This window comes from Capricornis sumatraensis, unplaced genomic scaffold (genome assembly GCF_032405125.1).
Source record: "Capricornis sumatraensis isolate serow.1 unplaced genomic scaffold, serow.2 scaffold1, whole genome shotgun sequence".
Lineage (NCBI taxonomy): Eukaryota > Metazoa > Chordata > Mammalia > Artiodactyla > Bovidae > Capricornis > Capricornis sumatraensis.
In genome coordinates this window covers 16,363,597-16,431,299 of record NW_027184612.1, presented here as the reverse complement: position 1 = coordinate 16,431,299, position 67,703 = coordinate 16,363,597, and positions in this window count along the sequence as shown.

The window sequence follows — 67,703 nt, the reverse complement described above, 5'->3', positions numbered from 1 at the left end:
TATTAGAAGCAAAGTGAGGGCAACTGGAAGTCTATTCTTACGGATGCTTGACCGCCCAGACTCAGCACAGCACGGAGAGCACAAGGCTCACAGGGCCCCTGGCTGGGGTCTGCAGCCCCACACACGCGGAGGCTGACTCGGTGAGCGCCCAGAAGGTGCCTGACAGACGTCATTTCCCTAGTGCTCTCCTCCCCAGCAGAGACGTGTGCAGGTGGTTGGGGCCTGCCCCTGCGTGTCTGGGCTCCCGTCCACAGCCCCAGCTCAGGGAAGCAGCTCCTGAGCCAAGACCTGTGGGAGGCGCAGGGGGCCCCGCCTGGAAGCCTAGTTTACAGCATGTGGGAAGCGAGCCTCCTCGGGAGAAGAGAAGGCAGCCCTGCTGTGTGCGGCTGCATTCACTGCTTTGGCGGAGCCGAGTGCGCCTCCAGTACGGCAGAGCTCCAGCTCTGCTCAGAGGCCCGATCTGGCAGAGTTGCTGGCGTGAGGCTGCTCTGCCCTGGGGGAGCCTTGCCCAGACTTGCCTCGCGGCTAGGCTTCCAGTCCAGAAAGGAGCGGGCTGCGCGAGACTGGGAGATGCTACTGGCGCCTTCCTGGCCTCAGCTCCACTCCTGCCTTGCCTTTGCACCTAGTCCCCAGGCGTTCTTGTGGAGGGCTTAGTTGCCGGTGGGTTGCACACTGCCAAGCGCTCCAGCTTGAGGGCTCTAGTAGAGGCAAAGTGAGGGCAACTGAAAGTCTATTCTTACGGTTGCTTGACCGCCCAGACTCAGCACAGCACGGAGAGCACAAGGCTCACAGGGTCTCTGGCTGTGGTCTGCAGCCCCACACACGCTGAGGCTGATTCGGTGAGCGCCCAGAAGGTGCCTGACAGACGTCATTTCCCTAGTGCTCTCCTCCCCAGCAGAGACGTGTGCAGGTGGTTGGGGCCTGCCCCTGCGTGTCTGGGCTCCCGTCCACAGCCCCAGCTCAGGGAAGCAGCTCCTCAGCCAAGACCTGTAGGAGGCGCGGGGCGCCCCCGCCTGGAAGCCTAGTGCACAGCATGAGGTAAGCGAGCCTCCTTGGGAGAAGAGGAGGCAGCCCAGATGCGTGGGGCTGCAATCACTGTTTGGGCGGAGCCGAGTGCGTCTCCAGTACGGCAGAGCTCCAGCTCTGCTCAGAGGCCCGATCTGGCAGAGTGCTGGCGTGAGGCTGCTCTGCCCTGGGCGAGCCTTGCCCAGACTTGCCTCGCGGCTAGGCTTCCAGTCCAGAAAGGAGCGGGCTGCGCGAGACTGGGAGATGCTACTGGCGCCTTCCTGGCCTCAGCTCCACTCCTGCCTTGCCTTTGCACCTAGTCCCCAGGCGTTCTTGTGGAGGGCTTAGTTGCCGGTGGGTTGCACACTGCCAAGCGCTCCAGCTTGAGGGCTCTATTAGAGGCAAAGTGAGGACAACTGGAAGTCTATTCTTACGGATGCTTGACCGCCCAGACTCAGCACAGCACGGAGAGCACAAGGCTCACAGGGCCCCTGGCTGGGGTCTGCAGCCCCACACACGCGGAGGCTGACTCGGTGAGCGCCCAGAAGGTGCCTGACAGACGTCATTTCCCTAGTGCTCTCCTCCCCAGCAGAGACGTGTGCAGGTGGTTGGGGCCTGCCCCTGCGTGTCTGGGCTCCCGTCCACAGCCCCAGCTCAGGGAAGCAGCTCCTCAGCCAAGACCTGTGGGAGGCGCAGGGGGCCCCGCCTGGAAGCCTAGTTTACAGCATGCGGGAAGCGAGCCTCTTCGGGAGAAGAGAAGGCAGCCCTGCTGTGTGCGGCTGCATTCACTGCTTTGGCGGAGCTGAGTGCGCCTCCAGTACGGCAGAGCTCCAGCTCTGCTCAGAGGCCCGATCTGGCAGAGTCGCTGGCGTGAGGCTGCTCTGCCCTGGGCGAGCCTTGCCCAGACTTGCCTCGCGGCTAGGCTTCCAGTCCAGGAAGGAGCGGGTTGCGCGAGACTGGGAGATGCTACTGGCGCCTTCCTGGCCTCAGCGCCACTCCTGCCTTGCCTTTGCACCTAGTCCTCAGGCGTTCTTGTGGAGGGCTTAGTTGCCGGTGGGTTGCACACTGCCAAGCGCTCCAGCAGTGAGGGCTCTATTAGAGGCAATGGGAGGGCAACTGCAGGGCTCCTCCAGCCGTTGCTTGACCGCCCAGACTCAGCACAGCACGGAGAGCACAAGGCTCACAGTGCCTCTGGCTATGGTCTGCAGCCCCACACACGCTGAGGCTGACTCCGTGAGCGTCCAGAAGGTGCCTGACAGACGTCATTTCCCTAGTGCTCTCCTCCCCAGCAGAGACGTGTGCAGGTGGTTGGGGCCTGCCCCTGCGTGTCTGGGCTCCCGTCCACAGCCCCAGCTCAGGGAAGCAGCTCCTTAGCCAAGACCTGTAGGAGGCGCGGGGCGCCCCCGCCTGGAAGCCTAGTGCACAGCATGAGGGAAGCGAGCCTCCTTGGGAGAAGAGGAGGCAGCCCAGATGCGTGGGGCTGCAATCACTGCTTTGGCGGAGCCGAGTGCGCCTCCACTATGGCAGAGCTTCAGCTCTGCTCAGAGGCCCGATCTGGCAGAGTTGCTGGCGTGAGGCTGCTCTGCCATGGGCGAGCCTTGCCCAAACTTGCCTCTCGGCTAGGCTTCCAGTCGAGGAACGAGCGGGCTGCGCGAGACTGGGAGATGCTACTGGCGCCTTCCTGGCCTCAGCTCCACTCCTGCCTTGCCTTTGCACCTAGTCCCCAGGCGTTCTTGTGGAGGCCTTAGTTGCCGGTGGGTTGCACACTGCCAAGCGCTCCAGCTTGAGGGCTCTATTAGAGGCAAAGTGAGGGCAACTGGAAGTCTATTCTTACGATGCTTGACCGCCCAGACTCAGCACAGCACGGAGAGCACAAGGCTCACAGGGCCCCTGGCTGGGCTCTGCAGCCCCACACACGCGGAGGCTGACTCGGTGAGCGCCCAGAAGGTGCCTGACAGACGTCATTTCCCTAGTGCTCTCCTCCCCAGCAGAGACGTGTGCAGGTGGTTGGGGCCTGCCCCTGCGTGTCTGGGCTCCCGTCCACAGCCCCAGCTCAGGGAAGCAGCTCCTGAGCCAAGACCTGTGGGAGGCGCAGGGGGCCCCGCCTGGAAGCCTAGTTTACAGCATGCGGGAAGCGAGCCTCTTCGGGAGAAGAGAAGGCAGCCCTGCTGTGTGCGGCTGCATTCACTGCTTTGGCGGAGCTGAGTGCGCCTCCAGTACGGCAGAGCTCCAGCTCTGCTCAGAGGCCCGATCTGGCAGAGTCGCTGGCGTGAGGCTGCTCTGCCCTGGGCGAGCCTTGCCCAGACTTGCCTCGCGGCTAGGCTTCCAGTCCAGAAAGGAGCGGGCTGCGCGAGACTGGGAGATGCTACTGGCGCCTTCCTGGCCTCAGCTCCACTCCTGCCTTGCCTTTGCACCTAGTCCCCAGGCGTTCTTGTGGAGGGCTTAGTTGCCGGTGGGTTGCACACTGCCAAGCGCTCCAGCAGTGAGGGCTCTATTAGAGGCAATGGGAGGGCAACTGCAGGGCTCCTCCAGCGGTTGCTTGACCGCCCAGACTCAGCACAGCACGGAGAGCACAAGGCTCACAGGGCCTCTGGCTCTGGTCTGCAGCCCCACACACGCTGAGGCTGACTCGGTGAGCGCCCAGAAGGTGCCTGACAGACGTCATTTCCCTAGTGCTCTCCTCCCCAGCAGAGACGTGTGCAGGTGGTTGGGGCCTGCCCCTGCGTGTCTGGGCTCCCGTCCACAGCCCCAGCTCAGGGAAGCAGCTCCTCAGCCAAGACCTGTAGGAGGCGCGGGGCGCCCCCGCCTGGAAGCCTAGTGCACAGCATGAGGGAAGCGAGCCTCCTTGGGAGAAGAGGAGGCAGCCCAGATGCGTGGGGCTGCAATCACTGCTTTGGCAGACCCGAGTGCGCCTCCAGTACGGCAGAGCTCCAGCTCTGCTCAGAGGCCCGATCTGGCAGAGTTGCTGGCGTGAGGCTGCTCTGCCATGGGCGAGCGTTGCCCAAACTTGCCTCCCGGCTAGGCTTCCAGTCCAGAAAGGAGCGGGCTGCGCGAGACTGGGAGATGCTACTGGCGCCTTCCTGGCCTCAGCTCCACTCCTGCCTTGCCTTTGCACCTAGTCCCCAGGCGTTCTTGTGGAGGGCTTAGTTGCCGGTGGGTTGCACACTGCCAAGCGCTCCAGCTTGAGGGCTCTATTAGAGGCAAAGTGAGGACAACTGGAAGTCTATTCTTACGGATGCTTGACCGCCCAGACTCAGCACAGCACGGAGAGCACAAGGCTCACAGGGCCCCTGGCTGGGGTCTGCAGCCCCACACACGCGGAGGCTGACTCGGTGAGCGCCCAGAAGGTGCCTGACAGACGTCATTTCCCTAGTGCTCTCCTCCCCAGCAGAGACGTGTGCAGGTGGTTGGGGCCTGCCCCTGCGTGTCTGGGCTCCCGTCCACAGCCCCAGCTCAGGGAAGCAGCTCCTGAGCCAAGACCTGTGGGAGGCGCAGGGGGCCCCGCCTGGAAGCCTAGTTTACAGCATGCGGGAAGCGAGCCTCTTCGGGAGAAGAGAAGGCAGCCCTGCTGTGTGCGGCTGCATTCACTGCTTTGGCGGAGCTGAGTGCGCCTCCAGTACGGCAGAGCTCCAGCTCTGCTCAGAGGCCCGATCTGGCAGAGTCGCTGGCGTGAGGCTGCTCTGCCCTGGGCGAGCCTTGCCCAGACTTGCCTCGCGGCTAGGCTTCCAGTCCAGGAAGGAGCGGGTTGCGCGAGACTGGGAGATGCTACTGGCGCCTTCCTGGCCTCAGCGCCACTCCTGCCTTGCCTTTGCACCTAGTCCTCAGGCGTTCTTGTGGAGGGCTTAGTTGCCGGTGGGTTGCACACTGCTAAGCGCTCCAGCAGTGAGGGCTCTATTAGAGGCAATGGGAGGGCAACTGCAGGGCTCCTCCAGCCGTTGCTTGACCGCCCAGACTCAGCACAGCACGGAGAGCACAAGGCTCACAGGGCCTCTGGCTATGGTCTGCAGCCCCACACACGCTGAGGCTGACTCGGTGAGCGTCCAGAAGGTGCCTGACAGACGTCATTTCCCTAGTGCTCTCCTCCCCAGCAGAGACGTGTGCAGGTGGTTGGGGCCTGCCCCTGCGTGTCTGGGCTCCCGTCCACAGCCCCAGCTCAGGGAAGCAGCTCCTCAGCCAAGACCTGTAGGAGGCGCGGGGCGCCCCCGCCTGGAAGCCTAGTGCACAGCATGAGGGAAGCGAGCCTCCTTGGGAGAAGAGGAGGCAGCCCAGATGCGTGGGGCTGCAATCACTGCTTTGGCGGAGCCGAGTGCGCCTCCAGTACGGCAGAGCTTCAGCTCTGCTCAGAGGCCCGATCTGGCAGAGTTGCTGGCGTGAGGCTGCTCTTCCATGGGCGAGCCTTGCCCAAACTTGCCTCGCGGCTAGGCTTCCAGTCCAGGAAAGAGCGGGCTGCGCGAGACTGGGAGATGCTACTGGCGCCTTCCTGGCCTCAGCTCCACTCCTTCCTTGCCTTTGCACCTAGTCCCCAGGCGTTCTTGTGGAGGCCTTAGTTGCCGGTGGGTTGCACACTGCCAAGCGCTCCAGCTTGAGGGCTCTATTAGAGGCAAAGTGAGGGCAACTGGAAGTCTATTCTTACGGATGCTTGACCGCCCAGACTCAGCACAGCACGGAGAGCACAAGGCTCACAGGGCCCCTGGCTGGGGTCTGCAGCCCCACACACGCGGAGGCTGACTCGGTGAGCGCCCAGAAGGTGCCTGACAGACGTCATTTCCCTAGTGCTCTCCTCCCCAGCAGAGACGTGTGCAGGTGGTTTGGGCCTGCCCCTGCGTGTCTGGGCTCCCGTCCACAGCCCCAGCTCAGGGAAGCAGGTCCTGAGCCAAGACCTGTGGGAGGCGCAGGGGGCCCCGCCTGGAAGCCTAGTTTAGAGCATGTGGGAAGCGAGCCTCCTCGGGAGAAGAGAAGGCAGCCCTGCTGTGTGCGGCTGCATTCACTGCTTTGGCGGAGCTGAGTGCGCCTCCAGTACGGCAGAGCTCCAGCTCTGCTCAGAGGCCCGATCTGGCAGAGTTGCTGGCGTGAGGCTGCTCTGCCCTGGGGGAGCCTTGCCCAGACTTGCCTCGCGGCTAGGCTTCCAGTCCAGAAAGGAGCGGGCTGCGCGAGACTGGGAGATGCTACTGGCGCCTTCCTGTCCTCAGCTCCACTCCTGTCTTGCCTTTGCACCTAGTCCCCAGGCGTTCTTGTGGAGGGCTTAGTTGCCGGTGGGTTGCACACTGCCAAGCGCTCCAGCTTTAGGGCTCTAGTAGAGGCAAAGTGAGGGCAACTGAAAGTCTATTCTTACGGTTGCTTGACCGCCCAGACTCAGCACAGCACGGAGAGCACAAGGCTCACAGGGCCTCTGGCTGTGGTCTGCAGCCCCACACACGCTGAGGCTGACTCGGTGAGCGCCCAGAAGGTGCCTGACAGACGTCATTTCCCTAGTGCTCTCCTCCCCAGCAGAGACGTGTGCAGGTGGTTGGGGCCTGCCCCTGCGTGTCTGGGCTCCCGTCCACAGCCCCAGCTCAGGGAAGCAGCTCCTGAGCCAAGACCTGTGGGAGGCGCAGGGGGCCCCGCCTGGAAGCCTAGTGTACAGCATGCGGGAAGCGAGCCTCTTCGTGAGAAGAGAAGGCAGCCCTGCTGTGTGCGGCTGCATTCACTGCTTTGGCGGAGCTGAGTGCGCCTCCAGTACGGCAGAGCTCCAGCTCTGCTCAGAGGCCCGATCTGGCAGAGTCGCTGGCGTGAGGCTGCTCTGCCCTGGGCGAGCCTTGCCCAGACTTGCCTCGCGGCTAGGCTTCCAGTCCAGAAAGGAGCGGGCTGCGCGAGACTGGGAGATGCTACTGGCGCCTCCCTGGCCTCAGCTCCACTCCTGCCTTGCCTTTGCACCTAGTCCTCAGGCGTTCTTGTGGAGGGCTTAGTTGCCGGTGGGTTGCACACTGCCAAGCGCTCCAGCAGTGAGGGCTCTATTAGAGGCAATGGGAGGGCAACTGCAGGGCTCCTCCAGCGGTTGCTTGACCGCCCAGACTCAGCACAGCACGGAGAGCACAAGGCTCACAGGGCCTCTGGCTGTGGTCTGCAGCCCCACACACGCTGAGGCTGACTAGTGCTCTCCTCCCCAGCAGAGACGTGTGCAGGTGGTTGGGGCCTGCCCCTGCGTGTCTGGGCTCCCGTCCACAGCCCCAGCTCAGGGAAGCAGCTCCTCAGCCAAGACCTGTAGGAGGCGCGGGGCGCCCCCGCCTGGAAGCCTAGTGCACAGCATGAGGGAAGCGAGCCTCCTTGGGAGAAGAGGAGGCAGCCCAGATGCGTGGGGCTGCAATCACTGCTTTGGCGGAGCCGAGTGCGCCTCCAGTACGGCAGAGCTTCAGCTCTTCTCAGAGGCCCGATCTGGCAGAGTTGCTGGCGTGAGGCTGCTCTTCCATGGGCGAGCCTTGCCCAAACTTGCCTCGCGGCTAGGCTTCCAGTCCAGGAAAGAGCGTGCTGCGCGAGACTGGGAGATGCTACTGGCGCCTTCCTGGCCTCAGCTCCACTCCTTCCTTGCCTTTGCACCTAGTCCCCAGGCGTTCTTGTGGAGGCCTTAGTTGCCGGTGGGTTGCACACTGCCAAGCGCTCCAGCTTGAGGGCTCTATTAGAGGCAAAGTGAGGGCAACTGGAAGTCTATTCTTACGGATGCTTGACCGCCCAGACTCAGCACAGCACGGAGAGCACAAGGCTCACAGGGCCCCTGGCTGGGGTCTGCAGCCCCACACACGCGGAGGCTGACTCGGTGAGCGCCCAGAAGGTGCCTGACAGACGTCATTTCCCTAGTGCTCTCCTCCCCAGCAGAGACGTGTGCAGGTGGTTTGGGCCTGCCCCTGCGTGTCTGGGCTCCCGTCCACAGCCCCAGCTCAGGGAAGCAGGTCCTGAGCCAAGACCTGTGGGAGGCGCAGGGGGCCCCGCCTGGAAGCCTAGTTTAGAGCATGTGGGAAGCGAGCCTCCTCGGGAGAAGAGAAGGCAGCCCTGCTGTGTGCGGCTGCATTCACTGCTTTGGCGGAGCTGAGTGCGCCTCCAGTACGGCAGAGCTCCAGCTCTGCTCAGAGGCCCGATCTGGCAGAGTTGCTGGCGTGAGGCTGCTCTGCCCTGGGGGAGCCTTGCCCAGACTTGCCTCGCGGCTAGGCTTCCAGTCCAGAAAGGAGCGGGCTGCGCGAGACTGGGAGATGCTACTGGCGCCTTCCTGTCCTCAGCTCCACTCCTGTCTTGCCTTTGCACCTAGTCCCCAGGCGTTCTTGTGGAGGGCTTAGTTGCCGGTGGGTTGCACACTGCCAAGCGCTCCAGCTTTAGGGCTCTAGTAGAGGCAAAGTGAGGGCAACTGAAAGTCTATTCTTACGGTTGCTTGACCGCCCAGACTCAGCACAGTACGGAGAGCACAAGGCTCACAGGGCCTCTGGCTGTGGTCTGCAGCCCCACACACGCTGAGGCTGACTCGGTGAGCGCCCAGAAGGTGCCTGACAGACGTCATTTCCCTAGTGCTCTCCTCCCCAGCAGAGACGTGTGCAGGTGGTTGGGGCCTGCCCCTGCGTGTCTGGGCTCCCGTCCACAGCCCCAGCTCAGGGAAGCAGCTCCTGAGCCAAGACCTGTGGGAGGCGCAGGGGGCCCCGCCTGGAAGCCTAGTGTACAGCATGCGGGAAGCGAGCCTCTTCGTGAGAAGAGAAGGCAGCCCTGCTGTGTGCGGCTGCATTCACTGCTTTGGCGGAGCTGAGTGCGCCTCCAGTACGGCAGAGCTCCAGCTCTGCTCAGAGGCCCGATCTGGCAGAGTCGCTGGCGTGAGGCTGCTCTGCCCTGGGCGAGCCTTGCCCAGACTTGCCTCGCGGCTAGGCTTCCAGTCCAGAAAGGAGCGGGCTGCGCGAGACTGGGAGATGCTACTGGCGCCTCCCTGGCCTCAGCTCCACTCCTGCCTTGCCTTTGCACCTAGTCCTCAGGCGTTCTTGTGGAGGGCTTAGTTGCCGGTGGGTTGCACACTGCCAAGCGCTCCAGCAGTGAGGGCTCTATTAGAGGCAATGGGAGGGCAACTGCAGGGCTCCTCCAGCGGTTGCTTGACCGCCCAGACTCAGCACAGCACGGAGAGCACAAGGCTCACAGGGCCTCTGGCTGTGGTCTGCAGCCCCACGCACGCTGAGGCTGACTAGTGCTCTCCTCCCCAGCAGAGACGTGTGCAGGTGGTTGGGGCCTGCCCCTGCGTGTCTGGGCTCCCGTCCACAGCCCCAGCTCAGGGAAGCAGCTCCTCAGCCAAGACCTGTAGGAGGCGCGGGGCGCCCCCGCCTGGAAGCCTAGTGCACAGCAAGAGGGAAGCGAGCCTCCTTGGGAGAAGAGGAGGCAGCCCAGATGCGTGGGGCTGCAATCACTGCTTTGGCGGAGCCGAGTGCGCCTCCAGTACGGCAGAGCTTCAGCTCTGCTCAGAGGCCCGATCTGGCAGAGTTGCTGGCGTGAGGCTGCTCTTCCATGGGCGAGCCTTGCCCAAACTTGCCTCGCGGCTAGGCTTCCAGTCCAGGAAAGAGCGGGCTGCGCGAGACTGGGAGATGCTACTGGCGCCTTCCTGACCTCAGCTCCACTCCTTCCTTGCCTTTGCACCTAGTCCCCAGGCGTTCTTGTGGAGGCCTTAGTTGCCGGTGGGTTGCACACTGCCAAGCGCTCCAGCTTGAGGGCTCTATTAGAGGCAAAGTGAGGGCAACTGGAAGTCTATTCTTACGGATGCTTGACCGCCCAGACTCAGCACAGCACGGAGAGCACAAGGCTCACAGGGCCTCTGGCTGTGGTCTGCAGCCCCACACACGCTGAGGCTGACTCGGTGAGCGCCCAGAAGGTGCCTGACAGACGTCATTTCCCTAGTGCTCTCCTCCCCAGCAGAGACGTGTGCAGGTGGTTGGGGCCTGCCCCTGCGTGTCTGGGCTCCCGTCCACAGCCCCAGCTCAGGGAAGCAGCTCCTGAGCCAAGACCTGTGGGAGGCGCAGGGGGCCCCGCCTGGAAGCCTAGTGTACAGCATGCGGGAAGCGAGCCTCTTCGTGAGAAGAGAAGGCAGCCCTGCTGTGTGCGGCTGCATTCACTGCTTTGGCGGAGCTGAGTGCGCCTCCAGTACGGCAGAGCTCCAGCTCTGCTCAGAGGCCCGATCTGGCAGAGTCGCTGGCGTGAGGCTGCTCTGCCCTGGGCGAGCCTTGCCCAGACTTGCCTCGCGGCTAGGCTTCCAGTCCAGAAAGGAGCGGGCTGCGCGAGACTGGGAGATGCTACTGGCGCCTCCCTGGCCTCAGCTCCACTCCTGCCTTGCCTTTGCACCTAGTCCTCAGGCGTTCTTGTGGAGGGCTTAGTTGCCGGTGGGTTGCACACTGCCAAGCGCTCCAGCAGTGAGGGCTCTATTAGAGGCAATGGGAGGGCAACTGCAGGGCTCCTCCAGCGGTTGCTTGACCGCCCAGACTCAGCACAGCACGGAGAGCACAAGGCTCACAGGGCCTCTGGCTGTGGTCTGCAGCCCCACACACGCTGAGGCTGACTAGTGCTCTCCTCCCCAGCAGAGACGTGTGCAGGTGGTTGGGGCCTGCCCCTGCGTGTCTGGGCTCCCGTCCACAGCCCCAGCTCAGGGAAGCAGCTCCTCAGCCAAGACCTGTAGGAGGCGCGGGGCGCCCCCGCCTGGAAGCCTAGTGCACAGCATGAGGGAAGCGAGCCTCCTTGGGAGAAGAGGAGGCAGCCCAGATGCGTGGGGCTGCAATCACTGCTTTGGCGGAGCCGAGTGCGCCTCCAGTACGGCAGAGCTTCAGCTCTGCTCAGAGGCCCGATCTGGCAGAGTTGCTGGCGTGAGGCTGCTCTTCCATGGGCGAGCCTTGCCCAAACTTGCCTCGCGGCTAGGCTTCCAGTCCAGGAAAGAGCGGGCTGCGCGAGACTGGGAGATGCTACTGGCGCCTTCCTGGCCTCAGCTCCACTCCTTCCTTGCCTTTGCACCTAGTCCCCAGGCGTTCTTGTGGAGGCCTTAGTTGCCGGTGGGTTGCACACTGCCAAGCGCTCCAGCTTGAGTGCACTATTAGAGGCAAAGTGAGGGCAACTGGAAGTCTATTCTTACGGATGCTTGACCGCCCAGACTCAGCACAGCACGGAGAGCACAAGGCTCACAGGGCCCCTGGCTCGGGTCTGCAGCCCCACACACGCGGAGGCTGACTCGGTGAGCGCCCAGAAGGTGCCTGACAGACGTCATTTCCCTAGTGCTCTCCTCCCCAGCAGAGACGTGTGCAGGTGGTTGGGGCCTGCCCCTGCGTGTCTGGGCTCCCGTCCACAGCCCCAGCTCAGGGAAGCAGCTCCTGAGCCAAGACCTGTGGGAGGCGCAGGGGGCCCCGCCTGGAAGCCTAGTTTACAGCATGCGGGAAGCGAGCCTCTTCGGGAGAAGAGAAGGCAGCCCTGCTGTGTGCGGCTGCATTCACTGCTTTGGCGGAGCTGAGTGCGCCTCCAGTACGGCAGAGCTCCAGCTCTGCTCAGAGGCCCGATCTGGCAGAGTCGCTGGCGTGAGGCTGCTCTGCCCTGGGCGAGCCTTGCCCAGACTTGCCTCGCGGCTAGGCTTCCAGTCCAGGAAGCAGCGGGCTGCGCGAGACTGGGAGATGCTACTGGCGCCTTCCTGGCCTCAGCTCCACTCCTGCCTTGCCTTTGCACCTAGTCCTCAGGCGTTCTTGTGGAGGGCTTAGTTGCCGGTGGGTTGCACACTGCCAAGCGCTCCAGCAGTGAGGGCTCTATTAGAGGCAATGGGAGGGCAACTGCAGGGCTCCTCCAGCGGTTGCTTGACCGACCAGACTCAGCACAGCACGGAGAGCACAAGGCTCACAGGGCCTCTGGCTATGGTCTGCAGCCCCACACACGCTGAGGCTGACTCGGTGAGCGCCCAGAAGGTGCCTGACAGACGTATTTCCCTAGTGCTCTCCTCCCCAGCAGAGACGTGTGCAGGTGGTTGGGGCCTGCCCCTGCGTGTCTGGGCTCCCGTCCACAGCCCCAGCTCAGGGAAGCAGCTCCTCAGCCAAGACCTGTAGGAGGCGCGGGGCGCCCCCGCCTGGAAGCCTAGTGCACAGCATGAGGGAAGCGAGCCTCCTTGGGAGAAGAGGAGGCAGCCCAGATGCGTGGGGCTGCAATCACTGCTTGGGCGGAGCCGAGTGCGCCTCCAGTACGGCAGCGCTCCAGCTCTGCTCAGAGGCCCGATCTGGCAGAGTGCTGTCGTGAGGCTGCTCTGCCCTGGGCGAGCCTTGCCCAGACTTGCCTCGCGGCTAGGTTTCCAGTCCAGAAAGGAGCGGGATGCGCGAGACTGGGAGATGCTACTGGCTCCTTCCTGGCCTCAGCTCCACTCCTGCCTTGCCTTTGCACCTAGTCCCCAGGCGTTCTTGTGAAGGGCTTAGTTGCCGGTGGGTTGCACACTGCCAAGCGCTCCAGCTTGAGGGCTCTAGTAGAGGCAAAGTGAGGGCAACTGAAAGTCTATTCTTACGGTTGCTTGACCGCCCAGACTCAGCACAGCACGGAGAGCACAAGGCTCACAGGGCCTCTGGCTCTGGTCTGCAGCCCCACACACGCTGAGGCTGACTCGGTGAGCGAACAGAAGGTGCCTGACAGACGTCTTTCCCTAGTGCTCTCCTCCCCAGCAGAGACGTGTGCAGGTTGTTTGGGCCTGTCCCTGCGTGTCTGGGCTCCCGTCCACAGCCCCAGCTCAGGGAAGCAGCTCCTCAGCCAAGACCTGTAGGAGGCGCGGGGCGCCCCCGCCTGGAAACCTAGTGCACAGCATGAGGGAAGCGAGCCTCCTTGGGAGAAGAGGAGGCAGCCCAGATGCGTGGGGCTGCAATCACTGCTTGGGCGGAGCCGAGTGCGCCTCCAGTACGGCAGAGCTCCAGCTCTGCTCAGAGGCCCGATCTGGCAGAGTGCTGGCGTGAGGCTGCTCTGCCCTGGGCGAGCCTTGCCCAGACTTGCCTCGCGGCTAGGCTTCCAGTCCAGGAAGGAGCGGGCTGCGCGAGACTGGGAGATGCTACTGGCGCCTTCCTGGCCTCAGCTCCACTCCTGCCTTGCCTTTGCACCTAGTACTCAGGCGTTCTTGTGGAGGGCTTAGTTGCCGGTGGGTTGCACACTGCCAAGCGCTCCAGCAGTGAGGGCTCTATTAGAGGCAATGGGAGGGAAACTGCAGGGCTCCTCCAGCGGTTGCTTGACCGCCCAGACTCAGCACAGCACGGAGAGCACAAGGCTCACAGGGCCCCTGGCTGGGGTCTGCAGCCCCACACACGCGGAGGCTGACTCGGTGAGCGCCCAGAAGGTGCCTGACAGACGTCATTTCCCTAGTGCTCTCCTCCCCAGCAGAGACGTGTGCAGGTGGTTTGGGCCTGCCCCTGCGTGTCTGGGCTCCCGTCCACAGCCCCAGCTCAGGGAAGCAGGTCCTGAGCCAAGACCTGTGGGAGGCGCAGGGGGCCCCGCCTGGAAGCCTAGTTTAGAGCATGTGGGAAGCGAGCCTCCTCGGGAGAAGAGAAGGCAGCCCTGCTGTGTGCGGCTGCATTCACTGCTTTGGCGGAGCTGAGTGCGCCTCCAGTACGGCAGAGCTCCAGCTCTGCTCAGAGGCCCGATCTGGCAGAGTTGCTGGCGTGAGGCTGCTCTGCCCTGGGGGAGCCTTGCCCAGACTTGCCTCGCGGCTAGGCTTCCAGTCCAGAAAGGAGCGGGCTGCGCGAGACTGGGAGATGCTACTGGCGCCTTCCTGTCCTCAGCTCCACTCCTGTCTTGCCTTTGCACCTAGTCCCCAGGCGTTCTTGTGGAGGGCTTAGTTGCCGGTGGGTTGCACACTGCCAAGCGCTCCAGCTTTAGGGCTCTAGTAGAGGCAAAGTGAGGGCAACTGAAAGTCTATTCTTACGGTTGCTTGACCGCCCAGACTCAGCACAGCACGGAGAGCACAAGGCTCACAGGGCCTCTGGCTGTGGTCTGCAGCCCCACACACGCTGAGGCTGACTCGGTGAGCGCCCAGAAGGTGCCTGACAGACGTCATTTCCCTAGTGCTCTCCTCCCCAGCAGAGACGTGTGCAGGTGGTTGGGGCCTGCCCCTGCGTGTCTGGGCTCCCGTCCACAGCCCCAGCTCAGGGAAGCAGCTCCTGAGCCAAGACCTGTGGGAGGCGCAGGGGGCCCCGCCTGGAAGCCTAGTGTACAGCATGCGGGAAGCGAGCCTCTTCGTGAGAAGAGAAGGCAGCCCTGCTGTGTGCGGCTGCATTCACTGCTTTGGCGGAGCTGAGTGCGCCTCCAGTACGGCAGAGCTCCAGCTCTGCTCAGAGGCCCGATCTGGCAGAGTCGCTGGCGTGAGGCTGCTCTGCCCTGGGCGAGCCTTGCCCAGACTTGCCTCGCGGCTAGGCTTCCAGTCCAGAAAGGAGCGGGCTGCGCGAGACTGGGAGATGCTACTGGCGCCTCCCTGGCCTCAGCTCCACTCCTGCCTTGCCTTTGCACCTAGTCCTCAGGCGTTCTTGTGGAGGGCTTAGTTGCCGGTGGGTTGCACACTGCCAAGCGCTCCAGCAGTGAGGGCTCTATTAGAGGCAATGGGAGGGCAACTGCAGGGCTCCTCCAGCGGTTGCTTGACCGCCCAGACTCAGCACAGCACGGAGAGCACAAGGCTCACAGGGCCTCTGGCTGTGGTCTGCAGCCCCACACACGCTGAGGCTGACTAGTGCTCTCCTCCCCAGCAGAGACGTGTGCAGGTGGTTGGGGCCTGCCCCTGCGTGTCTGGGCTCCCGTCCACAGCCCCAGCTCAGGGAAGCAGCTCCTCAGCCAAGACCTGTAGGAGGCGCGGGGCGCCCCCGCCTGGAAGCCTAGTGCACAGCATGAGGGAAGCGAGCCTCCTTGGGAGAAGAGGAGGCAGCCCAGATGCGTGGGGCTGCAATCACTGCTTTGGCGGAGCCGAGTGCGCCTCCAGTACGGCAGAGCTTCAGCTCTTCTCAGAGGCCCGATCTGGCAGAGTTGCTGGCGTGAGGCTGCTCTTCCATGGGCGAGCCTTGCCCAAACTTGCCTCGCGGCTAGGCTTCCAGTCCAGGAAAGAGCGTGCTGCGCGAGACTGGGAGATGCTACTGGCGCCTTCCTGGCCTCAGCTCCACTCCTTCCTTGCCTTTGCACCTAGTCCCCAGGCGTTCTTGTGGAGGCCTTAGTTGCCGGTGGGTTGCACACTGCCAAGCGCTCCAGCTTGAGGGCTCTATTAGAGGCAAAGTGAGGGCAACTGGAAGTCTATTCTTACGGATGCTTGACCGCCCAGACTCAGCACAGCACGGAGAGCACAAGGCTCACAGGGCCCCTGGCTGGGGTCTGCAGCCCCACACACGCGGAGGCTGACTCGGTGAGCGCCCAGAAGGTGCCTGACAGACGTCATTTCCCTAGTGCTCTCCTCCCCAGCAGAGACGTGTGCAGGTGGTTTGGGCCTGCCCCTGCGTGTCTGGGCTCCCGTCCACAGCCCCAGCTCAGGGAAGCAGGTCCTGAGCCAAGACCTGTGGGAGGCGCAGGGGGCCCCGCCTGGAAGCCTAGTTTAGAGCATGTGGGAAGCGAGCCTCCTCGGGAGAAGAGAAGGCAGCCCTGCTGTGTGCGGCTGCATTCACTGCTTTGGCGGAGCTGAGTGCGCCTCCAGTACGGCAGAGCTCCAGCTCTGCTCAGAGGCCCGATCTGGCAGAGTTGCTGGCGTGAGGCTGCTCTGCCCTGGGGGAGCCTTGCCCAGACTTGCCTCGCGGCTAGGCTTCCAGTCCAGAAAGGAGCGGGCTGCGCGAGACTGGGAGATGCTACTGGCGCCTTCCTGTCCTCAGCTCCACTCCTGTCTTGCCTTTGCACCTAGTCCCCAGGCGTTCTTGTGGAGGGCTTAGTTGCCGGTGGGTTGCACACTGCCAAGCGCTCCAGCTTTAGGGCTCTAGTAGAGGCAAAGTGAGGGCAACTGAAAGTCTATTCTTACGGTTGCTTGACCGCCCAGACTCAGCACAGTACGGAGAGCACAAGGCTCACAGGGCCTCTGGCTGTGGTCTGCAGCCCCACACACGCTGAGGCTGACTCGGTGAGCGCCCAGAAGGTGCCTGACAGACGTCATTTCCCTAGTGCTCTCCTCCCCAGCAGAGACGTGTGCAGGTGGTTGGGGCCTGCCCCTGCGTGTCTGGGCTCCCGTCCACAGCCCCAGCTCAGGGAAGCAGCTCCTGAGCCAAGACCTGTGGGAGGCGCAGGGGGCCCCGCCTGGAAGCCTAGTGTACAGCATGCGGGAAGCGAGCCTCTTCGTGAGAAGAGAAGGCAGCCCTGCTGTGTGCGGCTGCATTCACTGCTTTGGCGGAGCTGAGTGCGCCTCCAGTACGGCAGAGCTCCAGCTCTGCTCAGAGGCCCGATCTGGCAGAGTCGCTGGCGTGAGGCTGCTCTGCCCTGGGCGAGCCTTGCCCAGACTTGCCTCGCGGCTAGGCTTCCAGTCCAGAAAGGAGCGGGCTGCGCGAGACTGGGAGATGCTACTGGCGCCTCCCTGGCCTCAGCTCCACTCCTGCCTTGCCTTTGCACCTAGTCCTCAGGCGTTCTTGTGGAGGGCTTAGTTGCCGGTGGGTTGCACACTGCCAAGCGCTCCAGCAGTGAGGGCTCTATTAGAGGCAATGGGAGGGCAACTGCAGGGCTCCTCCAGCGGTTGCTTGACCGCCCAGACTCAGCACAGCACGGAGAGCACAAGGCTCACAGGGCCTCTGGCTGTGGTCTGCAGCCCCACGCACGCTGAGGCTGACTAGTGCTCTCCTCCCCAGCAGAGACGTGTGCAGGTGGTTGGGGCCTGCCCCTGCGTGTCTGGGCTCCCGTCCACAGCCCCAGCTCAGGGAAGCAGCTCCTCAGCCAAGACCTGTAGGAGGCGCGGGGCGCCCCCGCCTGGAAGCCTAGTGCACAGCATGAGGGAAGCGAGCCTCCTTGGGAGAAGAGGAGGCAGCCCAGATGCGTGGGGCTGCAATCACTGCTTTGGCGGAGCCGAGTGCGCCTCCAGTACGGCAGAGCTTCAGCTCTGCTCAGAGGCCCGATCTGGCAGAGTTGCTGGCGTGAGGCTGCTCTTCCATGGGCGAGCCTTGCCCAAACTTGCCTCGCGGCTAGGCTTCCAGTCCAGGAAAGAGCGGGCTGCGCGAGACTGGGAGATGCTACTGGCGCCTTCCTGACCTCAGCTCCACTCCTTCCTTGCCTTTGCACCTAGTCCCCAGGCGTTCTTGTGGAGGCCTTAGTTGCCGGTGGGTTGCACACTGCCAAGCGCTCCAGCTTGAGGGCTCTATTAGAGGCAAAGTGAGGGCAACTGGAAGTCTATTCTTACGGATGCTTGACCGCCCAGACTCAGCACAGCACGGAGAGCACAAGGCTCACAGGGCCTCTGGCTGTGGTCTGCAGCCCCACACACGCTGAGGCTGACTCGGTGAGCGCCCAGAAGGTGCCTGACAGACGTCATTTCCCTAGTGCTCTCCTCCCCAGCAGAGACGTGTGCAGGTGGTTGGGGCCTGCCCCTGCGTGTCTGGGCTCCCGTCCACAGCCCCAGCTCAGGGAAGCAGCTCCTGAGCCAAGACCTGTGGGAGGCGCAGGGGGCCCCGCCTGGAAGCCTAGTGTACAGCATGCGGGAAGCGAGCCTCTTCGTGAGAAGAGAAGGCAGCCCTGCTGTGTGCGGCTGCATTCACTGCTTTGGCGGAGCTGAGTGCGCCTCCAGTACGGCAGAGCTCCAGCTCTGCTCAGAGGCCCGATCTGGCAGAGTCGCTGGCGTGAGGCTGCTCTGCCCTGGGCGAGCCTTGCCCAGACTTGCCTCGCGGCTAGGCTTCCAGTCCAGAAAGGAGCGGGCTGCGCGAGACTGGGAGATGCTACTGGCGCCTCCCTGGCCTCAGCTCCACTCCTGCCTTGCCTTTGCACCTAGTCCTCAGGCGTTCTTGTGGAGGGCTTAGTTGCCGGTGGGTTGCACACTGCCAAGCGCTCCAGCAGTGAGGGCTCTATTAGAGGCAATGGGAGGGCAACTGCAGGGCTCCTCCAGCGGTTGCTTGACCGCCCAGACTCAGCACAGCACGGAGAGCACAAGGCTCACAGGGCCTCTGGCTGTGGTCTGCAGCCCCACACACGCTGAGGCTGACTAGTGCTCTCCTCCCCAGCAGAGACGTGTGCAGGTGGTTGGGGCCTGCCCCTGCGTGTCTGGGCTCCCGTCCACAGCCCCAGCTCAGGGAAGCAGCTCCTCAGCCAAGACCTGTAGGAGGCGCGGGGCGCCCCCGCCTGGAAGCCTAGTGCACAGCATGAGGGAAGCGAGCCTCCTTGGGAGAAGAGGAGGCAGCCCAGATGCGTGGGGCTGCAATCACTGCTTTGGCGGAGCCGAGTGCGCCTCCAGTACGGCAGAGCTTCAGCTCTGCTCAGAGGCCCGATCTGGCAGAGTTGCTGGCGTGAGGCTGCTCTTCCATGGGCGAGCCTTGCCCAAACTTGCCTCGCGGCTAGGCTTCCAGTCCAGGAAAGAGCGGGCTGCGCGAGACTGGGAGATGCTACTGGCGCCTTCCTGGCCTCAGCTCCACTCCTTCCTTGCCTTTGCACCTAGTCCCCAGGCGTTCTTGTGGAGGCCTTAGTTGCCGGTGGGTTGCACACTGCCAAGCGCTCCAGCTTGAGTGCACTATTAGAGGCAAAGTGAGGGCAACTGGAAGTCTATTCTTACGGATGCTTGACCGCCCAGACTCAGCACAGCACGGAGAGCACAAGGCTCACAGGGCCCCTGGCTCGGGTCTGCAGCCCCACACACGCGGAGGCTGACTCGGTGAGCGCCCAGAAGGTGCCTGACAGACGTCATTTCCCTAGTGCTCTCCTCCCCAGCAGAGACGTGTGCAGGTGGTTGGGGCCTGCCCCTGCGTGTCTGGGCTCCCGTCCACAGCCCCAGCTCAGGGAAGCAGCTCCTGAGCCAAGACCTGTGGGAGGCGCAGGGGGCCCCGCCTGGAAGCCTAGTTTACAGCATGCGGGAAGCGAGCCTCTTCGGGAGAAGAGAAGGCAGCCCTGCTGTGTGCGGCTGCATTCACTGCTTTGGCGGAGCTGAGTGCGCCTCCAGTACGGCAGAGCTCCAGCTCTGCTCAGAGGCCCGATCTGGCAGAGTCGCTGGCGTGAGGCTGCTCTGCCCTGGGCGAGCCTTGCCCAGACTTGCCTCGCGGCTAGGCTTCCAGTCCAGGAAGCAGCGGGCTGCGCGAGACTGGGAGATGCTACTGGCGCCTTCCTGGCCTCAGCTCCACTCCTGCCTTGCCTTTGCACCTAGTCCTCAGGCGTTCTTGTGGAGGGCTTAGTTGCCGGTGGGTTGCACACTGCCAAGCGCTCCAGCAGTGAGGGCTCTATTAGAGGCAATGGGAGGGCAACTGCAGGGCTCCTCCAGCGGTTGCTTGACCGACCAGACTCAGCACAGCACGGAGAGCACAAGGCTCACAGGGCCTCTGGCTATGGTCTGCAGCCCCACACACGCTGAGGCTGACTCGGTGAGCGCCCAGAAGGTGCCTGACAGACGTATTTCCCTAGTGCTCTCCTCCCCAGCAGAGACGTGTGCAGGTGGTTGGGGCCTGCCCCTGCGTGTCTGGGCTCCCGTCCACAGCCCCAGCTCAGGGAAGCAGCTCCTCAGCCAAGACCTGTAGGAGGCGCGGGGCGCCCCCGCCTGGAAGCCTAGTGCACAGCATGAGGGAAGCGAGCCTCCTTGGGAGAAGAGGAGGCAGCCCAGATGCGTGGGGCTGCAATCACTGCTTGGGCGGAGCCGAGTGCGCCTCCAGTACGGCAGCGCTCCAGCTCTGCTCAGAGGCCCGATCTGGCAGAGTGCTGTCGTGAGGCTGCTCTGCCCTGGGCGAGCCTTGCCCAGACTTGCCTCGCGGCTAGGTTTCCAGTCCAGAAAGGAGCGGGATGCGCGAGACTGGGAGATGCTACTGGCTCCTTCCTGGCCTCAGCTCCACTCCTGCCTTGCCTTTGCACCTAGTCCCCAGGCGTTCTTGTGAAGGGCTTAGTTGCCGGTGGGTTGCACACTGCCAAGCGCTCCAGCTTGAGGGCTCTAGTAGAGGCAAAGTGAGGGCAACTGAAAGTCTATTCTTACGGTTGCTTGACCGCCCAGACTCAGCACAGCACGGAGAGCACAAGGCTCACAGGGCCTCTGGCTCTGGTCTGCAGCCCCACACACGCTGAGGCTGACTCGGTGAGCGAACAGAAGGTGCCTGACAGACGTCTTTCCCTAGTGCTCTCCTCCCCAGCAGAGACGTGTGCAGGTTGTTTGGGCCTGTCCCTGCGTGTCTGGGCTCCCGTCCACAGCCCCAGCTCAGGGAAGCAGCTCCTCAGCCAAGACCTGTAGGAGGCGCGGGGCGCCCCCGCCTGGAAACCTAGTGCACAGCATGAGGGAAGCGAGCCTCCTTGGGAGAAGAGGAGGCAGCCCAGATGCGTGGGGCTGCAATCACTGCTTGGGCGGAGCCGAGTGCGCCTCCAGTACGGCAGAGCTCCAGCTCTGCTCAGAGGCCCGATCTGGCAGAGTGCTGGCGTGAGGCTGCTCTGCCCTGGGCGAGCCTTGCCCAGACTTGCCTCGCGGCTAGGCTTCCAGTCCAGGAAGGAGCGGGCTGCGCGAGACTGGGAGATGCTACTGGCGCCTTCCTGGCCTCAGCTCCACTCCTGCCTTGCCTTTGCACCTAGTACTCAGGCGTTCTTGTGGAGGGCTTAGTTGCCGGTGGGTTGCACACTGCCAAGCGCTCCAGCAGTGAGGGCTCTATTAGAGGCAATGGGAGGGAAACTGCAGGGCTCCTCCAGCGGTTGCTTGACCGCCCAGACTCAGCACAGCACGGAGAGCACAAGGCTCACAGGGCCTCTGGCTATGGTCTGCAGCCCCACACACGCTGAGGCTGACTCGGTGAGCGCCCAGAAGGTGCCTGACAGACGTCATTTCCCTAGTGCTCTCCTCCCCAGCAGAGACGTGTGCAGGTGGTTGGGGCCTGCCCCTGCGTGTCTGGGCTCCCGTCCACAGCCCCAGCTCAGGGAAGCAGCTCCTCAGCCAAGACCTGTAGGAGGCGCGGGGCGCCCCCGCCTGGAAGCCTAGTGCACAGCATGAGGGAAGCGAGCCTCCTTGGGAGAAGAGGAGGCAGCCCAGATGCGTGGGGCTGCAATCACTGCTTTGGCGGAGCCGAGTGCGCCTCCAGTACGGCAGAGCTTCAGCTCTGCTCAGAGGCCCGATCTGGCAGAGTTGCTGGCGTGAGGCTGCTCTTCCATGGGCGAGCCTTGCCCAAACTTGCCTCGCGGCTAGGCTTCCAGTCCAGGAAAGAGCGGGCTGCGCGAGACTGGGAGATGCTACTGGCGCCTTCCTGGCCTCAGCTCCACTCCTTCCTTGCCTTTGCACCTAGTCCCCAGGCGTTCTTGTGGAGGCCTTAGTTGCCGGTGGGTTGCACACTGCCAAGCGCTCCAGCTTGAGTGCACTATTAGAGGCAAAGTGAGGGCAACTGGAAGTCTATTCTTACGGATGCTTGACCGCCCAGACTCAGCACAGCACGGAGAGCACAAGGCTCACAGGGCCCCTGGCTCGGGTCTGCAGCCCCACACACGCGGAGGCTGACTCGGTGAGCGCCCAGAAGGTGCCTGACAGACGTCATTTCCCTAGTGCTCTCCTCCCCAGCAGAGACGTGTGCAGGTGGTTGGGGCCTGCCCCTGCGTGTCTGGGCTCCCGTCCACAGCCCCAGCTCAGGGAAGCAGCTCCTGAGCCAAGACCTGTGGGAGGCGCAGGGGGCCCCGCCTGGAAGCCTAGTTTACAGCATGCGGGAAGCGAGCCTCTTCGGGAGAAGAGAAGGCAGCCCTGCTGTGTGCGGCTGCATTCACTGCTTTGGCGGAGCTGAGTGCGCCTCCAGTACGGCAGAGCTCCAGCTCTGCTCAGAGGCCCGATCTGGCAGAGTCGCTGGCGTGAGGCTGCTCTGCCCTGGGCGAGCCTTGCCCAGACTTGCCTCGCGGCTAGGCTTCCAGTCCAGGAAGCAGCGGGCTGCGCGAGACTGGGAGATGCTACTGGCGCCTTCCTGGCCTCAGCTCCACTCCTGCCTTGCCTTTGCACCTAGTCCTCAGGCGTTCTTGTGGAGGGCTTAGTTGCCGGTGGGTTGCACACTGCCAAGCGCTCCAGCAGTGAGGGCTCTATTAGAGGCAATGGGAGGGCAACTGCAGGGCTCCTCCAGCGGTTGCTTGACCGCCCAGACTCAGCACAGCACGGAGAGCACAAGGCTCACAGGGCCTCTGGCTATGGTCTGCAGCCCCACACACGCTGAGGCTGACTCGGTGAGCGCCCAGAAGGTGCCTGACAGACGTATTTCCCTAGTGCTCTCCTCCCCAGCAGAGACGTGTGCAGGTGGTTGGGGCCTGCCCCTGCGTGTCTGGGCTCCCGTCCACAGCCCCAGCTCAGGGAAGCAGCTCCTCAGCCAAGACCTGTAGGAGGCGCGGGGCGCCCCCGCCTGGAAGCCTAGTGCACAGCATGAGGGAAGCGAGCCTCCTTGGGAGAAGAGGAGGCAGCCCAGATGCGTGGGGCTGCAATCACTGCTTGGGCGGAGCCGAGTGCGCCTCCAGTACGGCAGCGCTCCAGCTCTGCTCAGAGGCCCGATCTGGCAGAGTGCTGTCGTGAGGCTGCTCTGCCCTGGGCGAGCCTTGCCCAGACTTGCCTCGCGGCTAGGTTTCCAGTCCAGAAAGGAGCGGGATGCGCGAGACTGGGAGATGCTACTGGCTCCTTCCTGGCCTCAGCTCCATTCCTGCCTTGCCTTTGCACCTAGTCCCCAGGCGTTCTTGTGAAGGGCTTAGTTGCCGGTGGGTTGCACACTGCCAAGCGCTCCAGCTTGAGGGCTCTAGTAGAGGCAAAGTGAGGGCAACTGAAAGTCTATTCTTACGGTTGCTTGACCGCCCAGACTCAGCACAGCACGGAGAGCACAAGGCTCACAGGGCCTCTGGCTCTGGTCTGCAGCCCCACACACGCTGAGGCTGACTCGGTGAGCGAACAGAAGGTGCCTGACAGACGTCTTTCCCTAGTGCTCTCCTCCCCAGCAGAGACGTGTGCAGGTTGTTTGGGCCTGTCCCTGCGTGTCTGGGCTCCCGTCCACAGCCCCAGCTCAGGGAAGCAGCTCCTCAGCCAAGACCTGTAGGAGGCGCGGGGCGCCCCCGCCTGGAAACCTAGTGCACAGCATGAGGGAAGCGAGCCTCCTTGGGAGAAGAGGAGGCAGCCCAGATGCGTGGGGCTGCAATCACTGCTTGGGCGGAGCCGAGTGCGCCTCCAGTACGGCAGAGCTCCAGCTCTGCTCAGAGGCCCGATCTGGCAGAGTGCTGGCGTGAGGCTGCTCTGCCCTGGGCGAGCCTTGCCCAGACTTGCCTCGCGGCTAGGCTTCCAGTCCAGGAAGGAGCGGGCTGCGCGAGACTGGGAGATGCTACTGGCGCCTTCCTGGCCTCAGCTCCACTCCTGCCTTGCCTTTGCACCTAGTACTCAGGCGTTCTTGTGGAGGGCTTAGTTGCCGGTGGGTTGCACACTGCCAAGCGCTCCAGCAGTGAGGGCTCTATTAGAGGCAGTGGGAGGGAAACTGCAGGGCTCCTCCAGCGGTTGCTTGACCGCCCAGACTCAGCACAGCACGGAGAGCACAAGGCTCACAGGGCCTCTGGCTATGGTCTGCAGCCCCACACACGCTGAGGCTGACTCGGTGAGCGCCCAGAAGGTGCCTGACAGACGTCATTTCCCTAGTGCTCTCCTCCCCAGCAGAGACGTGTGCAGGTGGTTGGGGCCTGCCCCTGCGTGTCTGGGCTCCCGTCCACAGCCCCAGCTCAGGGAAGCAGCTCCTGAGCCAAGACCTGTGGGAGGCGCAGGGGGCCCCGCCTGGAAGCCTAGTTTACAGCATGCGGGAAGCGAGCCTCTTCGGGAGAAGAGAAGGCAGCCCTGCTGTGTGCGGCTGCATTCACTGCTTTGGCGGAGCTGAGTGCGCCTCCAGTACGGCAGAGCTCCAGCTCTGCTCAGAGGCCCGATCTGGCAGAGTCGCTGGCGTGAGGCTGCTCTGCCCTGGGCGAGCCTTGCCCAGACTTGCCTCGCGGCTAGGCTTCCAGTCCAGGAAGGAGCGGGCTGCGCGAGACTGGGAGATGCTACTGGCGCCTTCCTGGCCTCAGCTCCACTCCTGCCTTGCCTTTGCACCTAGTCCTCAGGCGTTCTTGTGGAGGGCTTAGTTGCCGGTGGGTTGCACACTGCCAAGCGCTCCAGCAGTGAGGGCTCTATTAGAGGCAATGGGAGGGCAACTGCAGGGCTCCTCCAGCGGTTGCTTGACCGACCAGACTCAGCACAGCACGGAGAGCACAAGGCTCACAGGGCCTCTGGCTATGGTCTGCAGCCCCACACACGCTGAGGCTGACTCGGTGAGCGCCCAGAAGGTGCCTGACAGACGTATTTCCCTAGTGCTCTCCTCCCCAGCAGAGACGTGTGCAGGTGGTTGGGGCCTGCCCCTGCGTGTCTGGGCTCCCGTCCACAGCCCCAGCTCAGGGAAGCAGCTCCTCAGCCAAGACCTGTAGGAGGCGCGGGGCGCCCCCGCCTGGAAGCCTAGTGCACAGCATGAGGGAAGCGAGCCTCCTTGGGAGAAGAGGAGGCAGCCCAGATGCGTGGGGCTGCAATCACTGCTTGGGCGGAGCCGAGTGCGCCTCCAGTACGGCAGAGCTCCAGCTCTGCTCAGAGGCCCGATCTGGCAGAGTGCTGGCGTGAGGCTGCTCTGCCCTGGGCGACCCTTGCCCAGACTTGCCTCGCGGCTAGGTTTCCATTCCAGAAAGGAGCGGGATGCGCGAGACTGGGAGATGCTACTGGCTCCTTCCTGGCCTCAGCTCCACTCCTGCCTTGCCTTTGCACCTAGTCCCCAGGCGTTCTTGTGAAGGGCTTAGTTGCCGGTGGGTTGCACACTGCCAAGCGCTCCAGCTTGAGGGCTCTAGTAGAGGCAAAGTGAGGGCAACTGAAAGTCTATTCTTACGGTTGCTTGACCGCCCAGACTCAGCACAGCACGGAGAGCACAAGGCTCACAGGGCCTCTGGCTCTGGTCTGCAGCCCCACACACGCTGAGGCTGACTCGGTGAGCGAACAGAAGGTGCCTGACAGACGTCTTTCCCTAGTGCTCTCCTCCCCAGCAGAGACGTGTGCAGGTTGTTTGGGCCTGTCCCTGCGTGTCTGGGCTCCCGTCCACAGCCCCAGCTCAGGGAAGCAGCTCCTCAGCCAAGACCTGTAGGAGGCGCGGGGCGCCCCCGCCTGGAAACCTAGTGCACAGCATGAGGGAAGCGAGCCTCCTTGGGAGAAGAGGAGGCAGCCCAGATGCGTGGGGCTGCAATCACTGCTTGGGCGGAGCCGAGTGCGCCTACAGTACGGCAGAGCTCCAGCTCTGCTCAGAGGCCCGATCTGGCAGAGTGCTGGCGTGAGGCTGCTCTGCCCTGGGCGAGCCTTGCCCAGACTTGCCTCGCGGCTAGGCTTCCAGTCCAGGAAGGAGCGGGCTGCGCGAGACTGGGAGATGCTACTGGCGCCTTCCTGGCCTCAGCTCCACTCCTGCCTTGCCTTTGCACCTAGTACTCAGGCGTTCTTGTGGAGGGCTTAGTTGCCGGTGGGTTGCACACTGCCAAGCGCTCCAGCAGTGAGGGCTCTATTAGAGGCAATGGGAGGGCAACTGCAGGGCTCCTCCAGCGGTTGCTTGACCGCCCAGACTCAGCACAGCACGGAGAGCACAAGGCTCACAGGGCCTCTGGCTATGGTCTGCAGCCCCACACACGCTGAGGCTGACTCGGTGAGCGCCCAGAAGGTGCCTGACAGACGTCATTTCCCTAGTGCTCTCCTCCCCAGCAGAGACGTGTGCAGGTGGTTGGGGCCTGCCCCTGCGTGTCTGGGCTCCCGTCCACAGCCCCAGCTCAGGGAAGCAGCTCCTCAGCCAAGACCTGTAGGAGGCGCGGGGCGCCCCCGCCTGGAAGCCTAGTGCACAGCATGAGGGAAGCGAGCCTCCTTGGGAGAAGAGGAGGCAGCCCAGATGCGTGGGGCTGCAATCACTGCTTTGGCGGAGCCGAGTGCGCCTCCAGTACGGCAGAGCTTCAGCTCTGCTCAGAGGCCCGATCTGGCAGAGTTGCTGGCGTGAGGCTGCTCTTCCATGGGCGAGCCTTGCCCAAACTTGCCTCGCGGCTAGGCTTCCAGTCCAGGAAAGAGCGGGCTGCGCGAGACTGGGAGATGCTACTGGCGCCTTCCTGGCCTCAGCTCCACTCCTTCCTTGCCTTTGCACCTAGTCCCCAGGCGTTCTTGTGGAGGCCTTAGTTGCCGGTGGGTTGCACACTGCCAAGCGCTCCAGCTTGAGTGCACTATTAGAGGCAAAGTGAGGGCAACTGGAAGTCTATTCTTACGGATGCTTGACCGCCCAGACTCAGCACAGCACGGAGAGCACAAGGCTCACAGGGCCCCTGGCTCGGGTCTGCAGCCCCACACACGCGGAGGCTGACTCGGTGAGCGCCCAGAAGGTGCCTGACAGACGTCATTTCCCTAGTGCTCTCCTCCCCAGCAGAGACGTGTGCAGGTGGTTGGGGCCTGCCCCTGCGTGTCTGGGCTCCCGTCCACAGCCCCAGCTCAGGGAAGCAGCTCCTGAGCCAAGACCTGTGGGAGGCGCAGGGGGCCCCGCCTGGAAGCCTAGTTTACAGCATGCGGGAAGCGAGCCTCTTCGGGAGAAGAGAAGGCAGCCCTGCTGTGTGCGGCTGCATTCACTGCTTTGGCGGAGCTGAGTGCGCCTCCAGTACGGCAGAGCTCCAGCTCTGCTCAGAGGCCCGATCTGGCAGAGTCGCTGGCGTGAGGCTGCTCTGCCCTGGGCGAGCCTTGCCCAGACTTGCCTCGCGGCTAGGCTTCCAGTCCAGGAAGCAGCGGGCTGCGCGAGACTGGGAGATGCTACTGGCGCCTTCCTGGCCTCAGCTCCACTCCTGCCTTGCCTTTGCACCTAGTCCTCAGGCGTTCTTGTGGAGGGCTTAGTTGCCGGTGGGTTGCACACTGCCAAGCGCTCCAGCAGTGAGGGCTCTATTAGAGGCAATGGGAGGGCAACTGCAGGGCTCCTCCAGCGGTTGCTTGACCGCCCAGACTCAGCACAGCACGGAGAGCACAAGGCTCACAGGGCCTCTGGCTATGGTCTGCAGCCCCACACACGCTGAGGCTGACTCGGTGAGCGCCCAGAAGGTGCCTGACAGACGTATTTCCCTAGTGCTCTCCTCCCCAGCAGAGACGTGTGCAGGTGGTTGGGGCCTGCCCCTGCGTGTCTGGGCTCCCGTCCACAGCCCCAGCTCAGGGAAGCAGCTCCTCAGCCAAGACCTGTAGGAGGCGCGGGGCGCCCCCGCCTGGAAGCCTAGTGCACAGCATGAGGGAAGCGAGCCTCCTTGGGAGAAGAGGAGGCAGCCCAGATGCGTGGGGCTGCAATCACTGCTTGGGCGGAGCCGAGTGCGCCTCCAGTACGGCAGCGCTCCAGCTCTGCTCAGAGGCCCGATCTGGCAGAGTGCTGTCGTGAGGCTGCTCTGCCCTGGGCGAGCCTTGCCCAGACTTGCCTCGCGGCTAGGTTTCCAGTCCAGAAAGGAGCGGGATGCGCGAGACTGGGAGATGCTACTGGCTCCTTCCTGGCCTCAGCTCCATTCCTGCCTTGCCTTTGCACCTAGTCCCCAGGCGTTCTTGTGAAGGGCTTAGTTGCCGGTGGGTTGCACACTGCCAAGCGCTCCAGCTTGAGGGCTCTAGTAGAGGCAAAGTGAGGGCAACTGAAAGTCTATTCTTACGGTTGCTTGACCGCCCAGACTCAGCACAGCACGGAGAGCACAAGGCTCACAGGGCCTCTGGCTCTGGTCTGCAGCCCCACACACGCTGAGGCTGACTCGGTGAGCGAACAGAAGGTGCCTGACAGACGTCTTTCCCTAGTGCTCTCCTCCCCAGCAGAGACGTGTGCAGGTTGTTTGGGCCTGTCCCTGCGTGTCTGGGCTCCCGTCCACAGCCCCAGCTCAGGGAAGCAGCTCCTCAGCCAAGACCTGTAGGAGGCGCGGGGCGCCCCCGCCTGGAAACCTAGTGCACAGCATGAGGGAAGCGAGCCTCCTTGGGAGAAGAGGAGGCAGCCCAGATGCGTGGGGCTGCAATCACTGCTTGGGCGGAGCCGAGTGCGCCTCCAGTACGGCAGAGCTCCAGCTCTGCTCAGAGGCCCGATCTGGCAGAGTGCTGGCGTGAGGCTGCTCTGCCCTGGGCGAGCCTTGCCCAGACTTGCCTCGCGGCTAGGCTTCCAGTCCAGGAAGGAGCGGGCTGCGCGAGACTGGGAGATGCTACTGGCGCCTTCCTGGCCTCAGCTCCACTCCTGCCTTGCCTTTGCACCTAGTACTCAGGCGTTCTTGTGGAGGGCTTAGTTGCCGGTGGGTTGCACACTGCCAAGCGCTCCAGCAGTGAGGGCTCTATTAGAGGCAGTGGGAGGGAAACTGCAGGGCTCCTCCAGCGGTTGCTTGACCGCCCAGACTCAGCACAGCACGGAGAGCACAAGGCTCACAGGGCCTCTGGCTATGGTCTGCAGCCCCACACACGCTGAGGCTGACTCGGTGAGCGCCCAGAAGGTGCCTGACAGACGTCATTTCCCTAGTGCTCTCCTCCCCAGCAGAGACGTGTGCAGGTGGTTGGGGCCTGCCCCTGCGTGTCTGGGCTCCCGTCCACAGCCCCAGCTCAGGGAAGCAGCTCCTGAGCCAAGACCTGTGGGAGGCGCAGGGGGCCCCGCCTGGAAGCCTAGTTTACAGCATGCGGGAAGCGAGCCTCTTCGGGAGAAGAGAAGGCAGCCCTGCTGTGTGCGGCTGCATTCACTGCTTTGGCGGAGCTGAGTGCGCCTCCAGTACGGCAGAGCTCCAGCTCTGCTCAGAGGCCCGATCTGGCAGAGTCGCTGGCGTGAGGCTGCTCTGCCCTGGGCGAGCCTTGCCCAGACTTGCCTCGCGGCTAGGCTTCCAGTCCAGGAAGGAGCGGGCTGCGCGAGACTGGGAGATGCTACTGGCGCCTTCCTGGCCTCAGCTCCACTCCTGCCTTGCCTTTGCACCTAGTCCTCAGGCGTTCTTGTGGAGGGCTTAGTTGCCGGTGGGTTGCACACTGCCAAGCGCTCCAGCAGTGAGGGCTCTATTAGAGGCAATGGGAGGGCAACTGCAGGGCTCCTCCAGCGGTTGCTTGACCGACCAGACTCAGCACAGCACGGAGAGCACAAGGCTCACAGGGCCTCTGGCTATGGTCTGCAGCCCCACACACGCTGAGGCTGACTCGGTGAGCGCCCAGAAGGTGCCTGACAGACGTATTTCCCTAGTGCTCTCCTCCCCAGCAGAGACGTGTGCAGGTGGTTGGGGCCTGCCCCTGCGTGTCTGGGCTCCCGTCCACAGCCCCAGCTCAGGGAAGCAGCTCCTCAGCCAAGACCTGTAGGAGGCGCGGGGCGCCCCCGCCTGGAAGCCTAGTGCACAGCATGAGGGAAGCGAGCCTCCTTGGGAGAAGAGGAGGCAGCCCAGATGCGTGGGGCTGCAATCACTGCTTGGGCGGAGCCGAGTGCGCCTCCAGTACGGCAGAGCTCCAGCTCTGCTCAGAGGCCCGATCTGGCAGAGTGCTGGCGTGAGGCTGCTCTGCCCTGGGCGACCCTTGCCCAGACTTGCCTCGCGGCTAGGTTTCCATTCCAGAAAGGAGCGGGATGCGCGAGACTGGGAGATGCTACTGGCTCCTTCCTGGCCTCAGCTCCACTCCTGCCTTGCCTTTGCACCTAGTCCCCAGGCGTTCTTGTGAAGGGCTTAGTTGCCGGTGGGTTGCACACTGCCAAGCGCTCCAGCTTGAGGGCTCTAGTAGAGGCAAAGTGAGGGCAACTGAAAGTCTATTCTTACGGTTGCTTGACCGCCCAGACTCAGCACAGCACGGAGAGCACAAGGCTCACAGGGCCTCTGGCTCTGGTCTGCAGCCCCACACACGCTGAGGCTGACTCGGTGAGCGAACAGAAGGTGCCTGACAGACGTCTTTCCCTAGTGCTCTCCTCCCCAGCAGAGACGTGTGCAGGTTGTTTGGGCCTGTCCCTGCGTGTCTGGGCTCCCGTCCACAGCCCCAGCTCAGGGAAGCAGCTCCTCAGCCAAGACCTGTAGGAGGCGCGGGGCGCCCCCGCCTGGAAACCTAGTGCACAGCATGAGGGAAGCGAGCCTCCTTGGGAGAAGAGGAGGCAGCCCAGATGCGTGGGGCTGCAATCACTGCTTGGGCGGAGCCGAGTGCGCCTACAGTACGGCAGAGCTCCAGCTCTGCTCAGAGGCCCGATCTGGCAGAGTGCTGGCGTGAGGCTGCTCTGCCCTGGGCGAGCCTTGCCCAGACTTGCCTCGCGGCTAGGCTTCCAGTCCAGGAAGGAGCGGGCTGCGCGAGACTGGGAGATGCTACTGGCGCCTTCCTGGCCTCAGCTCCACTCCTGCCTTGCCTTTGCACCTAGTACTCAGGCGTTCTTGTGGAGGGCTTAGTTGCCGGTGGGTTGCACACTGCCAAGCGCTCCAGCAGTGAGGGCTCTATTAGAGGCAATGGGAGGGCAACTGCAGGGCTCCTCCAGCGGTTGCTTGACCGCCCAGACTCAGCACAGCACGGAGAGCACAAGGCTCACAGGGCCTCTGGCTATGGTCTGCAGCCCCACACACGCTGAGGCTGACTCGGTGAGCGCCCAGAAGGTGCCTGACAGACGTCATTTCCCTAGTGCTCTCCTCCCCAGCAGAGACGTGTGCAGGTGGTTGGGGCCTGCCCCTGCGTGTCTGGGCTCCCGTCCACAGCCCCAGCTCAGGGAAGCAGCTCCTCAGCCAAGACCTGTAGGAGGCGCGGGGCGTCCCCGCCTGGAAGCCTAGTGCACAGCATGAGGGAAGCGAGCCTCCTTGGGAGAAGAGGAGGCAGCCCAGATGCGTGGGGCTGCAATCACTGCTTTGGCGGAGCCGAGTGCGCCTCCAGTACGGCAGAACTCCAGCTCTGCTCAGAGGCCAGATCTGGCAGAGTTGCTGGCGTGAGGCTGCTCTGCCATGGGCGAGCCTTGCCCAAACTTGCCTCGCGGCTAGGCTTCCAGTCCAGGAAGGAGCGGGCTGCGCGAGACTGGGAGATGCTACTGGCGCCTTCCTGGCCTCAGCTCCACTCCTGCCTTGCCTTTGCACCTAGTCCCCAGGCGTTCTTGTGCAGGGCTTAGTTGCCGGTGGGTTGCACACTGCCAAGCGCTCCAGCTTGAGGGCTCTAGTAGAGGCAAAGTGAGGGCAACTGAAAGTCTATTCTGACGGTTGCTTGACCGCCCAGACTCAGCACAGCACGGAGAGCACAAGGCTCACAGGGCCTCTGCCTGTGGTCTGCAGCCCCACACACGCTGAGGCTGACTCGGTGAGCGCCCAGAAGGTGCCTGACAGACGTCATTTCCCTAGTGCTCTCCTCCCCAGCAGAGACGTGTGCAGGTCGTTTGGGCCTGCCCCTGCGTGTCTGGGCTCCCGTCCACAGCCCCAGCTCAGGGAAGCAGGTCCTGAGCCAAGACCTGTGGGAGGCGCAGGGGGCCCCGCCTGGAAGCCTAGTTTACAGCATGTGGGAAGCGAGCCTCCTCGGGAGAAGAGAAGGCAGCCCTGCTGTGTGCGGCTGCATTCACTGCTTTGGCAGAGCCGAGTGCGCCTCCAGTACGGCAGAGCTCCAGCTCTGCTCAGAGGCCCGATCTGGCCGAGTTGCTGGCGTTAGGCTGTTCTGCCATGGGCGAGCCTTGCCCAGACTTGCCTCGCGGCTAGGCTTCCAGTCCAGAAAGGAGCGGGCTGCGCGAGACTGGGAGATGCTACTGGCGCATTCCTGGCCTCAGCTCCACTCCTGCCTTGCCTTTGCACCTAGTCCCCAGGCGTTCTTGTGGAGGGCTTAGTTGCCGGTGCGTTGCACACTGCCAAGCGCTCCAGCTTGAGGGCTCTAGTAGAGGCAAAGTGAGCGCAAGTGAAAGTCTATTCTTACGGTTGCTTGACCGCCAAGACTCAGCACAGCACGGAGAGCACAAGGCTCACAGGGCCTCTGGCTGTGGTCTGCAGCCCCACACACGCTGAGGCTGACTCGGTGAGCACCCAGAAGGTGCCTGACAGACGTCTTTCCCTAGTGCTCTCCTCCCCAGCAGAGACGTGTGCAGGTTGTTTGGGCCTGTCCCTGCGTGTCTGGGCTCCCGTCCACAGGCCCAGCTCAGGGAAGCAGCTCCTCAGCCAAGACCTGTAGGAGGCGCGGGGCGCCCCCGCCTGGAAGCCTAGTGCACAGCATGAGGGAAGCGAGCCTCCTTGGGAGAAGAGGAGGCAGCCCAGATGCGTGGGGCTGCAATCACTGCTTGGGCGGAGCCGAGTGCGCCTCCAGTACGGCAGAGCTCCAGCTCTGCTCAGAGGCCCGATCTGGCAGAGTGCTGGCGTGAGGCTGCTCTGCCCTGGGCGAGCCTTGCCCAGACTTGCCTCGCGGCTAGGCTTCCAGTCCAGAAAGGAGCGGGCTGCGCGAGACTGGGAGATGCTACTGGCGCCTTCCTGGCCTCAGCTCCACTCCTGCCTTGCCTTTGCACCTAGTCCCCAGGCGTTCTTGTGGAGGCCTTAGTTGCCGGTGGGTTGCACACTGCCAAGCGCTCCAGCTTGAGGGCTCTATTAGAAGCAAAGTGAGGGCAACTGGAAGTCTATTCTTACGGATGCTTGACCGCCCAGACTCAGCACAGCACGGAGAGCACAAGGCTCACAGGGCCCCTGGCTGGGGTCTGCAGCCCCACACACGCGGAGGCTGACTCGGTGAGCGCCCAGAAGGTGCCTGACAGACGTCATTTCCCTAGTGCTCTCCTCCCCAGCAGAGACGTGTGCAGGTGGTTGGGGTCTGCCCCTGCGTGTCAGGGCTCCCGTCCACAGCCCCAGCTCAGGAAAGCAGCTCCTGAGCCAAGACCTGTGGGAGGCGCAGGGAGCCCCGCCTGGAAGCCTAGTTTACAGCATGCGGGAAGCGAGCCTCCTTGGGAGAAGAGGAGGCAGCCCAGATGCGTGGGGCTGCAATCACTGCTTTGGCGGAGCCGAGTGCGCCTCCAGTACGGCAGAGCTCCAGCTCTGCTCAGAGGCCCGATCTGGCAGAGTTGCTGGCGTGAGGCTGCTCTGCCATGGGCGAGCGTTGCCCAAACTTGCCTCGCGGCTAGGCTTCCAGTCCAGAAAGGAGCGGGCTGCGCGAGACTGGGAGATGCTACTGGCGCCTTCCTGGCCTCAGCTCCACTCCTGCCTTGCCTTTGCACCTAGTCCCCAGGCGTTCTTGTGCAGGGCCTAGTTGCCGGTGGGTTGCACACTGCCAAGCGCTCCAGCTTGAGGGCTCTAGTAGAGGCAAAGTGAGGGCAACTGAAAATCTATTCTGACGGTTGCTTGACCGCCCAGACTCAGCACAGCACGGAGAGCACAAGGCTCACAGGGCCTCTGCCTGTGGTCTGCAGCCCCACACACGCTGAGGCTGACTCGGTGAGCGCCCAGAAGGTGCCTGACAGACGTCATTTCCCTAGTGCTCTCCTCCCCAGCAGAGACGTGTGCAGGTGGTTTGGGCCTGCCCCTGCGTGTCTGGGCTCCCGTCCACAGCCCCAGCTCAGGGAAGCAGGTCCTGAGCCAAGACCTGTGGGAGGCGCAGGGGGCCCCGCCTGGAAGCCTAGTTTACAGCATGTGGGAAGCGAGCCTCCTCGGGAGAAGAGAAGGCAGCCCTGCTGTGTGCGGCTGCATTCACTGCTTTGGCGGAGCCGAGTGCGCCTCCAGTACGGCAGAGCTCCAGCTCTGCTCAGAGGCCCGATCTGGCAGAGTTGCTGGCGTGAGGCTGCTCTGCCCTGGGGGAGCCTTGCCCAGACTTGCCTCGCGGCTAGGCTTCCAGTCCAGAAAGGAGCGGGCTGCGCGAGACTGGGAGATGCTACTGGCGCCTTCCTGGCCTCAGCTCCACTCCTGCCTTGCCTTTGCACCTAGTCCCCAGGCGTTCTTGTGGAGGGCTTAGTTGCCGGTGGGTTGCACACTGCCAAGCGCTCCAGCTTGAGGGCTCTAGTAGAGGCAAAGTGAGGGCAACTGAAAGTCTATTCTTACGGTTGCTTGACCGCCCAGACTCAGCACAGCACGGAGAGCACAAGGCTCACAGGGCCTCTGGCTGTGGTCTGCAGCCCCACACACGCTGAGGCTGATTCGGTGAGCGCCCAGAAGGTGCCTGACAGACGTCATTTCCCTAGTGCTCTCCTCCCCAGCAGAGACGTGTGCAGGTGGTTGGGGCCTGCCCCTGCGTGTCTGGGCTCCCGTCCACAGCCCCAGCTCAGGGAAGCAGCTCCTCAGCCAAGACCTGTAGGAGGCGCGGGGCGCCCCCGCCTGGAAGCCTAGTGCACAGCATGAGGTAAGCGAGCCTCCTTGGGAGAAGAGGAGGCAGCCCAGATGCGTGGGGCTGCAATCACTGTTTGGGCGGAGCCGAGTGCGTCTCCAGTACGGCAGAGCTCCAGCTCTGCTCAGAGGCCCGATCTGGCAGAGTGCTGGCGTGAGGCTGCTCTGCCCTGGGCGAGCCTTGCCCAGACTTGCCTCGCGGCTAGGCTTCCAGTCCAGAAAGGAGCGGGCTGCGCGAGACTGGGAGATGCTACTGGCGCCTTCCTGGCCTCAGCTCCACTCCTGCCCTGCCTTTGCACCTAGTCCCCAGGCGTTCTTGTGGAGGGCTTAGTTGCCGGTGGGTTGCACACTGCCAAGCGCTCCAGCTTGAGGGCTCTATTAGAGGCAAAGTGAGGCCAACTGGAAGTCTATTCTTACGGATGCTTGACCGCCCAGACTCAGCACAGCACGGAGAGCACAAGGCTCACAGGGCCCCTGGCTGGGGTCTGCAGCCCCACACACGCGGAGGCTGACTCGGTGAGCGCCCAGAAGGTGCCTGACAGACGTCATTTCCCTAGTGCTCTCCTCCCCAGCAGAGACGTGTGCAGGTGGTTGGGGCCTGCCCCTGCGTGTCTGGGCTCCCGTCCACAGCCCCAGCTCAGGGAAGCAGCTCCTCAGCCAAGACCTGTGGGAGGCGCAGGGGGCCCCGCCTGGAAGCCTAGTTTACAGCATGCGGGAAGCGAGCCTCTTCGGGAGAAGAGAAGGCAGCCCTGCTGTGTGCGGCTGCATTCACTGCTTTGGCGGAGCTGAGTGCGCCTCCAGTACGGCAGAGCTCCAGCTCTGCTCAGAGGCCCGATCTGGCAGAGTCGCTGGCGTGAGGCTGCTCTGCCCTGGGCGAGCCTTGCCCAGACTTGCCTCGCGGCTAGGCTTCCAGTCCAGGAAGGAGCGGGTTGCGCGAGACTGGGAGATGCTACTGGCGCCTTCCTGGCCTCAGCGCCACTCCTGCCTTGCCTTTGCACCTAGTCCTCAGGCGTTCTTGTGGAGGGCTTAGTTGCCGGTGGGTTGCACACTGCCAAGCGCTCCAGCAGTGAGGGCTCTATTAGAGGCAATGGGAGGGCAACTGCAGGGCTCCTCCAGCGGTTGCTTGACCGCCCAGACTCAGCACAGCACGGAGAGCACAAGGCTCACAGGGCCTCTGACTATGGTCTGCAGCCCCACACACGCTGAGGCTGACTCGGTGAGCGTCCAGAAGGGGCCTGACAGACGTCATTTCCCTAGTGCTCTCCTCCCCAGCAGAGACGTGTGCAGGTGGTTGGGGCCTGCCCCTGCGTGTCTGGGCTCCCGTCCACAGCCCCAGCTCAGGGAAGCAGCTCCTCAGCCAAGACCTGTAGGAGGCGAGGGGCGCCCCCGCCTGGAAGCCTAGTGCACAGCATGAGGGAAGCGAGCCTCCTTGGGAGAAGAGGAGGCAGCCCAGATGCGTGGGGCTGCAATCACTGCTTTGGCGGAGCCGAGTGCGCCTCCAGTATGGCAGAGCTTCAGCTCTGCTCAGAGGCCCGATCTGGCAGAGTTGCTGGCGTGAGGCTGCTCTGCCATGGGCGAGCCTTGCCCAAACTTGCCTCGCGGCTAGGCTTCCAGTCCAGGAACGAGCGGGCTGCGCGAGACTGGGAGATGCTACTGGCGCCTTCCTGGCCTCAGCTCCACTCCTGCCTTGCCTTTGCACCTAGTCCCCAGGCGTTCTTGTGGAGGCCTTAGTTGCCGGTGGGTTGCACACTGCCAAGCGCTCCAGCTTGAGGGCTCTATTAGAGGCAAAGTGAGGGCAACTGGAAGTCTATTCTTACGATGCTTGACCGCCCAGACTCAGCACAGCACGGAGAGCACAAGGCTCACAGGGCCCCTGGCTGGGCTCTGCAGCCCCACACACGCGGAGGCTGACTCGGTGAGCGCCCAGAAGGTGCCTGACAGACGTCATTTCCCTAGTGCTCTCCTCCCCAGCAGAGACGTGTGCAGGTGGTTGGGGCCTGCCCCTGCGTGTCTGGGCTCCCGTCCACAGCCCCAGCTCAGGGAAGCAGCTCCTGAGCCAAGACCTGTGGGAGGCGCAGGGGGCCCCGCCTGGAAGCCTAGTTTACAGCATGTGGGAAGCGAGCCTCCTCGGGAGAAGAGAAGGCAGCCCTGCTGTGTGCGGCTGCATTCACTGCTTTGGCGGAGCCGAGTGCGCCTCCAGTACGGCAGAGCTCCAGCTCTGCTCAGAGGCCCGATCTGGCAGAGTTGCTGGCGTGAGGCTGCTCTGCCCTGGGGGAGCCTTGCCCAGACTTGCCTCGCGGCTAGGCTTCCAGTCCAGAAAGGAGCGGGCTGCGCGAGACTGGGAGATGCTACTGGCGCCTTCCTGGCCTCAGCTCCACTCCTGCCTTGCCTTTGCACCTAGTCCCCAGGCGTTCTTGTGGAGGGCTTAGTTGCCGGTGGGTTGCACACTGCCAAGCGCTCCAGCTTGAGGGCTCTAGTAGAGGCAAAGTGAGGGCAACTGAAAGTCTATTCTTACGGTTGCTTGACCGCCCAGACTCAGCACAGCACGGAGAGCACAAGGCTCACAGGGTCTCTGGCTGTGGTCTGCAGCCCCACACACGCTGAGGCTGATTCGGTGAGCGCCCAGAAGGTGCCTGACAGACGTCATTTCCCTAGTGCTCTCCTCCCCAGCAGAGACGTGTGCAGGTGGTTGGGGCCTGCCCCTGCGTGTCTGGGCTCCCGTCCACAGCCCCAGCTCAGGGAAGCAGCTCCTCAGCCAAGACCTGTAGGAGGCGCGGGGCGCCCCCGCCTGGAAGCCTAGTGCACAGCATGAGGTAAGCGAGCCTCCTTGGGAGAAGAGGAGGCAGCCCAGATGCGTGGGGCTGCAATCACTGTTTGGGCGGAGCCGAGTGCGTCTCCAGTACGGCAGAGCTCCAGCTCTGCTCAGAGGCCCGATCTGGCAGAGTGCTGGCGTGAGGCTGCTCTGCCCTGGGCGAGCCTTGCCCAGACTTGCCTCGCGGCTAGGCTTCCAGTCCAGAAAGGAGCGGGCTGCGCGAGACTGGGAGATGCTACTGGCGCCTTCCTGGCCTCAGCTCCACTCCTGCCTTGCCTTTGCACCTAGTCCCCAGGCGTTCTTGTGGAGGGCTTAGTTGCCGGTGGGTTGCACACTGCCAAGCGCTCCAGCTTGAGGGCTCTATTAGAGGCAAAGTGAGGACAACTGGAAGTCTATTCTTACGGATGCTTGACCGCCCAGACTCAGCACAGCACGGAGAGCACAAGGCTCACAGGGCCCCTGGCTGGGGTCTGCAGCCCCACACACGCGGAGGCTGACTCGGTGAGCGCCCAGAAGGTGCCTGACAGACGTCATTTCCCTAGTGCTCTCCTCCCCAGCAGAGACGTGTGCAGGTGGTTGGGGCCTGCCCCTGCGTGTCTGGGCTCCCGTCCACAGCCCCAGCTCAGGGAAGCAGCTCCTCAGCCAAGACCTGTGGGAGGCGCAGGGGGCCCCGCCTGGAAGCCTAGTTTACAGCATGCGGGAAGCGAGCCTCTTCGGGAGAAGAGAAGGCAGCCCTGCTGTGTGCGGCTGCATTCACTGCTTTGGCGGAGCTGAGTGCGCCTCCAGTACGGCAGAGCTCCAGCTCTGCTCAGAGGCCCGATCTGGCAGAGTCGCTGGCGTGAGGCTGCTCTGCCCTGGGCGAGCCTTGCCCAGACTTGCCTCGCGGCTAGGCTTCCAGTCCAGGAAGGAGCGGGTTGCGCGAGACTGGGAGATGCTACTGGCGCCTTCCTGGCCTCAGCGCCACTCCTGCCTTGCCTTTGCACCTAGTCCTCAGGCGTTCTTGTGGAGGGCTTAGTTGCCGGTGGGTTGCACACTGCCAAGCGCTCCAGCAGTGAGGGCTCTATTAGAGGCAATGGGAGGGCAACTGCAGGGCTCCTCCAGCCGTTGCTTGACCGCCCAGACTCAGCACAGCACGGAGAGCACAAGGCTCACAGGGCCTCTGGCTATGGTCTGCAGCCCCACACACGCTGAGGCTGACTCCGTGAGCGTCCAGAAGGTGCCTGACAGACGTCATTTCCCTAGTGCTCTCCTCCCCAGCAGAGACGTGTGCAGGTGGTTGGGGCCTGCCCCTGCGTGTCTGGGCTCCCGTCCACAGCCCCAGCTCAGGGAAGCAGCTCCTTAGCCAAGACCTGTAGGAGGCGCGGGGCGCCCCCGCCTGGAAGCCTAGTGCACAGCATGAGGGAAGCGAGCCTCCTTGGGAGAAGAGGAGGCAGCCCAGATGCGTGGGGCTGCAATCACTGCTTTGGCGGAGCCGAGTGCGCCTCCACTATGGCAGAGCTTCAGCTCTGCTCAGAGGCCCGATCTGGCAGAGTTGCTGGCGTGAGGCTGCTCTGCCATGGGCGAGCCTTGCCCAAACTTGCCTCGCGGCTAGGCTTCCAGTCGAGGAACGAGCGGGCTGCGCGAGACTGGGAGATGCTACTGGCGCCTTCCTGGCCTCAGCTCCACTCCTGCCTTGCCTTTGCACCTAGTCCCCAGGCGTTCTTGTGGAGGCCTTAGTTGCCGGTGGGTTGCACACTGCCAAGCGCTCCAGCTTGAGGGCTCTATTAGAGGCAAAGTGAGGGCAACTGGAAGTCTATTCTTACGATGCTTGACCGCCCAGACTCAGCACAGCACGGAGAGCACAAGGCTCACAGGGCCTCTGGCTGTGGTCTGCAGCCCCACACACGCTGAGGCTGACTCGGTGAGCGCCCAGAAGGTGCCTGACAGACGTCATTTCCCTAGTGCTCTCCTCCCCAGCAGAGACGTGTGCAGGTGGTTGGGGCCTGCCCCTGCGTGTCTGGGCTCCCGTCCACAGCCCCAGCTCAGGGAAGCAGCTCCTGAGCCAAGACCTGTGGGAGGCGCAGGGGGCCCCGCCTGGAAGCCTAGTGTACAGCATGCGGGAAGCGAGCCTCTTCGTGAGAAGAGAAGGCAGCCCTGCTGTGTGCGGCTGCATTCACTGCTTTGGCGGAGCTGAGTGCGCCTCCAGTACGGCAGAGCTCCAGCTCTGCTCAGAGGCCCGATCTGGCAGAGTCGCTGGCGTGAGGCTGCTCTGCCCTGGGCGAGCCTTGCCCAGACTTGCCTCGCGGCTAGGCTTCCAGTCCAGAAAGGAGCGGGCTGCGCGAGACTGGGAGATGCTACTGGCGCCTCCCTGGCCTCAGCTCCACTCCTGCCTTGCCTTTGCACCTAGTCCTCAGGCGTTCTTGTGGAGGGCTTAGTTGCCGGTGGGTTGCACACTGCCAAGCGCTCCAGCAGTGAGGGCTCTATTAGAGGCAATGGGAGGGCAACTGCAGGGCTCCTCCAGCGGTTGCTTGACCGCCCAGACTCAGCACAGCACGGAGAGCACAAGGCTCACAGGGCCTCTGGCTGTGGTCTGCAGCCCCACACACGCTGAGGCTGACTAGTGCTCTCCTCCCCAGCAGAGACGTGTGCAGGTGGTTGGGGCCTGCCCCTGCGTGTCTGGGCTCCCGTCCACAGCCCCAGCTCAGGGAAGCAGCTCCTCAGCCAAGACCTGTAGGAGGCGCGGGGCGCCCCCGCCTGGAAGCCTAGTGCACAGCATGAGGGAAGCGAGCCTCCTTGGGAGAAGAGGAGGCAGCCCAGATGCGTGGGGCTGCAATCACTGCTTTGGCGGAGCCGAGTGCGCCTCCTGTACGGCAGAGCTTCAGCTCTGCTCAGAGGCCCGATCTGGCAGAGTTGCTGGCGTGAGGCTGCTCTTCCATGGGCGAGCCTTGCCCAAACTTGCCTCGCGGCTAGGCTTCCAGTCCAGGAAAGAGCGGGCTGCGCGAGACTGGGAGATGCTACTGGCGCCTTCCTGGCCTCAGCTCCACTCCTTCCTTGCCTTTGCACCTAGTCCCCAGGCGTTCTTGTGGAGGCCTTAGTTGCCGGTGGGTTGCACACTGCCAAGCGCTCCAGCTTTAGGGCTCTATTAGAGGCAAAGTGAGGGCAACTGGAAGTCTATTCTTACGGATGCTTGACCGCCCAGACTCAGCACAGCACGGAGAGCACAAGGCTCACAGGGCCCCTGGCTGGGGTCTGCAGCCCCACACACGCGGAGGCTGACTCGGTGAGCGCCCAGAAGGTGCCTGACAGACGTCATTTCCCTAGTGCTCTCCTCCCCAGCAGAGACGTGTGCAGGTGGTTTGGGCCTGCCCCTGCGTGTCTGGGCTCCCGTCCACAGCCCCAGCTCAGGGAAGCAGGTCCTGAGCCAAGACCTGTGGGAGGCGCAGGGGGCCCCGCCTGGAAGCCTAGTTTAGAGCATGTGGGAAGCGAGCCTCCTCGGGAGAAGAGAAGGCAGCCCTGCTGTGTGCGGCTGCATTCACTGCTTTGGCGGAGCCGAGTGCGCCTCCAGTACGGCAGAGCTCCAGCTCTGCTCAGAGGCCCGATCTGGCAGAGTTGCTGGCGTGAGGCTGCTCTGCCCTGGGGGAGCCTTGCCCAGACTTGCCTCGCGGCTAGGCTTCCAGTCCAGAAAGGAGCGGGCTGCGCGAGACTGGGAGATGCTACTGGCGCCTTCCTGTCCTCAGCTCCACTCCTGTCTTGCCTTTGCACCTAGTCCCCAGGCGTTCTTGTGGAGGGCTTAGTTGCCGGTGGGTTGCACACTGCCAAGCGCTCCAGCTTTAGGGCTCTAGTAGAGGCAAAGTGAGGGCAACTGAAAGTCTATTCTTACGGTTGCTTGACCGCCCAGACTCAGCACAGCACGGAGAGCACAAGGCTCACAGGGCCTCTGGCTGTGGTCTGCAGCCCCACACACGCTGAGGCTGACTCGGTGAGCGCCCAGAAGGTGCCTGACAGACGTCATTTCCCTAGTGCTCTCCTCCCCAGCAGAGACGTGTGCAGGTGGTTGGGGCCTGCCCCTGCGTGTCTGGGCTCCCGTCCACAGCCCCAGCTCAGGGAAGCAGCTCCTGAGCCAAGACCTGTGGGAGGCGCAGGGGGCCCCGCCTGGAAGCCTAGTGTACAGCATGCGGGAAGCGAGCCTCTTCGTGAGAAGAGAAGGCAGCCCTGCTGTGTGCGGCTGCATTCACTGCTTTGGCGGAGCTGAGTGCGCCTCCAGTACGGCAGAGCTCCAGCTCTGCTCAGAGGCCCGATCTGGCAGAGTCGCTGGCGTGAGGCTGCTCTGCCCTGGGCGAGCCTTGCCCAGACTTGCCTCGCGGCTAGGCTTCCAGTCCAGAAAGGAGCGGGCTGCGCGAGACTGGGAGATGCTACTGGCGCCTCCCTGGCCTCAGCTCCACTCCTGCCTTGCCTTTGCACCTAGTCCTCAGGCGTTCTTGTGGAGGGCTTAGTTGCCGGTGGGTTGCACACTGCCAAGCGCTCCAGCAGTGAGGGCTCTATTAGAGGCAATGGGAGGGCAACTGCAGGGCTCCTCCAGCGGTTGCTTGACCGCCCAGACTCAGCACAGCACGGAGAGCACAAGGCTCACAGGGCCTCTGGCTGTGGTCTGCAGCCCCACACACGCTGAGGCTGACTAGTGCTCTCCTCCCCAGCAGAGACGTGTGCAGGTGGTTGGGGCCTGCCCCTGCGTGTCTGGGCTCCCGTCCACAGCCCCAGCTCAGGGAAGCAGCTCCTCAGCCAAGACCTGTAGGAGGCGCGGGGCGCCCCCGCCTGGAAGCCTAGTGCACAGCATGAGGGAAGCGAGCCTCCTTGGGAGAAGAGGAGGCAGCCCAGATGCGTGGGGCTGCAATCACTGCTTTGGCGGAGCCGAGTGCGCCTCCAGTACGGCAGAGCTTCAGCTCTGCTCAGAGGCCCGATCTGGCAGAGTTGCTGGCGTGAGGCTGCTCTTCCATGGGCGAGCCTTGCCCAAACTTGCCTCGCGGCTAGGCTTCCAGTCCAGGAAAGAGCGGGCTGCGCGAGACTGGGAGATGCTACTGGCGCCTTCCTGGCCTCAGCTCCACTCCTTCCTTGCCTTTGCACCTAGTCCCCAGGCGTTCTTGTGGAGGCCTTAGTTGCCGGTGGGTTGCACACTGCCAAGCGCTCCAGCTTGAGGGCTCTATTAGAGGCAAAGTGAGGGCAACTGGAAGTCTATTCTTACGGATGCTTGACCGCCCAGACTCAGCACAGCACGGAGAGCACAAGGCTCACAGGGCCCCTGGCTGGGGTCTGCAGCCCCACACACGCGGAGGCTGACTCGGTGAGCGCCCAGAAGGTGCCTGACAGACGTCATTTCCCTAGTGCTCTCCTCCCCAGCAGAGACGTGTGCAGGTGGTTTGGGCCTGCCCCTGCGTGTCTGGGCTCCCGTCCACAGCCCCAGCTCAGGGAAGCAGGTCCTGAGCCAAGACCTGTGGGAGGCGCAGGGGGCCCCGCCTGGAAGCCTAGTTTAGAGCATGTGGGAAGCGAGCCTCCTCGGGAGAAGAGAAGGCAGCCCTGCTGTGTGCGGCTGCATTCACTGCTTTGGCGGAGCTGAGTGCGCCTCCAGTACGGCAGAGCTCCAGCTCTGCTCAGAGGCCCGATCTGGCAGAGTTGCTGGCGTGAGGCTGCTCTGCCCTGGGGGAGCCTTGCCCAGACTTGCCTCGCGGCTAGGCTTCCAGTCCAGAAAGGAGCGGGCTGCGCGAGACTGGGAGATGCTACTGGCGCCTTCCTGTCCTCAGCTCCACTCCTGTCTTGCCTTTGCACCTAGTCCCCAGGCGTTCTTGTGGAGGGCTTAGTTGCCGGTGGGTTGCACACTGCCAAGCGCTCCAGCTTTAGGGCTCTAGTAGAGGCAAAGTGAGGGCAACTGAAAGTCTATTCTTACGGTTGCTTGACCGCCCAGACTCAGCACAGCACGGAGAGCACAAGGCTCACAGGGCCTCTGGCTGTGGTCTGCAGCCCCACACACGCTGAGGCTGACTCGGTGAGCGCCCAGAAGGTGCCTGACAGACGTCATTTCCCTAGTGCTCTCCTCCCCAGCAGAGACGTGTGCAGGTGGTTGGGGCCTGCCCCTGCGTGTCTGGGCTCCCGTCCACAGCCCCAGCTCAGGGAAGCAGCTCCTGAGCCAAGACCTGTGGGAGGCGCAGGGGGCCCCGCCTGGAAGCCTAGTGTACAGCATGCGGGAAGCGAGCCTCTTCGTGAGAAGAGAAGGCAGCCCTGCTGTGTGCGGCTGCATTCACTGCTTTGGCGGAGCTGAGTGCGCCTCCAGTACGGCAGAGCTCCAGCTCTGCTCAGAGGCCCGATCTGGCAGAGTCGCTGGCGTGAGGCTGCTCTGCCCTGGGCGAGCCTTGCCCAGACTTGCCTCGCGGCTAGGCTTCCAGTCCAGAAAGGAGCGGGCTGCGCGAGACTGGGAGATGCTACTGGCGCCTCCCTGGCCTCAGCTCCACTCCTGCCTTGCCTTTGCACCTAGTCCTCAGGCGTTCTTGTGGAGGGCTTAGTTGCCGGTGGGTTGCACACTGCCAAGCGCTCCAGCAGTGAGGGCTCTATTAGAGGCAATGGGAGGGCAACTGCAGGGCTCCTCCAGCGGTTGCTTGACCGCCCAGACTCAGCACAGCACGGAGAGCACAAGGCTCACAGGGCCTCTGGCTGTGGTCTGCAGCCCCACACACGCTGAGGCTGACTAGTGCTCTCCTCCCCAGCAGAGACGTGTGCAGGTGGTTGGGGCCTGCCCCTGCGTGTCTGGGCTCCCGTCCACAGCCCCAGCTCAGGGAAGCAGCTCCTCAGCCAAGACCTGTAGGAGGCGCGGGGCGCCCCCGCCTGGAAGCCTAGTGCACAGCATGAGGGAAGCGAGCCTCCTTGGGAGAAGAGGAGGCAGCCCAGATGCGTGGGGCTGCAATCACTGCTTTGGCGGAGCCGAGTGCGCCTCCAGTACGGCAGAGCTTCAGCTCTGCTCAGAGGCCCGATCTGGCAGAGTTGCTGGCGTGAGGCTGCTCTTCCATGGGCGAGCCTTGCCCAAACTTGCCTCGCGGCTAGGCTTCCAGTCCAGGAAAGAGCGGGCTGCGCGAGACTGGGAGATGCTACTGGCGCCTTCCTGGCCTCAGCTCCACTCCTTCCTTGCCTTTGCACCTAGTCCCCAGGCGTTCTTGTGGAGGCCTTAGTTGCCGGTGGGTTGCACACTGCCAAGCGCTCCAGCTTGAGGGCTCTATTAGAGGCAAAGTGAGGGCAACTGGAAGTCTATTCTTACGGATGCTTGACCGCCCAGACTCAGCACAGCACGGAGAGCACAAGGCTCACAGGGCCCCTGGCTGGGGTCTGCAGCCCCACACACGCGGAGGCTGACTCGGTGAGCGCCCAGAAGGTGCCTGACAGACGTCATTTCCCTAGTGCTCTCCTCCCCAGCAGAGACGTGTGCAGGTGGTTTGGGCCTGCCCCTGCGTGTCTGGGCTCCCGTCCACAGCCCCAGCTCAGGGAAGCAGGTCCTGAGCCAAGACCTGTGGGAGGCGCAGGGGGCCCCGCCTGGAAGCCTAGTTTAGAGCATGTGGGAAGCGAGCCTCCTCGGGAGAAGAGAAGGCAGCCCTGCTGTGTGCGGCTGCATTCACTGCTTTGGCGGAGCTGAGTGCGCCTCCAGTACGGCAGAGCTCCAGCTCTGCTCAGAGGCCCGATCTGGCAGAGTTGCTGGCGTGAGGCTGCTCTGCCCTGGGGGAGCCTTGCCCAGACTTGCCTCGCGGCTAGGCTTCCAGTCCAGAAAGGAGCGGGCTGCGCGAGACTGGGAGATGCTACTGGCGCCTTCCTGTCCTCAGCTCCACTCCTGTCTTGCCTTTGCACCTAGTCCCCAGGCGTTCTTGTGGAGGGCTTAGTTGCCGGTGGGTTGCACACTGCCAAGCGCTCCAGCTTTAGGGCTCTAGTAGAGGCAAAGTGAGGGCAACTGAAAGTCTATTCTTACGGTTGCTTGACCGCCCAGACTCAGCACAGCACGGAGAGCACAAGGCTCACAGGGCCTCTGGCTGTGGTCTGCAGCCCCACACACGCTGAGGCTGACTCGGTGAGCGCCCAGAAGGTGCCTGACAGACGTCATTTCCCTAGTGCTCTCCTCCCCAGCAGAGACGTGTGCAGGTGGTTGGGGCCTGCCCCTGCGTGTCTGGGCTCCCGTCCACAGCCCCAGCTCAGGGAAGCAGCTCCTCAGCCAAGACCTGTAGGAGGCGCGGGGCGCCCCCGCCTGGAAGCCTAGTGCACAGCATGAGGGAAGCGAGCCTCCTTGGGAGAAGAGGAGGCAGCCCAGATGCGTGGGGCTGCAATCACTGCTTGGGCGGAGCCGAGTGCGCCTCCAGTACGGCAGAGCTCCAGCTCTGCTCAGAGGCCCGATCTGGCAGAGTGCTGTCGTGAGGCTGCTCTGCCCTGGGCGAGCCTTGCCCAGACTTGCCTCGCGGCTAGGTTTCCAGTCCAGAAAGGAGCGGGATGCGCGAGACTGGGAGATGCTACTGGCTCCTTCCTGGCCTCAGCTCCACTCCTGCCTTGCCTTTGCACCTAGTCCCCAGGCGTTCTTGTGAAGGGCTTAGTTGCCGGTGGGTTGCACACTGCCAAGCGCTCCAGCTTGAGGGCTCTAGTAGAGGCAAAGTGAGGGCAACTGAAAGTCTATTCTTACGGTTGCTTGACCGCCCAGACTCAGCACAGCACGGAGAGCACAAGGCTCACAGGGCCTCTGGCTCTGGTCTGCAGCCCCACACACGCTGAGGCTGACTCGGTGAGCGAACAGAAGGTGCCTGACAGACGTCTTTCCCTAGTGCTCTCCTCCCCAGCAGAGACGTGTGCAGGTTGTTTGGGCCTGTCCCTGCGTGTCTGGGCTCCCGTCCACAGCCCCAGCTCAGGGAAGCAGCTCCTCAGCCAAGACCTGTAGGAGGCGCGGGGCGCCCCCGCCTGGAAACCTAGTGCACAGCATGAGGGAAGCGAGCCTCCTTGGGAGAAGAGGAGGCAGCCCAGATGCGTGGGGCTGCAATCACTGCTTGGGCGGAGCCGAGTGCGCCTCCAGTACGGCAGAGCTCCAGCTCTGCTCAGAGGCCCGATCTGGCAGAGTGCTGGCGTGAGGCTGCTCTGCCCTGGGCGAGCCTTGCCCAGACTTGCCTCGCGGCTAGGCTTCCAGTCCAGGAAGGAGCGGGCTGCGCGAGACTGGGAGATGCTACTGGCGCCTTCCTGGCCTCAGCTCCACTCCTGCCTTGCCTTTGCACCTAGTACTCAGGCGTTCTTGTGGAGGGCTTAGTTGCCGGTGGGTTGCACACTGCCAAGCGCTCCAGCAGTGAGGGCTCTATTAGAGGCAATGGGAGGGAAACTGCAGGGCTCCTCCAGCGGTTGCTTGACCGCCCAGACTCAGCACAGCACGGAGAGCACAAGGCTCACAGGGCCTCTGGCTATGGTCTGCAGCCCCACACACGCTGAGGCTGACTCGGTGAGCGCCCAGAAGGTGCCTGACAGACGTCATTTCCCTAGTGCTCTCCTCCCCAGCAGAGACGTGTGCAGGTGGTTGGGGCCTGCCCCTGCGTGTCTGGGCTCCCGTCCACAGCCCCAGCTCAGGGAAGCAGCTCCTGAGCCAAGACCTGTGGGAGGCGCAGGGGGCCCCGCCTGGAAGCCTAGTTTACAGCATGCGCGAAGCGAGCCTCTTCGGGAGAAGAGAAGGCAGCCCTGCTGTGTGCGGCTGCATTCACTGCTTTGGCGGAGCTGAGTGCGCCTCCAGTACGGCAGAGCTCCAGCTCTGCTCAGAGGCCCGATCTGGCAGAGTCGCTGGCGTGAGGCTGCTCTGCCCTGGGCGAGCCTTGCCCAGACTTGCCTCGCGGCTAGGCTTCCAGTCCAGGAAGGAGCGGGCTGCGCGAGACTGGGAGATGCTACTGGCGCCTTCCTGGCCTCAGCTCCACTCCTGCCTTGCCTTTGCACCTAGTCCCCAGGCGTTCTTGTGGAGGGCTTAGTTGCCGGTGCGTTGCACACTGCCAAGCGCTCCAGCTTGAGGGCTCTAGTAGAGGCAAAGTGAGCGCAAGTGAAAGTCTATTCTTACGGTTGCTTGACCGCCAAGACTCAGCACAGCACGGAGAGCACAAGGCTCACAGGGCCTCTGGCTGTGGTCTGCAGCCCCACACACGCTGAGGCTGACTCGGTGAGCACCCAGAAGGTGCCTGACAGACGTCTTTCCCTAGTGCTCTCCTCCCCAGCAGAGACGTGTGCAGGTTGTTTGGGCCTGTCCCTGCGTGTCTGGGCTCCCGTCCACAGGCCCAGCTCAGGGAAGCAGCTCCTCAGCCAAGACCTGTAGGAGGCGCGGGGCGCCCCCGCCTGGAAGCCTAGTGCACAGCATGAGGGAAGCGAGCCTCCTTGGGAGAAGAGGAGGCAGCCCAGATGCGTGGGGCTGCAATCACTGCTTGGGCGGAGCCGAGTGCGCCTCCAGTACGGCAGAGCTCCAGCTCTGCTCAGAGGCCCGATCTGGCAGAGTGCTGGCGTGAGGCTGCTCTGCCCTGGGCGAGCCTTGCCCAGACTTGCCTCGCGGCTAGGCTTCCAGTCCAGAAAGGAGCGGGCTGCGCGAGACTGGGAGATGCTACTGGCGCCTTCCTGGCCTCAGCTCCACTCCTGCCTTGCCTTTGCACCTAGTCCCCAGGCGTTCTTGTGGAGGCCTTAGTTGCCGGTGGGTTGCACACTGCCAAGCGCTCCAGCGTGAGGGCTCTATTAGAAGCAAAGTGAGGGCAACTGGAAGTCTATTCTTACGGATGCTTGACCGCCCAGACTCAGCACAGCACGGAGAGCACAAGGCTCACAGGGCCCCTGGCTGGGGTCTGCAGCCCCACACACGCGGAGGCTGACTCGGTGAGCGCCCAGAAGGTGCCTGACAGACGTCATTTCCCTAGTGCTCTCCTCCCCAGCAGAGACGTGTGCAGGTGGTTGGGGCCTGCCCCTGCGTTTCAGGGCTCCCGTCCACAGCCCCAGCTCAGGAAAGCAGCTCCTGAGCCAAGACCTGTGGGAGGCGCAGGGAGCCCCGCCTGGAAGCCTAGTTTACAGCATGAGGGAAGCGAGCCTCTTCGGGAGAAGAGAAGGCAGCCCTGCTGTGTGCGGCTGCATTCACTGCTTTGGCGGAGCTGAGTGCGCCTCCAGTACGGCAGAGCTCCAGCTCTGCTCAGAGGCCCGATCTGGCAGAGTCGCTGGCGTGAGGCTGCTCTGCCCTGGGCGAGCCTTGCCCAGACTTGCCTCGCAGCTAGGCTTCCAGTCCAGGAAGGAGCGGGCTGCGCGAGACTGGGAGATGCTACTGGCGCCTTCCTGGCCTCAGCTCCACTCCTGCCTTGCCTTTGCACCTAGTCCTCAGGCGTTCTTGTGGAGGGCTTAGTTGCCGGTGGGTTGCACACTGCCAAGCGCTCCAGCAGTGAGGGCTCTATTAGAGGCAATGGGAGGGCAACTGCAGGGCTCCTCCAGCGGTTGCTTGACCGCCCAGACTCAGCACAGCACGGAGAGCACAAGGCTCACAGGGCCTCTGGCTGTGGTCTGCAGCCCCACACACGCTGAGGCTGACTCGGTGAGCGCCCAGAAGGTGCCTGACAGACGTCATTTCCCTAGTGCTCTCCTCCCCAGCAGAGACGTGTGCAGGTGGTTGGGGCCTGCCCCTGCGTGTCTGGGCTCCCGTCCACAGCCCCAGCTCAGGGAAGCAGCTCCTCAGCCAAGACCTGTAGGAGGCGCGGGGCGCCCCCGCCTGGAAGCCTAGTGCACAGCATGAGGGAAGCGAGCCTCCTTGGGAGAAGAGGAGGCAGCCCAGATGCGTGGGGCTGCAATCACTGCTTGGGCGGAGCCGAGTGCGCCTCCAGTACGGCAGAGCTCCAGCTCTGCTCAGAGGCCCGATCTGGCAGAGTGCTGGCGTGAGGCTGCTCTGCCCTGGGCGACCCTTGCCCAGACTTGCCTCGCGGCTAGGTTTCCATTCCAGAAAGGAGCGGGATGCGCGAGACTGGGAGATGCTACTGGCTCCTTCCTGGCCTCAGCTCCACTCCTGCCTTGCCTTTGCACCTAGTCCCCAGGCGTTCTTGTGAAGGGCTTAGTTGCCGGTGGGTTGCACACTGCCAAGCGCTCCAGCTTGAGGGCTCTAGTAGAGGCAAAGTGAGGGCAACTGAAAGTCTATTCTTACGGTTGCTTGACCGCCCAGACTCAGCACAGCACGGAGAGCACAAGGCTCACAGGGCCTCTGGCTCTGGTCTGCAGCCCCACACACGCTGAGGCTGACTCGGTGAGCGAACAGAAGGTGCCTGACAGACGTCTTTCCCTAGTGCTCTCCTCCCCAGCAGAGACGTGTGCAGGTTGTTTGGGCCTGTCCCTGCGTGTCTGGGCTCCCGTCCACAGCCCCAGCTCAGGGAAGCAGCTCCTCAGCCAAGACCTGTAGGAGGCGCGGGGCGCCCCCGCCTGGAAACCTAGTGCACAGCATGAGGGAAGCGAGCCTCCTTGGGAGAAGAGGAGGCAGCCCAGATGCGTGGGGCTGCAATCACTGCTTGGGCGGAGCCGAGTGCGCCTACAGTACGGCAGAGCTCCAGCTCTGCTCAGAGGCCCGATCTGGCAGAGTGCTGGCGTGAGGCTGCTCTGCCCTGGGCGAGCCTTGCCCAGACTTGCCTCGCGGCTAGGCTTCCAGTCCAGGAAGGAGCGGGCTGCGCGAGACTGGGAGATGCTACTGGCGCCTTCCTGGCCTCAGCTCCACTCCTGCCTTGCCTTTGCACCTAGTACTCAGGCGTTCTTGTGGAGGGCTTAGTTGCCGGTGGGTTGCACACTGCCAAGCGCTCCAGCAGTGAGGGCTCTATTAGAGGCAATGGGAGGGCAACTGCAGGGCTCCTCCAGCGGTTGCTTGACCGCCCAGACTCAGCACAGCACGGAGAGCACAAGGCTCACAGGGCCTCTGGCTATGGTCTGCAGCCCCACACACGCTGAGGCTGACTCGGTGAGCGCCCAGAAGGTGCCTGACAGACGTCATTTCCCTAGTGCTCTCCTCCCCAGCAGAGACGTGTGCAGGTGGTTGGGGCCTGCCCCTGCGTGTCTGGGCTCCCGTCCACAGCCCCAGCTCAGGGAAGCAGCTCCTCAGCCAAGACCTGTAGGAGGCGCGGGGCGCCCCCGCCTGGAAGCCTAGTGCACAGCATGAGGGAAGCGAGCCTCCTTGGGAGAAGAGGAGGCAGCCCAGATGCGTGGGGCTGCAATCACTGCTTTGGCGGAGCCGAGTGCGCCTCCAGTACGGCAGAACTCCAGCTCTGCTCAGAGGCCAGATCTGGCAGAGTTGCTGGCGTGAGGCTGCTCTGCCATGGGCGAGCCTTGCCCAAACTTGCCTCGCGGCTAGGCTTCCAGTCCAGGAAGGAGCGGGCTGCGCGAGACTGGGAGATGCTACTGGCGCCTTCCTGGCCTCAGCTCCACTCCTGCCTTGCCTTTGCACCTAGTCCCCAGGCGTTCTTGTGCAGGGCTTAGTTGCCGGTGGGTTGCACACTGCCAAGCGCTCCAGCTTGAGGGCTCTAGTAGAGGCAAAGTGAGGGCAACTGAAAGTCTATTCTGACGGTTGCTTGACCGCCCAGACTCAGCACAGCACGGAGAGCACAAGGCTCACAGGGCCTCTGCCTGTGGTCTGCAGCCCCACACACGCTGAGGCTGACTCGGTGAGCGCCCAGAAGGTGCCTGACAGACGTCATTTCCCTAGTGCTCTCCTCCCCAGCAGAGACGTGTGCAGGTCGTTTGGGCCTGCCCCTGCGTGTCGGGGCTCCCGTCCACAGCCCCAGCTCAGGGAAGCAGGTCCTGAGCCAAGACCTGTGGGAGGCGCAGGGGGCCCCGCCTGGAAGCCTAGTTTACAGCATGTGGGAAGCGAGCCTCCTCGGGAGAAGAGAAGGCAGCCCTGCTGTGTGCGGCTGCATTCACTGCTTTGGCAGAGCCGAGTGCGCCTCCAGTACGGCAGAGCTCCAGCTCTGCTCAGAGGCCCGATCTGGCCGAGTTGCTGGCGTTAGGCTGTTCTGCCATGGGCGAGCCTTGCCCAGACTTGCCTCGCGGCTAGGCTTCCAGTCCAGAAAGGAGCGGGCTGCGCGAGACTGGGAGATGCTACTGGCGCATTCCTGGCCTCAGCTCCACTCCTGCCTTGCCTTTGCACCTAGTCCCCAGGCGTTCTTGTGGAGGGCTTAGTTGCCGGTGCGTTGCACACTGCCAAGCGCTCCAGCTTGAGGGCTCTAGTAGAGGCAAAGTGAGCGCAAGTGAAAGTCTATTCTTACGGTTGCTTGACCGCCAAGACTCAGCACAGCACGGAGAGCACAAGGCTCACAGGGCCTCTGGCTGTGGTCTGCAGCCCCACACACGCTGAGGCTGACTCGGTGAGCACCCAGAAGGTGCCTGACAGACGTCTTTCCCTAGTGCTCTCCTCCCCAGCAGAGACGTGTGCAGGTTGTTTGGGCCTGTCCCTGCGTGTCTGGGCTCCCGTCCACAGGCCCAGCTCAGGGAAGCAGCTCCTCAGCCAAGACCTGTAGGAGGCGCGGGGCGCCCCCGCCTGGAAGCCTAGTGCACAGCATGAGGGAAGCGAGCCTCCTTGGGAGAAGAGGAGGCAGCCCAGATGCGTGGGGCTGCAATCACTGCTTGGGCGGAGCCGAGTGCGCCTCCAGTACGGCAGAGCTCCAGCTCTGCTCAGAGGCCCGATCTGGCAGAGTGCTGGCGTGAGGCTGCTCTGCCCTGGGCGAGCCTTGCCCAGACTTGCCTCGCGGCTAGGCTTCCAGTCCAGAAAGGAGCGGGCTGCGCGAGACTGGGAGATGCTACTGGCGCCTTCCTGGCCTCAGCTCCACTCCTGCCTTGCCTTTGCACCTAGTCCCCAGGCGTTCTTGTGGAGGCCTTAGTTGCCGGTGGGTTGCACACTGCCAAGCGCTCCAGCTTGAGGGCTCTATTAGAGGCAAAGTGAGGGCAACTGGAAGTCTATTCTTACGGATGCTTGACCGCCCAGACTCAGCACAGCACGGAGAGCACAAGGCTCACAGGGCCCCTGGCTGGGGTCTGCAGCCCCACACACGCGGAGGCTGACTCGGTGAGCGCCCAGAAGGTGCCTGACAGACGTCATTTCCCTAGTGCTCTCCTCCCCAGCAGAGACGTGTGCAGGTGGTTTGGGCCTGCCCCTGCGTGTCTGGGCTCCCGTCCACAGCCCCAGCTCAGGGAAGCAGGTCCTGAGCCAAGACCTGTGGGAGGCGCAGGGGGCCCCGCCTGGAAGCCTAGTTTAGAGCATGTGGGAAGCGAGCCTCCTCGGGAGAAGAGAAGGCAGCCCTGCTGTGTGCGGCTGCATTCACTGCTTTGGCGGAGCTGAGTGCGCCTCCAGTACGGCAGAGCTCCAGCTCTGCTCAGAGGCCCGATCTGGCAGAGTTGCTGGCGTGAGGCTGCTCTGCCCTGGGGGAGCCTTGCCCAGACTTGCCTCGCGGCTAGGCTTCCAGTCCAGAAAGGAGCGGGCTGCGCGAGACTGGGAGATGCTACTGGCGCCTTCCTGTCCTCAGCTCCACTCCTGTCTTGCCTTTGCACCTAGTCCCCAGGCGTTCTTGTGGAGGGCTTAGTTGCCGGTGGGTTGCACACTGCCAAGCGCTCCAGCTTTAGGGCTCTAGTAGAGGCAAAGTGAGGGCAACTGAAAGTCTATTCTTACGGTTGCTTGACCGCCCAGACTCAGCACAGCACGGAGAGCACAAGGCTCACAGGGCCTCTGGCTGTGGTCTGCAGCCCCACACACGCTGAGGCTGACTCGGTGAGCGCCCAGAAGGTGCCTGACAGACGTCATTTCCCTAGTGCTCTCCTCCCCAGCAGAGACGTGTGCAGGTGGTTGGGGCCTGCCCCTGCGTGTCTGGGCTCCCGTCCACAGCCCCAGCTCAGGGAAGCAGCTCCTCAGCCAAGACCTGTAGGAGGCGCGGGGCGCCCCCGCCTGGAAGCCTAGTGCACAGCATGAGGGAAGCGAGCCTCCTTGGGAGAAGAGGAGGCAGCCCAGATGCGTGGGGCTGCAATCACTGCTTGGGCGGAGCCGAGTGCGCCTCCAGTACGGCAGAGCTCCAGCTCTGCTCAGAGGCCCGATCTGGCAGAGTGCTGTCGTGAGGCTGCTCTGCCCTGGGCGAGCCTTGCCCAGACTTGCCTCGCGGCTAGGTTTCCAGTCCAGAAAGGAGCGGGATGCGCGAGACTGGGAGATGCTACTGGCTCCTTCCTGGCCTCAGCTCCACTCCTGCCTTGCCTTTGCACCTAGTCCCCAGGCGTTCTTGTGAAGGGCTTAGTTGCCGGTGGGTTGCACACTGCCAAGCGCTCCAGCTTGAGGGCTCTAGTAGAGGCAAAGTGAGGGCAACTGAAAGTCTATTCTTACGGTTGCTTGACCGCCCAGACTCAGCACAGCACGGAGAGCACAAGGCTCACAGGGCCTCTGGCTCTGGTCTGCAGCCCCACACACGCTGAGGCTGACTCGGTGAGCGAACAGAAGGTGCCTGACAGACGTCTTTCCCTAGTGCTCTCCTCCCCAGCAGAGACGTGTGCAGGTTGTTTGGGCCTGTCCCTGCGTGTCTGGGCTCCCGTCCACAGCCCCAGCTCAGGGAAGCAGCTCCTCAGCCAAGACCTGTAGGAGGCGCGGGGCGCCCCCGCCTGGAAACCTAGTGCACAGCATGAGGGAAGCGAGCCTCCTTGGGAGAAGAGGAGGCAGCCCAGATGCGTGGGGCTGCAATCACTGCTTGGGCGGAGCCGAGTGCGCCTCCAGTACGGCAGAGCTCCAGCTCTGCTCAGAGGCCCGATCTGGCAGAGTGCTGGCGTGAGGCTGCTCTGCCCTGGGCGAGCCTTGCCCAGACTTGCCTCGCGGCTAGGCTTCCAGTCCAGGAAGGAGCGGGCTGCGCGAGACTGGGAGATGCTACTGGCGCCTTCCTGGCCTCAGCTCCACTCCTGCCTTGCCTTTGCACCTAGTACTCAGGCGTTCTTGTGGAGGGCTTAGTTGCCGGTGGGTTGCACACTGCCAAGCGCTCCAGCAGTGAGGGCTCTATTAGAGGCAATGGGAGGGAAACTGCAGGGCTCCTCCAGCGGTTGCTTGACCGCCCAGACTCAGCACAGCACGGAGAGCACAAGGCTCACAGGGCCTCTGGCTATGGTCTGCAGCCCCACACACGCTGAGGCTGACTCGGTGAGCGCCCAGAAGGTGCCTGACAGACGTCATTTCCCTAGTGCTCTCCTCCCCAGCAGAGACGTGTGCAGGTGGTTGGGGCCTGCCCCTGCGTGTCTGGGCTCCCGTCCACAGCCCCAGCTCAGGGAAGCAGCTCCTGAGCCAAGACCTGTGGGAGGCGCAGGGGGCCCCGCCTGGAAGCCTAGTTTACAGCATGCGCGAAGCGAGCCTCTTCGGGAGAAGAGAAGGCAGCCCTGCTGTGTGCGGCTGCATTCACTGCTTTGGCGGAGCTGAGTGCGCCTCCAGTACGGCAGAGCTCCAGCTCTGCTCAGAGGCCCGATCTGGCAGAGTCGCTGGCGTGAGGCTGCTCTGCCCTGGGCGAGCCTTGCCCAGACTTGCCTCGCGGCTAGGCTTCCAGTCCAGGAAGGAGCGGGCTGCGCGAGACTGGGAGATGCTACTGGCGCCTTCCTGGCCTCAGCTCCACTCCTGCCTTGCCTTTGCACCTAGTCCCCAGGCGTTCTTGTGGAGGGCTTAGTTGCCGGTGCGTTGCACACTGCCAAGCGCTCCAGCTTGAGGGCTCTAGTAGAGGCAAAGTGAGCGCAAGTGAAAGTCTATTCTTACGGTTGCTTGACCGCCAAGACTCAGCACAGCACGGAGAGCACAAGGCTCACAGGGCCTCTGGCTGTGGTCTGCAGCCCCACACACGCTGAGGCTGACTCGGTGAGCACCCAGAAGGTGCCTGACAGACGTCTTTCCCTAGTGCTCTCCTCCCCAGCAGAGACGTGTGCAGGTTGTTTGGGCCTGTCCCTGCGTGTCTGGGCTCCCGTCCACAGGCCCAGCTCAGGGAAGCAGCTCCTCAGCCAAGACCTGTAGGAGGCGCGGGGCGCCCCCGCCTGGAAGCCTAGTGCACAGCATGAGGGAAGCGAGCCTCCTTGGGAGAAGAGGAGGCAGCCCAGATGCGTGGGGCTGCAATCACTGCTTGGGCGGAGCCGAGTGCGCCTCCAGTACGGCAGAGCTCCAGCTCTGCTCAGAGGCCCGATCTGGCAGAGTGCTGGCGTGAGGCTGCTCTGCCCTGGGCGAGCCTTGCCCAGACTTGCCTCGCGGCTAGGCTTCCAGTCCAGAAAGGAGCGGGCTGCGCGAGACTGGGAGATGCTACTGGCGCCTTCCTGGCCTCAGCTCCACTCCTGCCTTGCCTTTGCACCTAGTCCCCAGGCGTTCTTGTGGAGGCCTTAGTTGCCGGTGGGTTGCACACTGCCAAGCGCTCCAGCGTGAGGGCTCTATTAGAAGCAAAGTGAGGGCAACTGGAAGTCTATTCTTACGGATGCTTGACCGCCCAGACTCAGCACAGCACGGAGAGCACAAGGCTCACAGGGCCCCTGGCTGGGGTCTGCAGCCCCACACACGCGGAGGCTGACTCGGTGAGCGCCCAGAAGGTGCCTGACAGACGTCATTTCCCTAGTGCTCTCCTCCCCAGCAGAGACGTGTGCAGGTGGTTGGGGCCTGCCCCTGCGTTTCAGGGCTCCCGTCCACAGCCCCAGCTCAGGAAAGCAGCTCCTGAGCCAAGACCTGTGGGAGGCGCAGGGAGCCCCGCCTGGAAGCCTAGTTTACAGCATGAGGGAAGCGAGCCTCTTCGGGAGAAGAGAAGGCAGCCCTGCTGTGTGCGGCTGCATTCACTGCTTTGGCGGAGCTGAGTGCGCCTCCAGTACGGCAGAGCTCCAGCTCTGCTCAGAGGCCCGATCTGGCAGAGTCGCTGGCGTGAGGCTGCTCTGCCCTGGGCGAGCCTTGCCCAGACTTGCCTCGCAGCTAGGCTTCCAGTCCAGGAAGGAGCGGGCTGCGCGAGACTGGGAGATGCTACTGGCGCCTTCCTGGCCTCAGCTCCACTCCTGCCTTGCCTTTGCACCTAGTCCTCAGGCGTTCTTGTGGAGGGCTTAGTTGCCGGTGGGTTGCACACTGCCAAGCGCTCCAGCAGTGAGGGCTCTATTAGAGGCAATGGGAGGGCAACTGCAGGGCTCCTCCAGCGGTTGCTTGACCGCCCAGACTCAGCACAGCACGGAGAGCACAAGGCTCACAGGGCCTCTGGCTGTGGTCTGCAGCCCCACACACGCTGAGGCTGACTCGGTGAGCGCCCAGAAGGTGCCTGACAGACGTCATTTCCCTAGTGCTCTCCTCCCCAGCAGAGACGTGTGCAGGTGGTTGGGGCCTGCCCCTGCGTGTCTGGGCTCCCGTCCACAGCCCCAGCTCAGGGAAGCAGCTCCTCAGCCAAGACCTGTAGGAGGCGCGGGGCGCCCCCGCCTGGAAGCCTAGTGCACAGCATGAGGGAAGCGAGCCTCCTTGGGAGAAGAGGAGGCAGCCCAGATGCGTGGGGCTGCAATCACTGCTTGGGCGGAGCCGAGTGCGCCTCCAGTACGGCAGAGCTCCAGCTCTGCTCAGAGGCCCGATCTGGCAGAGTGCTGGCGTGAGGCTGCTCTGCCCTGGGCGACCCTTGCCCAGACTTGCCTCGCGGCTAGGTTTCCATTCCAGAAAGGAGCGGGATGCGCGAGACTGGGAGATGCTACTGGCTCCTTCCTGGCCTCAGCTCCACTCCTGCCTTGCCTTTGCACCTAGTCCCCAGGCGTTCTTGTGAAGGGCTTAGTTGCCGGTGGGTTGCACACTGCCAAGCGCTCCAGCTTGAGGGCTCTAGTAGAGGCAAAGTGAGGGCAACTGAAAGTCTATTCTTACGGTTGCTTGACCGCCCAGACTCAGCACAGCACGGAGAGCACAAGGCTCACAGGGCCTCTGGCTCTGGTCTGCAGCCCCACACACGCTGAGGCTGACTCGGTGAGCGAACAGAAGGTGCCTGACAGACGTCTTTCCCTAGTGCTCTCCTCCCCAGCAGAGACGTGTGCAGGTTGTTTGGGCCTGTCCCTGCGTGTCTGGGCTCCCGTCCACAGCCCCAGCTCAGGGAAGCAGCTCCTCAGCCAAGACCTGTAGGAGGCGCGGGGCGCCCCCGCCTGGAAACCTAGTGCACAGCATGAGGGAAGCGAGCCTCCTTGGGAGAAGAGGAGGCAGCCCAGATGCGTGGGGCTGCAATCACTGCTTGGGCGGAGCCGAGTGCGCCTACAGTACGGCAGAGCTCCAGCTCTGCTCAGAGGCCCGATCTGGCAGAGTGCTGGCGTGAGGCTGCTCTGCCCTGGGCGAGCCTTGCCCAGACTTGCCTCGCGGCTAGGCTTCCAGTCCAGGAAGGAGCGGGCTGCGCGAGACTGGGAGATGCTACTGGCGCCTTCCTGGCCTCAGCTCCACTCCTGCCTTGCCTTTGCACCTAGTACTCAGGCGTTCTTGTGGAGGGCTTAGTTGCCGGTGGGTTGCACACTGCCAAGCGCTCCAGCAGTGAGGGCTCTATTAGAGGCAATGGGAGGGCAACTGCAGGGCTCCTCCAGCGGTTGCTTGACCGCCCAGACTCAGCACAGCACGGAGAGCACAAGGCTCACAGGGCCTCTGGCTATGGTCTGCAGCCCCACACACGCTGAGGCTGACTCGGTGAGCGCCCAGAAGGTGCCTGACAGACGTCATTTCCCTAGTGCTCTCCTCCCCAGCAGAGACGTGTGCAGGTGGTTGGGGCCTGCCCCTGCGTGTCTGGGCTCCCGTCCACAGCCCCAGCTCAGGGAAGCAGCTCCTCAGCCAAGACCTGTAGGAGGCGCGGGGCGCCCCCGCCTGGAAGCCTAGTGCACAGCATGAGGGAAGCGAGCCTCCTTGGGAGAAGAGGAGGCAGCCCAGATGCGTGGGGCTGCAATCACTGCTTTGGCGGAGCCGAGTGCGCCTCCAGTACGGCAGAACTCCAGCTCTGCTCAGAGGCCAGATCTGGCAGAGTTGCTGGCGTGAGGCTGCTCTGCCATGGGCGAGCCTTGCCCAAACTTGCCTCGCGGCTAGGCTTCCAGTCCAGGAAGGAGCGGGCTGCGCGAGACTGGGAGATGCTACTGGCGCCTTCCTGGCCTCAGCTCCACTCCTGCCTTGCCTTTGCACCTAGTCCCCAGGCGTTCTTGTGCAGGGCTTAGTTGCCGGTGGGTTGCACACTGCCAAGCGCTCCAGCTTGAGGGCTCTAGTAGAGGCAAAGTGAGGGCAACTGAAAGTCTATTCTGACGGTTGCTTGACCGCCCAGACTCAGCACAGCACGGAGAGCACAAGGCTCACAGGGCCTCTGCCTGTGGTCTGCAGCCCCACACACGCTGAGGCTGACTCGGTGAGCGCCCAGAAGGTGCCTGACAGACGTCATTTCCCTAGTGCTCTCCTCCCCAGCAGAGACGTGTGCAGGTCGTTTGGGCCTGCCCCTGCGTGTCGGGGCTCCCGTCCACAGCCCCAGCTCAGGGAAGCAGGTCCTGAGCCAAGACCTGTGGGAGGCGCAGGGGGCCCCGCCTGGAAGCCTAGTTTACAGCATGTGGGAAGCGAGCCTCCTCGGGAGAAGAGAAGGCAGCCCTGCTGTGTGCGGCTGCATTCACTGCTTTGGCAGAGCCGAGTGCGCCTCCAGTACGGCAGAGCTCCAGCTCTGCTCAGAGGCCCGATCTGGCCGAGTTGCTGGCGTTAGGCTGTTCTGCCATGGGCGAGCCTTGCCCAGACTTGCCTCGCGGCTAGGCTTCCAGTCCAGAAAGGAGCGGGCTGCGCGAGACTGGGAGATGCTACTGGCGCATTCCTGGCCTCAGCTCCACTCCTGCCTTGCCTTTGCACCTAGTCCCCAGGCGTTCTTGTGGAGGGCTTAGTTGCCGGTGCGTTGCACACTGCCAAGCGCTCCAGCTTGAGGGCTCTAGTAGAGGCAAAGTGAGCGCAAGTGAAAGTCTATTCTTACGGTTGCTTGACCGCCAAGACTCAGCACAGCACGGAGAGCACAAGGCTCACAGGGCCTCTGGCTGTGGTCTGCAGCCCCACACACGCTGAGGCTGACTCGGTGAGCACCCAGAAGGTGCCTGACAGACGTCTTTCCCTAGTGCTCTCCTCCCCAGCAGAGACGTGTGCAGGTTGTTTGGGCCTGTCCCTGCGTGTCTGGGCTCCCGTCCACAGGCCCAGCTCAGGGAAGCAGCTCCTCAGCCAAGACCTGTAGGAGGCGCGGGGCGCCCCCGCCTGGAAGCCTAGTGCACAGCATGAGGGAAGCGAGCCTCCTTGGGAGAAGAGGAGGCAGCCCAGATGCGTGGGGCTGCAATCACTGCTTGGGCGGAGCCGAGTGCGCCTCCAGTACGGCAGAGCTCCAGCTCTGCTCAGAGGCCCGATCTGGCAGAGTGCTGGCGTGAGGCTGCTCTGCCCTGGGCGAGCCTTGCCCAGACTTGCCTCGCGGCTAGGCTTCCAGTCCAGAAAGGAGCGGGCTGCGCGAGACTGGGAGATGCTACTGGCGCCTTCCTGGCCTCAGCTCCACTCCTGCCTTGCCTTTGCACCTAGTCCCCAGGCGTTCTTGTGGAGGCCTTAGTTGCCGGTGGGTTGCACACTGCCAAGCGCTCCAGCTTGAGGGCTCTATTAGAAGCAAAGTGAGGGCAACTGGAAGTCTATTCTTACGGATGCTTGACCGCCCAGACTCAGCACAGCACGGAGAGCACAAGGCTCACAGGGCCCCTGGCTGGGGTCTGCAGCCCCACACACGCGGAGGCTGACTCGGTGAGCGCCCAGAAGGTGCCTGACAGACGTCATTTCCCTAGTGCTCTCCTCCCCAGCAGAGACGTGTGCAGGTGGTTGGGGCCTGCCCCTGCGTGTCAGGGCTCCCGTCCACAGCCCCAGCTCAGGAAAGCAGCTCCTGAGCCAAGACCTGTGGGAGGCGCAGGGAGCCCCGCCTGGAAGCCTAGTTTACAGCATGCGGGAAGCGAGCCTCCTTGGGAGAAGAGGAGGCAGCCCAGATGCGTGGGGCTGCAATCACTGCTTTGGCGGAGCCGAGTGCGCCTCCAGTACGGCAGAGCTCCAGCTCTGCTCAGAGGCCCGATCTGGCAGAGTTGCTGGCGTGAGGCTGCTCTGCCATGGGCGAGCGTTGCCCAAACTTGCCTCGCGGCTAGGCTTCCAGTCCAGAAAGGAGCGGGCTGCGCGAGACTGGGAGATGCTACTGGCGCCTTCCTGGCCTCAGCTCCACTCCTGCCTTGCCTTTGCACCTAGTCCCCAGGCGTTCTTGTGCAGGGCCTAGTTGCCGGTGGGTTGCACACTGCCAAGCGCTCCAGCTTGAGGGCTCTAGTAGAGGCAAAGTGAGGGCAACTGAAAATCTATTCTGACGGTTGCTTGACCGCCCAGACTCAGCACAGCACGGAGAGCACAAGGCTCACAGGGCCTCTGCCTGTGGTCTGCAGCCCCACACACGCTGAGGCTGACTCGGTGAGCGCCCAGAAGGTGCCTGACAGACGTCATTTCCCTAGTGCTCTCCTCCCCAGCAGAGACGTGTGCAGGTGGTTTGGGCCTGCCCCTGCGTGTCTGGGCTCCCGTCCACAGCCCCAGCTCAGGGAAGCAGGTCCTGAGCCAAGACCTGTGGGAGGCGCAGGGGGCCCCGCCTGGAAGCCTAGTTTACAGCATGTGGGAAGCGAGCCTCCTCGGGAGAAGAGAAGGCAGCCCTGCTGTGTGCGGCTGCATTCACTGCTTTGGCGGAGCCGAGTGCGCCTCCAGTACGGCAGAGCTCCAGCTCTGCTCAGAGGCCCGATCTGGCAGAGTTGCTGGCGTGAGGCTGCTCTGCCCTGGGGGAGCCTTGCCCAGACTTGCCTCGCGGCTAGGCTTCCAGTCCAGAAAGGAGCGGGCTGCGCGAGACTGGGAGATGCTACTGGCGCCTTCCTGGCCTCAGCTCCACTCCTGCCTTGCCTTTGCACCTAGTCCCCAGGCGTTCTTGTGGAGGGCTTAGTTGCCGGTGGGTTGCACACTGCCAAGCGCTCCAGCTTGAGGGCTCTAGTAGAGGCAAAGTGAGGGCAACTGAAAGTCTATTCTTACGGTTGCTTGACCGCCCAGACTCAGCACAGCACGGAGAGCACAAGGCTCACAGGGCCTCTGGCTGTGGTCTGCAGCCCCACACACGCTGAGGCTGATTCGGTGAGCGCCCAGAAGGTGCCTGACAGACGTCATTTCCCTAGTGCTCTCCTCCCCAGCAGAGACGTGTGCAGGTGGTTGGGGCCTGCCCCTGCGTGTCTGGGCTCCCGTCCACAGCCCCAGCTCAGGGAAGCAGCTCCTCAGCCAAGACCTGTAGGAGGCGCGGGGCGCCCCCGCCTGGAAGCCTAGTGCACAGCATGAGGTAAGCGAGCCTCCTTGGGAGAAGAGGAGGCAGCCCAGATGCGTGGGGCTGCAATCACTGTTTGGGCGGAGCCGAGTGCGTCTCCAGTACGGCAGAGCTCCAGCTCTGCTCAGAGGCCCGATCTGGCAGAGTGCTGGCGTGAGGCTGCTCTGCCCTGGGCGAGCCTTGCCCAGACTTGCCTCGCGGCTAGGCTTCCAGTCCAGAAAGGAGCGGGCTGCGCGAGACTGGGAGATGCTACTGGCGCCTTCCTGGCCTCAGCTCCACTCCTGCCTTGCCTTTGCACCTAGTCCCCAGGCGTTCTTGTGGAGGGCTTAGTTGCCGGTGGGTTGCACACTGCCAAGCGCTCCAGCTTGAGGGCTCTATTAGAGGCAAAGTGAGGCCAACTGGAAGTCTATTCTTACGGATGCTTGACCGCCCAGACTCAGCACAGCACGGAGAGCACAAGGCTCACAGGGCCCCTGGCTGGGGTCTGCAGCCCCACACACGCGGAGGCTGACTCGGTGAGCGCCCAGAAGGTGCCTGACAGACGTCATTTCCCTAGTGCTCTCCTCCCCAGCAGAGACGTGTGCAGGTGGTTGGGGCCTGCCCCTGCGTGTCTGGGCTCCCGTCCACAGCCCCAGCTCAGGGAAGCAGCTCCTCAGCCAAGACCTGTGGGAGGCGCAGGGGGCCCCGCCTGGAAGCCTAGTTTACAGCATGCGGGAAGCGAGCCTCTTCGGGAGAAGAGAAGGCAGCCCTGCTGTGTGCGGCTGCATTCACTGCTTTGGCGGAGCTGAGTGCGCCTCCAGTACGGCAGAGCTCCAGCTCTGCTCAGAGGCCCGATCTGGCAGAGTCGCTGGCGTGAGGCTGCTCTGCCCTGGGCGAGCCTTGCCCAGACTTGCCTCGCGGCTAGGCTTCCAGTCCAGGAAGGAGCGGGTTGCGCGAGACTGGGAGATGCAACTGGCGCCTTCCTGGCCTCAGCGCCACTCCTGCCTTGCCTTTGCACCTAGTCCTCAGGCGTTCTTGTGGAGGGCTTAGTTGCCGGTGGGTTGCACACTGCCAAGCGCTCCAGCAGTGAGGGCTCTATTAGAGGCAATGGGAGGGCAACTGCAGGGCTCCTCCAGCGGTTGCTTGACCGCCCAGACTCAGCACAGCACGGAGAGCACAAGGCTCACAGGGCCTCTGACTATGGTCTGCAGCCCCACACACGCTGAGGCTGACTCGGTGAGCGTCCAGAAGGGGCCTGACAGACGTCATTTCCCTAGTGCTCTCCTCCCCAGCAGAGACGTGTGCAGGTGGTTGGGGCCTGCCCCTGCGTGTCTGGGCTCCCGTCCACAGCCCCAGCTCAGGGAAGCAGCTCCTCAGCCAAGACCTGTAGGAGGCGAGGGGCGCCCCCGCCTGGAAGCCTAGTGCACAGCATGAGGGAAGCGAGCCTCCTTGGGAGAAGAGGAGGCAGCCCAGATGCGTGGGGCTGCAATCACTGCTTTGGCAGAGCCGAGTGCGCCTCCAGTATGGCAGAGCTTCAGCTCTGCTCAGAGGCCCGATCTGGCAGAGTTGCTGGCGTGAGGCTGCTCTGCCATGGGCGAGCCTTGCCCAAACTTGCCTCGCGGCTAGGCTTCCAGTCCAGGAACGAGCGGGCTGCGCGAGACTGGGAGATGCTACTGGCGCCTTCCTGGCCTCAGCTCCACTCCTGCCTTGCCTTTGCACCTAGTCCCCAGGCGTTCTTGTGGAGGCCTTAGTTGCCGGTGGGTTGCACACTGCCAAGCGCTCCAGCTTGAGGGCTCTATTAGAGGCAAAGTGAGGGCAACTGGAAGTCTATTCTTACGATGCTTGACCGCCCAGACTCAGCACAGCACGGAGAGCACAAGGCTCACAGGGCCCCTGGCTGGGCTCTGCAGCCCCACACACGCGGAGGCTGACTCGGTGAGCGCCCAGAAGGTGCCTGACAGACGTCATTTCCCTAGTGCTCTCCTCCCCAGCAGAGACGTGTGCAGGTGGTTGGGGCCTGCCCCTGCGTGTCTGGGCTCCCGTCCACAGCCCCAGCTCAGGGAAGCAGCTCCTGAGCCAAGACCTGTGGGAGGCGCAGGGGGCCCCGCCTGGAAGCCTAGTTTACAGCATGTGGGAAGCGAGCCTCCTCGGGAGAAGAGAAGGCAGCCCTGCTGTGTGCGGCTGCATTCACTGCTTTGGCGGAGCCGAGTGCGCCTCCAGTACGGCAGAGCTCCAGCTCTGCTCAGAGGCCCGATCTGGCAGAGTTGCTGGCGTGAGGCTGCTCTGCCCTGGGGGAGCCTTGCCCAGACTTGCCTCGCGGCTAGGCTTCCAGTCCAGAAAGGAGCGGGCTGCGCGAGACTGGGAGATGCTACTGGCGCCTTCCTGGCCTCAGCTCCACTCCTGCCTTGCCTTTGCACCTAGTCCCCAGGCGTTCTTGTGGAGGGCTTAGTTGCCGGTGGGTTGCACACTGCCAAGCGCTCCAGCTTGAGGGCTCTAGTAGAGGCAAAGTGAGGGCAACTGAAAGTCTATTCTTACGGTTGCTTGACCGCCCAGACTCAGCACAGCACGGAGAGCACAAGGCTCACAGGGTCTCTGGCTGTGGTCTGCAGCCCCACACACGCTGAGGCTGATTCGGTGAGCGCCCAGAAGGTGCCTGACAGACGTCATTTCCCTAGTGCTCTCCTCCCCAGCAGAGACGTGTGCAGGTGGTTGGGGCCTGCCCCTGCGTGTCTGGGCTCCCGTCCACAGCCCCAGCTCAGGGAAGCAGCTCCTCAGCCAAGACCTGTAGGAGGCGCGGGGCGCCCCCGCCTGGAAGCCTAGTGCACAGCATGAGGTAAGCGAGCCTCCTTGGGAGAAGAGGAGGCAGCCCAGATGCGTGGGGCTGCAATCACTGTTTGGGCGGAGCCGAGTGCGTCTCCAGTACGGCAGAGCTCCAGCTCTGCTCAGAGGCCCGATCTGGCAGAGTGCTGGCGTGAGGCTGCTCTGCCCTGGGCGAGCCTTGCCCAGACTTGCCTCGCGGCTAGGCTTCCAGTCCAGAAAGGAGCGGGCTGCGCGAGACTGGGAGATGCTACTGGCGCCTTCCTGGCCTCAGCTCCACTCCTGCCTTGCCTTTGCACCTAGTCCCCAGGCGTTCTTGTGGAGGGCTTAGTTGCCGGTGGGTTGCACACTGCCAAGCGCTCCAGCTTGAGGGCTCTATTAGAGGCAAAGTGAGGACAACTGGAAGTCTATTCTTACGGATGCTTGACCGCCCAGACTCAGCACAGCACGGAGAGCACAAGGCTCACAGGGCCCCTGGCTGGGGTCTGCAGCCCCACACACGCGGAGGCTGACTCGGTGAGCGCCCAGAAGGTGCCTGACAGACGTCATTTCCCTAGTGCTCTCCTCCCCAGCAGAGACGTGTGCAGGTGGTTGGGGCCTGCCCCTGCGTGTCTGGGCTCCCGTCCACAGCCCCAGCTCAGGGAAGCAGCTCCTCAGCCAAGACCTGTGGGAGGCGCAGGGGGCCCCGCCTGGAAGCCTAGTTTACAGCATGCGGGAAGCGAGCCTCTTCGGGAGAAGAGAAGGCAGCCCTGCTGTGTGCGGCTGCATTCACTGCTTTGGCGGAGCTGAGTGCGCCTCCAGTACGGCAGAGCTCCAGCTCTGCTCAGAGGCCCGATCTGGCAGAGTCGCTGGCGTGAGGCTGCTCTGCCCTGGGCGAGCCTTGCCCAGACTTGCCTCGCGGCTAGGCTTCCAGTCCAGGAAGGAGCGGGTTGCGCGAGACTGGGAGATGCTACTGGCGCCTTCCTGGCCTCAGCGCCACTCCTGCCTTGCCTTTGCACCTAGTCCTCAGGCGTTCTTGTGGAGGGCTTAGTTGCCGGTGGGTTGCACACTGCCAAGCGCTCCAGCAGTGAGGGCTCTATTAGAGGCAATGGGAGGGCAACTGCAGGGCTCCTCCAGCCGTTGCTTGACCGCCCAGACTCAGCACAGCACGGAGAGCACAAGGCTCACAGGGCCTCTGGCTATGGTCTGCAGCCCCACACACGCTGAGGCTGACTCCGTGAGCGTCCAGAAGGTGCCTGACAGACGTCATTTCCCTAGTGCTCTCCTCCCCAGCAGAGACGTGTGCAGGTGGTTGGGGCCTGCCCCTGCGTGTCTGGGCTCCCGTCCACAGCCCCAGCTCAGGGAAGCAGCTCTTTAGCCAAGACCTGTAGGAGGCGCGGGGCGCCCCCGCCTGGAAGCCTAGTGCACAGCATGAGGGAAGCGAGCCTCCTTGGGAAAAGAGGAGGCAGCCCAGATGCGTGGGGCTGCAATCACTGCTTTGGCGGAGCCGAGTGCGCCTCCACTATGGCAGAGCTTCAGCTCTGCTCAGAGGCCCGATCTGGCAGAGTTGCTGGCGTGAGGCTGCTCTGCCATGGGCGAGCCTTGCCCAAACTTGCCTCGCGGCTAGGCTTCCAGTCGAGGAACGAGCGGGCTGCGCGAGACTGGGAGATGCTACTGGCGCCTTCCTGGCCTCAGCTCCACTCCTGCCTTGCCTTTGCACCTAGTCCCCAGGCGTTCTTGTGGAGGCCTTAGTTGCCGGTGGGTTGCACACTGCCAAGCGCTCCAGCTTGAGGGCTCTATTAGAGGCAAAGTGAGGGCAACTGGAAGTCTATTCTTACGATGCTTGACCGCCCAGACTCAGCACAGCACGGAGAGCACAAGGCTCACAGGGCCCCTGGCTGGGCTCTGCAGCCCCACACACGCGGAGGCTGACTCGGTGAGCGCCCAGAAGGTGCCTGACAGACGTCATTTCCCTAGTGCTCTCCTCCCCAGCAGAGACGTGTGCAGGTGGTTGGGGCCTGCCCCTGCGTGTCTGGGCTCCCGTCCACAGCCCCAGCTCAGGGAAGCAGCTCCTGAGCCAAGACCTGTGGGAGGCGCAGGGGGCCCCGCCTGGAAGCCTAGTTTACAGCATGCGGGAAGCGAGCCTCTTCGGGAGAAGAGAAGGCAGCCCTGCTGTGTGCGGCTGCATTCACTGCTTTGGCGGAGCTGAGTGCGCCTCCAGTACGGCAGAGCTCCAGCTCTGCTCAGAGGCCCGATCTGGCAGAGTCGCTGGCGTGAGGCTGCTCTGCCCTGGGCGAGCCTTGCCCAGACTTGCCTCGCGGCTAGGCTTCCAGTCCAGAAAGGAGCGGGCTGCGCGAGACTGGGAGATGCTACTGGCGCCTTCCTGGCCTCAGCTCCACTCCTGCCTTGCCTTTGCACCTAGTCCCCAGGCGTTCTTGTGGAGGGCTTAGTTGCCGGTGGGTTGCACACTGCCAAGCGCTCCAGCAGTGAGGGCTCTATTAGAGGCAATGGGAGGGCAACTGCAGGGCTCCTCCAGCGGTTGCTTGACCGCCCAGACTCAGCACAGCACGGAGAGCACAAGGCTCACAGGGCCTCTGGCTGTGGTCTGCAGCCCCACACACGCTGAGGCTGACTAGTGCTCTCCTCCCCAGCAGAGACGTGTGCAGGTGGTTGGGGCCTGCCCCTGCGTGTCTGGGCTCCCGTCCACAGCCCCAGCTCAGGGAAGCAGCTCCTCAGCCAGGACCTGTAGGAGGCGCGGGGCGCCCCCGCCTGGAAGCCTAGTGCACAGCATGAGGGAAGCGAGCCTCCTTGGGAGAAGAGGAGGCAGCCCAGATGCGTGGGGCTGCAATCACTGCTTTGGCGGAGCCGAGTGCGCCTCCAGTACGGCAGAGCTTCAGCTCTGCTCAGAGGCCCGATCTGGCAGAGTTGCTGGCGTGAGGCTGCTCTGCCATGGGCGAGCCTTGCCCAAACTTGCCTCGCGGCTAGGCTTCCAGTCCAGGAAGGAGCGGGCTGCGCGAGACTGGGAGATGCTACTGGCGCCTTCCTGGCCTCAGCTCCACTCCTGCCTTGCCTTTGCACCTAGTCCCCAGGCGTTCTTGTGGAGGCCTTAGTTGCCGGTGGGTTGCACACTGCCAAGCGCTCCAGCTTGAGGGCTCTATTAGAGGCAAAGTGAGGGCAACTGGAAGTCTATTCTTACGGATGCTTGACCGCCCAGACTCAGCACAGCACGGAGAGCACAAGGCTCACAGGGGCCCTGGCTGGGGTCTGCAGCCCCACACACGCGGAGGCTGACTCGGTGAGCGCCCAGATGGTGCCTGACAGACGTCATTTCCCTAGTGCTCTCCTCCCCAGCAGAGACGTGTGCAGGTGGTTGGGGCCTGCCCCTGCGTGTCTGGGCTCCCGTCCACAGCCCCAGCTCAGGGAAGCAGCTCCTG